The following is a 65,303-nucleotide window of genomic DNA, read 5'->3' as shown; positions in this document are numbered from 1 at the left end:
TGAGAATATAGTCAGTCTGGAAAACAGCTTGGCAATTTCTTCAAAACTAAACATGAACTTACCATATGATGTAGCCATTACACTCTAGGGCATTTATCCCAGAGAAATAAAAAACTTATGTTCACATAGAAACCTGTACACAAATGTTCTCAGCAGTTTTATTTGTAATAACAAAATACTGGAAACAGCCCAAATATCTTTAATTGGTGAACAGTTGAACAAATTCTGGTACATCCATATGATGGAAAATTACTCAGCAACAAAAAAGAATGAACTACTGATGCATACATCAACCTGGATGGTCCTCAAGAAAATTATATGTACTGAAAAAGGTCAACCTCAAAAAGTTACATCCAATATGATTCCATTTATATAACATCAAAATGACAAAAGTACAGAGATGGAGAACAGATTAGTGGTTGCCAGGTGATAAGGAGAGGGGCAGGGTGGGGTGGGAGATGGGTGTGAATGCAAAGAGGTAGTGTGAAGGAGTTCTTTTGTGTTTATTGACTAATTCTGTATCTTGATTTTGGTGGTGGTTATATGAATCTATAGAGGAGATAAAATTGCACAGAGCCACACACATGTGTACACATGCATGCACATGTGCACACACGCACACACACACAAATGCAGTTTCACTTTCTTCCTCCATTGACATTTAGAGTGCAGGATCAGTGCTGTTGCAGAAATGGGACTAAAGGTGACTTTAAGCTTTTCTTGTGTTTTGTATATATATACTTTCTCAAGTTCAAACCTCACTGCTTCCATGTAAGCATAAATTCAGTACTTTGCCCTTATTAATAGAGGAGAGGACTGGGTGGTAAAGTGTAAGATTAAACTTCCCTGTTGTTTACATATAGAAATGTACATAATAATTTTTCACTTCTTTGCTCATTTCTTCTACCACATACTAATTCCATAGTGGTGAGTGGATTTCCTATCCTATTTACACAATCTTTCTCATTTCTCAATGGATATGAGTTCATTATCTTAACTTTTAGGTACTTGCAAATAACCAGCCCTCTTTTAGTCAATAAGAAACCAAAATCAGCCCTCCATTTAACAAGTTCAGTTCTGTTTAGTCCTTTGCCCTTTTTACCCTTGTCTTTACATAGTTTTCACAGCCTCTTGTGAAAGCTGCTAGGCGTTTATTTCTGTATGGTCTATTCTTGATTGATAGCTTGGGAGGGAGTACTGGTGCACGAATTTTATCCTGTAGATGCCCACTTTATTTTCTTTGCTGTAATTTGGATATTGGTTTATATTTGTAAATTATATTCCTGGGTTTATATGTAAATAGCGAAAAATGAGTGTGGTTGTCTCTGTTTCCTATTTGTCCCAGATCAATAGCTGACTCTGGTTAGTACACAGAGCTAGCTAGGGTCAATGGGTTGGTATAGACCTAGGTCAGAGGAGATAGTGACAGGAAAATAGTCCTCACATAGAAATTGATGCAAAGTTATTCTCTCAAACTCTCTTTAGAGAAAGAGGATCTTTAGGATTTCAATCAAATGAATTCTCTTTGCTGTATTTATTGTGCTATTTAGGGTCTGATCCTGATTTAAAAAACCGATCTTATTTCTCTTTCAATCTTATTGCCTCTCAGTGGGAACTGAGTCTGTTCTATACAGTGTAGTTAGAACAATTGCCAAAGGATTAAAACTCAGATTTGGTCCAAAGAATTGAAACCACTTGGAGTGATCCAGGCAAACTTTTCTAGCTGGATACACAGAAAAGCTGAAAAATAATGTGTGAAAAGACTGAGATCATCAATTAATGAGTTTGTCTTAACGCTTATTTGATGTTTGAATGAAATTAAAGATTCTAAAAGCTTTGTGTTGGTTAGCTGGAGTGAATGTTGTTTCTGTCTATCCCTTGTATTTCAAATATGTGGCACACAGGGACAGAATAAACTCTAGTTTTACCATTTCTGGAAAAAGGAATTGTGATAGCCTGAGTTAGATAGCATTCGTTCTGAATGCTAGACATGCACCTATTAAAAGAGGTAGTAAAAACAAAGAAATATATTCTCAGGGATGACAAATTTATTCATTTTAAAATCAGTTATCTTAAGCCGTACAAAGTAATTAATATATAAATATTCTCCAGTAGGACTCTACTTCATTAAGTATCTGATAATTACGCTAACTCAGTTTAGCTTATTGAATTGATAACTGATATGAGTAAAAAACAGACAAACAAACAAAAACCTCAGTTAAAATTGGGAGAGATAAAGGGGAAAAAGGTAAGGACTGGAGAGTGAAGAGGGCCGTTACAGAGAGAAGAAAAATGTATAAAACACAGAGTTGCAAAAGAAGCTGATGTATTTAGGGAATGCTGAACAGTTCGGTATTGCTTGTTCCTAAAATAACTGTAAGGAAATAGCTAACAAGGCTAAAGAAAGAAAGTAGAGTTCCAAATGTGGAGAGCTTCATAGACTAAGATAAGAGATTTGAGCTTTCTAATGTGGCTTAGTGTTTCCCAAATTTTGATTTAAGGTAGTGCATGGAGGGATTTTGAAAAATAACTGTACACATAGTTTATGCATTTTAGAAAACTTTCATTATTTTATGGATATTCTTTGCAGTAATATATATTTTATTTTTGAAGAAAATATTTGAATTAAAAAGATAGTAAATTTAAAGAAAATCTTGGTTAAACAATTATACAGTTAGGATGCAGACATGGAAACATTCATTATTCTGGCATGCAAATGCAAATCACTGAATTTTGTAAATTTTGCTATAGATAATAATGAACCAGTAGTATTTTTCAGGAAGGAAAATAACATTGTTTGGCTTGTGTGTCCTCCTCCTCCCTGCTTTCTCTCTCTTTTGATACAACTTCAGTAAATATGTGAATATGGTTTGGGATGGGAAGAGTTCAAAGTAAATACAGCCACTTAAAAAGCTTTCACCATGGGGGAGGTTAGAGTTTTTGGGTGTCTACACAAATACAGCCAGAGAAGGGAACGGAAGAGAGATAGCTAATGGAAAAGGACAGAAAACAATAGGATTTATGAACAATATAATGTGCAATTTGATGGAGAAGGGGAGGATTTAGGATGTTGAGGAATAAGTATAAAAGAGAAAAGGCAGTTAGAGTAAAAGATATTGTTAGGTACAGTAGATTTTTGCTATCGATATTAAAAAATTTGAGCAAAATTAGAAGACCTGCAACCACTTTCCTTCTTCCTGACCAATCTCATTTACTTTGATTCTCACTTCTAGGTTTTAGTAGAGGATGGGTGGGATATATTGGAATATTCAGTTATGTGTTTCCAAGTTTATCTTCCTAAGAGTAAATATTTGGTTCAGGGCCAGGTTTCAGAGTTTCATGCTTAAAGAAAAGCATTAATTTCTCTCTATTGCCTAAAGGAAGGCATGAGTATAGTCCGTGGGAAGGTGATACTGATTTTTCAACTGAGATTTCACTTGGTGAAAGGGATATGTTTGAAGAATGAATTTTCCAAAGTCAGTGTGGGTGAATGTACTTTTAGATTCTTAGAGAACAGCACTCTTCTGTGAAGCTCAGAGTATTTATTATGAATAATTTCCTTTCATTATAGGTATGTGTAAAAGCTTTGCAGTAATGAAGAAGACAGGATTCTCATTTGTTTGGGAAACAATGTTACAGAGATTCTTCAGCGAGTTACTGGCACCAAAAATGGTGCTACATGGTGCTAAGCTCAACATCATCATACCCAGGGTCTTCTTGTCTCAGGACCAATGAAGGTCCTTTCTCTTCCATGCTAGACTTGATAGCTTGTCTAAGAGACAGCAGAGAGATGCCTGAAATAGTAAGGAAAATCCTGGTTTCAGTGCTGACAAAAAGACAGGAAGGAGACTAGCACAAAGTGGTTACAAAATGTCTGTGGGAACCCAGCACTTGTCTGAAAGGCTAGACAGAGCTACTTTGTACTGACTCAGCTACTCTGTGCAAATTCTTGTCTTGATCTTGGCAGTTGGAAAAAAGACAGATCAATAAAGGCAAGGAATGGAAAAGAGACATGAATGTTCTCTTCCACACTAGTCTGGTCTGATTTCTTAAGGAATGGATGCAGGAGATGACCTCTCTAGAGCACCTCACATGACCTTTCTTGGCACCTCAATAACAGATCAAGCCTGACCTAGCAGTATACGTGAGAACAATTTGGGTCCTCTGTCAGATCCCAAAGGGGAGCAGCCCAACCAGATCCCACAATCTCCTGCTCTCCAGGGACCACATGTTCACATATAAGCAGAAAACCTAGTCCTAAGGAATGAAGGTCTTCATTTGTCAAATGAAACAATGAGAGAAAATTGTCTCCTAGTTTCCTTCTAGTGCTGAGATTTTATGACGCTCTAATTAAGGCCATTGTACGTACTGCATAAATAATGGGCAATGTCAACTTTAAACATTTGGTTACGTGAATTGCTCAAGACAATTTTTGTGTGTGTGTGTGAGGAAGATCAGCCTTGAGCTAACATCCATTGCCAATCTTCCTCTTTTTGCTAAGGAAGATTGGCCCTGGGCTAATATCTGTGCCCATCTTCCTCTACTTTACATGGGATGCTGCCACAGCGTGGCTTGACAAGCAGTGCGTTGGTCCGCAACTGGGATCCGAACTCGCAAAACCGGGGCCACTGAAGTGGAGTGCACAAACTTAACTGCTACACCACTGGGCCAGCCCCAAGACAAATTTTTATAGCTCACAAATTTAATTTACATTGCTATTAAAAAATTTTCCAGATTAGTTCTCGCAATGTGAGAGAGCACCCAAATTTACTATTGGAAAATATATTTCAATTTGGGGTATGAAAAATGAGAAAAAAGTCTCTGCAACACATATAGACTTGTCTACATCCAATTGATAGTGGACATGGACACAGAGAACATTATATGTTTCTCCTCTCAGAAGAGATGAAATAGCTACAATATACCAGTGATAGGAAAGAACTGATCTTATCTAGGTATACGAGGCTGATAATAGATTTACTAAATGCTGATAGTAAAGAAAAACTGACTATTGATGGTCCAAAATCATCTTCTCCATGACAAGGAAATAAGGCTACTGGAGACAGAGCTGTCTACTCACCTTTTTGGGAATACCTGGCACTACTTCCCTCCTCTGGGAAAAAATAATTCTCATTCATCCCAGGGAAAGAAGGAATTTCAGGAACAGGCAACTCTTCAACATCATCATAACCATTTCCTGTGGCATTGACATGCTGTCCTGGAGGCTCTGAAAGCAGACAAGGACTTAGGTGGAACAGCAAAATATGGGCTGGACTAGGTGACGTCCTAAGTCCCTTATAATGCAAAGATTCTAATAGCTGATAAATATAGACACAATATTCCAGGTTTGTCTCAAAAGCATATATATGATCTCAATATTCTGGGATTTCATTCAGATCTTCTAAGTATTCTAATATACCAAGGTCAATAATATTTTTCTAACATGACCCCTCATACCATAAAGCATCAACAAAAGCTATTGTGCTATAAGTTTCAGGTACTACTTTCAAGCGTATGGTACAAAGTTGTAACATATAATATGCACATATCAGTGACTGACGAAAGCTGAATCTGGATCAAGAGAACCCAGGCTGTTCACGTGTCCTCTGAAGCTGTGAGAGACACAGAGCAGGTAGGGAGAGGGAAGCCTGGATATCTGTCACTCAGGGACAGGAGATCCCACCAGTCCCAATCACAGGAGGCCTGCATTTGAATCCCCTCTAGTGCTCGATTGACCTCAGAATCCAACCTCTAGGAACCCTTCTGGACATGCCTCATTCCAAGAGCTATCCATCTTTACTATCTGGAGAAGATCCAGGAGGGACATCTCTTCTCTTAGGTCCCTTGTAAATAAGAGTTTCTGGTAGTTGATAAGTACAGGCACCAAGCACTCCATATATTCCAGGGCTTATCATCAAAATCATTTTTTTTGGTCTCAATATAAACATAATCTTTTAAATGATCCAAATATCATACTATCTCAGGGTCCAACCATACTTCCTAGTGTTCTCTCTCACCGTGGAATTTTTGAGATTATGTTTCAGATGTTATTTAAAAAACATGGCCTTTGAACCTGTAATAATACATTAGATGCATGTCTGTAAGTGAGTAGAAGTAGTGGTGGATACAGAAAACTGAGTCTGATCTTTGCCTTTCTGAGGCCACAGAGTGGGCAAAGAAAGGAAAAAATTGTTGTCAACTGGAGAGAAGAGATCCTTCTCATCCTAATCACAGGAGGGGTTCTCCTCAGATGACATTCCTCCTCCTCATCCCCATCACCTAAGGGAAGACCTGTCTCTACTACCTGGAGCAGCTTCAGGGCCTCCATTCTCCTCGTTGTCCCCTGAGTAATACGGCAGCTTAGTCACTGAGTCATCAGACAGGTTACCTGGTAGAGAGAAAAACATCACAAACAGAAAATCTTTTCCCATAGTTGGAGGTCCAATGTCATGGTTTAGAAGAAATCTTGAGGATTCAGACTTGTAGAGAAAGGGCTTGGAGCTCTTGACTTAGGAGGGGGCTGACTCTTTGAGGTTGGGTTAGTTGTTGGGTCTGTGCTTCCTGAAGAAAACCCACAGCCAGCTCATGAATAGAAGTGAGGGCATGGAACATACCTGGGCTGTCCAGCAGGTCCTCCTTCTCTGGTTCTATGAGATAATCGATCTCCTGGTACAAGGGCTCATTGACAGCATCTTCAAAAGCAGACATGGCTGGGGAATGTGGCATGAATTTAGAGCCTGCCCCTGGAGATATTCCTTTTACCAAAGCTTTCAGTGCTTTCCAATGCTCATCCTTGGAGAAACCTCTCTGGGCTGCTAGGGCCCCTTTCTTAGCCTTGGGCCCTTTTGGGACAGAACTAAATTTGCTGACCCTGATCTTGATCCTACACTCAATTTCCACTGTTCACAAGGGAGTCATAATTTTTGAGAGATTTTACATTCAACCCAGGACCAAGGATTCAGTTCTTTCAAATCTTGAAGTCTATTGTAGAGAAGGTGGAGTTTTGCCAGATAATGAAGATGGAGACCAATACTTGTTTAATTTTCTTGATATTATGACTGAAAATAACCTTCCCACTACTTTCCAGATCATTTAGCATCCCTAAGGCCCACCTTGATGCTCTGCTCTCCATCTATGCAGCTGAATCCCCAGGACAGCAAGGACCAGGAAGAGAAGGGCCCCCAGTATGATACAGAGGATCACAGGTAGGGAGAAGAAGCCAGGTATAGGAGCTGAGCCTGAATTGATGTCTGAGGAGAGAAGAGGGCCATGAGGTTTTAGAGAGGGTCATAAGCCTAGGAGAACTCCCCCTTACCTTGGGGTGATCTCCTGAGTCCTCAAGACCGTGAAGTCACCATTCAGATACAGTGGATCTGCCTGTAGCCTAAGATATGATTCAACTGGCCCTGACCTGTGTCATCTGTCTTCCAAATCTGGTTCTAAGAGATTTTTATAAAATGAAAGTGGGTAAAGCTTTGGAGCATCACAGCGGTCACAACTCAATAGGACTATGAACACCTGATCATTAGGCCTTTCCTATACCAATATGGTTAATTTGGCAGAAATATGTAGAGTCCATAGTGCATGTGCCTGAAAATATGGATGTCTCCTCTATCACATGGCTCAGATCAGAAGAATCACTTACTTCCACGGGTTGGGAGAACTGCTGTCCTCTTACCTGCAGAGAAGAGAAGGAGAATAGGCTCACTATACTGACTTGGCCTGGCAAAGCCATAGGGTTACACCTACCAACCGCTGGCATATTGTTTTCTCCCAGATCCCAGGAGATTAGGAAATACCATCTCCTGGAGCCAGAGCAGAGAACAGCAGGTTAGTTCAGGAGGTGCTTCTGGATGCAACCTCATATATCCTTCGATTCCAGCCCAGGGCCCTGGTCCTCCACTCACCAGAGCACCTCACTCCAGCATCCTCCTCATGCTTGCAGTTGCTCTGCCCCCAGGGCTTCGCAGCACAGGCCCACAGGGAGGACTCCCTGCCCCTGCACTGCACCTCATCCAGCCAGATCCTCCCATTTCCTGGGCCAAACGCTGCCTTCGGCAGGGCGTCCAGGGCAGAGCCACAGCCCAGCTGCTGACACACCACTTCGGCCTCTGCCAGGCTCCAGGAGTCATCACACACGGTGCCCCAGGAGCCCTCATGCCAAACCTCCACTCTCCCTGAGCACTTGGTGTCTCCTCCTCTCAGTCGGAGCTTCTCTTTGTCTGAAAAAACAGCAGCACCTTCTGTTACTGCCCCTGGTGGGAAGGAAGGAGCCCTTGGGAGCCAACAGGGGAGGTAGGAGGGGCTGATGTACCTGTGCAGGGGGCAGCAGTTGGACAGCTCTTGGGTCTCATTCCTGCAGAAGCAAAAAGTGGGGAAACACTGGATCAGGGACAGCTGGGGGCGGTCTGGTCCACAAACAAGATTATCTAAGGTCCTTGGCTCAGTTCAATGAAAGGTGAAAATAACAGGTTTCATAATTAATCTAATGGGCTATGTTACTGTGACATTCACTGGATCATTGTCCTTATCGCCAGTTGAAATTATTTTATCTGTTTACTTGTTTATCACTCTCCACATTCCACAATAAACACAAATAGAGACATGCACACACACACACACACTCACACACGCACACCCCTGAATGAAAGTTCCGCGCGAGGAAGGACCTTGCATTCTTATTCACCTCTGTGTTTCTACTACCAAGACAGTGACTGGTATGTTGTATGCATTCATTCAACAAGCATGTAAGGAGAACCTTCTATAAATACGAGGTATAGGAGCTTGATAAATATTTGAATGAATGAATAGATGAATAAAATCCAGTGAAATATAATTCCTTTAAATTATTACTGATCAGTAAAATAATAAAAGAAATGTAAATTAATGGTACTGGTTTGTGGTAACAAATAGTGCATATTAAAAAATAATTAGTAATAAACAGAAGTAATTTACATTCAATATTATGTTTACATAATTTTTAATGGAAAATTATAAAACATATTCTAAACTACTCATCTATTTTTGAGTATGACATGTGGGCAAGCAAAGATTACTATAGTAAGAGGAAAGTCTTAAAACAGGTAATGTACAGACTAGAACAAGTAGAATTCAGAGAAAGATAGGTGGACAAATAGCTAGCTAGTAAGACATAAATGTCTATATGAGACTCAAATAAATATGCTGAAAAATATATTGAGTCAACATAGAGATAAACAAAAGACTAAAAAAATAAAACAATTGAAGCTGAAAGAAATATATATAAATTCAAAACAACACAAGAAAACAGAAGTGTACATGGTATGTTTCATAAAACATCAGAATTTGTATATTCTTTCTACACCATCGTATCAAATCTCCTATCCTATGCAGAGAACATCTCAGAAAATGATGGCAGGACCTCTGTGGGGTGGCTGCTCACTTTCAGGGTCAGAGACTTCACTACCTCTCAATTAATAGTGTTTTCTTGTAGAAAAGATATTACCATATAATGTCTAATGATTTAAACACTCATTGGCCTTCAACAGGGAAAAGACAACAAGATGAGGAAAGAGGCACAGAAAAGAGTGAGCCTCTGCCTTGGAAATATCTATCGCTACATTCTCCCCAGCTGTGGATTTCAAGCAACTCCCAGCATATTGTCCATGGTAAACCTGAATGGGGTGTGTGTGTGTGTGTGTGAGAGAGAGACAGAGAGAGAGAGATTGAGAGAGAGAGGACAGAAATGTTGAGGAAGGTGTCCCCCTACAAACATTTATTTATTTATTTCAATATGTGGAATATCCAGGTAAGACTGACAAAGAAGAGGCAACAAAGTTGAATATAGTTAAGGGAGAATGATTATGATGTTAGATCATGTTATATAATCTGGCTAAGAAAAAATATGCAGATATGAGGAAAGTGAAAAACTAACTAAAATTGACAGGGGAAAGGTGGGGTATCTCCATAATGATAAAAAATTATTTGTAAAGTAGCATTGCAGGATATAATCCATAAGGTTAAGAAGCAGTGGTCAGAGAATGGGGTAAAGAAATCAAGATTTCAAGATGTTCAGTTATTGATGGTCATTAGTGTATGCATAGGCAGAGGAGGGATGGAAGGAAAGGTGCTTGGAAATGAGGAACTCAATGAATTGAGAGGCCAGGATGTAGTCTCAGTTGTGTTTAAGGAGGCTGAAGTAGCTACTAATGGTTCCAGGATTCAGACAGAGATGAAGAACCTGGCGAGCCTGGTGCTGCAGTCTTCAGTGGACAAGCGGGAGTGACCAGAATGTTGGATATGACAACCACAAACATAAGTAGTGGGTGATATCACCTCAAGGCATGAATTTCAAAGTAGCTGGATGTTGAGAAGAAACACACAAAAGGAATTGTTGAACATGACAACTGAGACCAAGGAGTATACCTATTCCAAGTCTCAGCCCAGAGAAAAGTGTGTTGAAAGAGAAACACACAGCCTCTAATTCATAGGGAAATCAATGTTTTCAGAGAAAAGTCAGGTTTTGATCAGAACAGGAAAGTGAAGGAAATATATAGGGTATAGAGGAAATTTGAAGATGATGGGTTCCAAATTCCAGCAGGTTCTGCAGAAGATTTTGGGAAAGTGAGATGATGGGGACAGATTAGTACACAGTAGTGAATGAGAAACGCCCAGAAGATGAAGGATTAGCCAAGAAGACTGGGATTCTGAAAGCCTGTTAGAAGAGATAAATTCAAGTAGAAAGATATGGGGAGCCCAGGTGACTGACCACTCAACAGTTCTCCAAGATGTGGCAATTGAGAAGATAAACAAATTCCTCTTTAACAGGATTGTTTTCTTGGGTCCTGCCCAAGAGAGGTCTTGGCTCTGCTCACCATTCCAGGGTAAACTTGCATTGCTCTCCCTTACCCTCTTTCTGCTGTGACCATGATGGAAATTTCTCAGTACCTCAAAGACACCATGTTTCCTCCCACCTCAGTGTTTACACTGACCAAAGAGATCTCTCCACTTTCTTTCCTTTATTGACTTTATTGATGTTATTGACTCATCCTTCAGGTCTCAATCTAAATAGATTTATTCTTTTGCCCCAAGTACACAATTCCACAGCACTTTCTAATCCTTCACAACACTAGAAATTTCTGCCTAGTGAGTGTTTCTAGCATAGGATTGTAACTCCATGAAGATAGTGTGTGATATATAATAAGAAATATATATTTGGTCTTCATCCATGGTTCCCGGCACATAGTTCCTAAAACCCTAATTTCCTAAGTGATAAGAGCTTTAGGGGCATCTTTTGTTATAATATTATTTTTTTGTTCCTGGATCTGGAAATAGCTCTGAAGCAGAGAAATAAAGGTGCAAGAAGTGTTTTTTAGTTATTCATAAGAAGTCTCTTTCAATCATGCCTGAGTTTATGTAACAAAGTCGTTTCTGGAAAGCCCTTAGATAGATAACCTCAGGATGGGGGCTGGTTGCATGGGAACCAGCCATGTATTATAGGTTTGGAACTTTCAGCCACAACCCTTGACCTATAAGGAGGGGAAAGAGACTGGAGGTTGAATCAACCACTGATGGCCAATAATTTTATCAGTCATGCCTCCAAATGAAGATTCCACATAAATATTAAATGATGGAATTTGGAGAGCTTCTGAGTTAGTGAACACAGGAATGTGCTGGGAGAGTGGCACACCTTGAGAGGGCATTTAAGCTCCATGCACCTTTCCCCATACTTTGTCCTATGTATCTCTTCTGTGTGGTTGTTCATGAGTCGTATCTTTTTATAATAAACCAGGGATCTAGTAAGTAAAATATTTCCCTGAGTTTTGTGAGCCATCTTAGCAAATTATCAAACCCACAGAGGGGGTTGTGGGAATCTCTAGTTTATAGCTGGTCATCAGAAGCTCAGGTGACAACCTGGACTTGTGATTGGTGTCTAAAGTAGGAGCAGTCTTGTGGACTGAGCCCTTAACCTGTGGGATCTGATGCTATCTCCAGGTAGCTAGTGTCATAATTGAGTTAAATTGTACGATACTCAGCCAGTATCATATCAGAGAATTTCTGGTGGGAAAATCCCCCAAATTCGATGACCACAATAGAGGTATTGATAGTAGAGTAGAGTGGTGAATAGACAGAAAAAAGAGGAATTTTCCTTTACACAATAGCTATATTTCCTTCCCTTCTCTGTCCTCACACCTGGAAGTTAAGTTTGTACCTACAGGCACTCAATTACTATCTGCCAATAGACAGACTTGAGAAGTAGTCTAAGTGATGTAAATGCATGTCAGAGCAAAAAGACCATAAGCCTAAGAGATGGAGCAATCAGGATTGGATTCCCTGCACTGTTGAGTCTATCGTTTAAATACTCCTAACCTCAGTTTCCTCATCTGAATTAAATGATCACCGTAATACCTATTAATACTTTGTTGCACATATTGAATTTCATTAGATGTGAAAAAATTCAACATAATGGCTAGCACATAGTAAGTTACTTGTATAACTGAAGTCTTACTTCTCACCCTTTGGACTAAGGAAACATAAATTAATAAATATAGTCTAACATTGCATTAGCAATTCCTTAGAAAGTTTATCAAAAGTGATGGAAAAATATATTTCATGCAAATGGAAACCAAAAGAAAGCTTGGTAGCTATATTTATTTCAGACAAAATAGACTTTAAGACGAAGACTGTAGTAAGAGAAAAGAAGGTCATTATATAATGACAAAAGGGTCAATCCCACAGAAGGATATAATATTTACAAATATTTATGCAGCTAGCATAGGAGCACCTATATATAAATCAAATACCAATAGACCTATAAGATGAAAGAAATGGCAATATAATAATAGTAGGGGACTTTAATACTCCACTTATATCAATGGATAGATAATTCAGCCAGAAACTCAATAAGGAAACATTGGCCTTCAATCACACATTAGATCAGATGGCCTTAGCAGACACACACAAAACATTACATCCAAAAGCAAAAGAATACACATTCTTCTCAAGTGCACATGGAACATTCTCCAGGATAGATCATATGTTGGTCTCATAAATGAAATAGAGACTAAAAAGACAATAGAAAAGATTAATGAAACTAAGAGCTGTTTTTTTTAAAAGATAAAATTGGCAAAACTTTAGTTAGAATAACTGAGAAAAAAGAGAGAAAACTCAGATAAATAAAATCAGAAGAGAAAGAGGAGATATTACAACTGATACTACAGAAATGCAAAGGATCATAAGAGACTACTATGAACAATTATCTGCTAACAAATTGGACAACCTACAAGAAATGGATAAATTCCTAGAAATGTATGAACTATCAAGATTGAATCATGAAGAAATAGAAATTCTGAACAGGTTACTAGTGAGGAGATTGAAACAGTAATCAAAGATATTTTAACAAACAAAAGTCCAGACATGATGGCTTAACTAGTGAATTCTACCAAACATTCAAAGAAGAATTAATACCAATCCTTCTCCAACTCTTCCAAGAAATAGAAGAGGAAGGAACATTTGCAAACTCATTTTATGAGGCCAGCATTACCTAGACAAGGACACTTAAAGAAAAGAAAATTGCAGTCCAATATACATAATGAATATAGAATATGCAGAAATCCTAAACAAAATACTAGCAAAGCAAACTCAACAATACATTAAAAGGATCATACACTATGATGAAGAGAGATTTATTCCAGGGATGCAAGGATGTAACATCTGCAAATCAATCAACATGATACATTATATTAACAAAATGAATGATAAAAATCATATGATCATTTTGGGAGTGACATCACCATCATGATGGAGTGAATTGTTCCCTTTGTCTCTCCCTCATGAATTACAACGAAACAGACATCCATAGACCAACAGAGGATTCCCTACACAGCACAACAGGATGCCTAAGAGATCCAGGCAGTTATACATCTGAAGGTGGGTGGACCGGACCCCTGGAAATCAATGGACCTATGACAGCAGCCCTCTTCCCCCGGTGGCAGCAATACAGAGTCTAGATCCTCATGCAGCAGCCAGGAGAATGTGAGCAAAGGTAATGGTGGCCCAACCCCATGCATGTGAACACCTGAGGAGTGGTGGTGATGGTGGTCAGCAGCAGCATGCCTGGCAGTGGCCCAGCCTTGTAATGATTGATGGAAGTGGCAGCAGCTCAACTCACACAACTGTGAGCAGATGGGGCAGGATCACCCAGCTCCCAGTGGTGTCACCACTGACACCAACTTCACCAGCAACAGGGGCTTCATACAAGTCCCCAGGTCCTGGGCCCCATGAGTGACAGCGACAACTGTGAATCCAGCAACCCAGGCAGTGGTGGAACCAGCATCCCCATACAACTTGGGAACAGCAGTGCAGGTGGTGCACAGGACAACAGCATCTGAACCTATGAAGACCCAGTGGGGGAACACGAGATGCAGGTGACCAGAAGCAAAGTAACCATAGTCATACCCTAATAAGAAAGGGTGATTACTACCACAAATGCACTGGCAGAGGATCAATTCATCAAACAGCATGAAGAACTACAGTAACACAGCAGAACAGAAGGAAAATGACAAATCTCCAGAAACCAAAACTGAAGTCACAGAAGATTAAAATATAAATGACAGAGAATTGAAAATAGCTGTCATAAAGAAACTCAAGGAGTTACAAGAAAAGTCAGAAAGACAGTTCAGTAAGCTCAGGAATAAAATGAATGAACAGAAGGAACATGTCACCAAAGAGATTGAAGCTTTAAAAAAAACCAAACAGAAATTCTGGATATGAAGAATACAATTAATGAGATGAAAAATAATGTAGAAATCATTAAAAAGAGAGCGGAGCTTATGGAGAAGGGAATTAGTAAGGTTGAAGATAAAAACATAGAAATGATTCAGGTGGAAGAGGAGAGAGAACTAAGTTTAAAAAAAAAATGAAGAATTCTTCAAGAAATATTTGACTAATTAGGAGAACTAACGTAAGGATTATAGATACCCCAGAGGGAGAAGAAAGGGAGAAAGAGGCAGTGAGCTTATTCAAAGAAATAACAGCTGAGAACTTCCCCTAGAGAAGGAACCAGACTTGCAAGTACATGAAGCTAAAGGAATTCCTGATTACATCAATGCAAAAATACCTTCTCCAAGGTATAAAACTGTCAAAACTCAATGACAAAAAAAAAAAAAAAAAATACTAAGGGCAAGGAGAGAGAAGAAAATACCCTACAAAGGAGTCCCAATCAGACTTTCAGTGGATTTCTCGGCAGAAACCTTACAGTCTAGGACAGAATGGAATGACATATTGAAAATACTGAAAGACAAAAACTACCAGCCAAGAATACTCTGTTCAGCGAAATTATCCTTCAGATATGACAGAGAAAAAAGAGCTTTCCCAGACAAAGTATAGCTGAGGGAGTTCACTTCCACTAGACCTGCCTTACAAGAAATGATGAAAGGAGCCCTCCTACCTGAAACAAAAAGGCAAAGGTTTACAAAGCTTTGAGCAAGGAGATAAATAGACAGGAAAGTTCAGGAAATTGCAGTTCTATATCAGAGTAGGTTAGCAAACACCTAATTATTACATAAAGGATAAAGGGAAAGAAAGCATAAAAATAACTGAAAGACTTCAATTTGTTCACCAACTCACAAGACAAAAAAGAATAATTTGTGATAACAAAAGGAAAGAAGGGAGAGGAAAGGGATGGAACCTGCATAGGCTAATGGAGATAAGAGGCTATCAGAAAAAGGACTAGCTTATCTTTGAGACCTTTTAGATTTTATTTATTTATTCTTCCCCCCAAAGCCCCAGTAGATAGTTGTATGTCATAGCTGCACATCCCTCTAGTTGCTGTATGTGGGACTCGGCCTCAGGATGGACGGAGAAGTGGTGCCTCGGTGTGCGCCCAGGATCCGAACCCGGGCCACCAGCATCGGAGCGTGCACACTTAACCACCAAGGCACGGGGCCAGCCCTATGAGACCTTTTATACAAACCTCATGGTAACCACAAAACAAAAAAATTAGAGCAGAGTCACAAATCATAAAGAGAAAATGGAGAAAACTATCACAGAAAACCACCAAACTGAAATGGCAGACAGAAATACAAGGAAAAAAGAAACAATGGAAATATAGAACAACCAGAAAAAAAAGATAAAATTGCAGTATTAAGCCCTCATACATCAATAATCACTCTAAATGTAAATGAATTGAATTCACCACTCAAAAGACAGAGAGTGGCTGGATGGATTAAAAATGAAGACCCAACAATACCCTGCCTCCAGGAAACACAGCCCTGCTCTAAAGACAAACATAGGGTCAGAGTGAAGGGATGGAGATGATACTGCAAACAAATGACAAACAAAAGAGAGGAAGTAGCCAAACTTATATCAGATAAAACAGACTTCAAGATAAAAAAGATAATGAGAGACAAAGATGGGCTTTATATAGTGATACAAGGGACATTTCACCAAGAAGACATAACACTTATTAATATATATGCACCTAACACAGGAGCAGCAAAGTACATAAAGCAACTATTAACAGATCAACAGGGAGAAATTGACAGCAACACAACAATAGTAGGGGACCTTAACACCCCACTTACTGGATAGATCATCCAGACAGAAAGTCAGAAAGGAAACAGTGACTCTAAATGAAACACTAGACCCGATGGATTTAATAGATATATACAGAACATTCCATCCAAAACCAGCAGAATATACATTCTTCTCAAGTGCACATGGAACATTCTCAAAGATAGACCATATGTTGGAAAACAAGGCAAGCCTCAATAAATTCAGGAAGATTGAAATCTTATCGAGCATCTTATCTGACCACAATGCTATGAAACTAAGAATCAACTACAAGAAGAAAGCTGGAAAAGACACAAACATGTGGAGACTAAACAACATGCTACTGAACAACTATTGGATCAATGAAGAAGTCAAAGGAGAAATCAAAAAATACCTAGAAACAAATGAAAATGAAAACACAATATACTCAAACCTATGGGTTGCAGCAAAAGTGGTACTGAGAGGGAAATTTATAGCAATACAGGCTTACTTCAACAAATAATAAAAATATCAAACAATCTAATACTATACCTAAAAGAACTAGAAAAAGAAGAACAAAAAAGCCCAAGGTCAGTAGGAGGAAGAAAATAATAAAAATCATAGCAGATGTGAATGAAATAGACACTAAGAAAACAATAGAAAGGATCAATGAAACTAAGAGCTTGTTCTTTGAAAGGATAAACAAAATGGACAGACCTTTAGCCAGACTCACTAAGAAAAAAAGAAAGAAGACTCAAATAAATAAAATCAGAAATGAAAGAGGAGAAATTACGATGGACACTACAGAAATACAAAGGATTATAAGAGAATACTGTGAAAAGATATATACCAACAAACTTGATAACCTAGAAGAAATGGATAAATTCTTAGAATCATACAACTCCCTAAAAGTGAATCAAGAAGAAATAGAGAATCTGAACAAACCAATCATAAGCAAAGATATTGAAACTGTAATCAAAACCTCCCAAAAAGCAAAATCCAGTACCAGATGGCTTCTCTGGAGAATTCTACCCAACATTCAAAGAAGATTTTCTTGCTATCCTTTTCAAATTATTCCAAAATTGAAGAGGATGGGATGCTTCCTAACTCATTTTACAGGGCAAAAATTACCCTGATACCAAAACCAGACAAGGACAACACAAAAAATGAAAATTACAGGCCAATATCGTTGATGAACATAGACGCAAAAATCCTGAACAAAATATCAGCAAATCGAATACAACAATACATTAAAAGAATCATACACCATGATCAAGCAGGATTTATTCCAAGGATACAAGGATGGTCCAACATCCACAAATAAATCAATGTGATACCCCACATTAAGAAAATGAGGAATAAAAATCATTTGATCATCTCAATAGATGCAGAGAAAGCATATGACAAGATCCAACATTCATTGATGATAAAAACTCTCAATAAAATGGATAAAGAAGGAAAGTACCTCAACATAATAAAGGCCATATATGACAAACCCACAGCTAACACTGTACTTAATGGTGAAAAACTGAAAGCCATTCCTTTGAGAACAGGAACCAGACAAGGGTGTCCACTCTCACTACTCTTATTTAACATAGTATTGGAAGTCCTAGCAAGATCAATTAGGCAAGAAAAAGAAATAAAAGAGATCCAAACTGTAAAGAAAAAAGTAAAACTCTCAGTGTTTGCAGATGACATGATTCTATTTATAGAAAACCCTAAAGTATCCACCATAAAATTATCAGAAATAATGAATAGCTACAGAAAATTTGCAGGGTACAAAATCAACATGCAAAAATCAGTTGCATTTCTATACACTAATAACCAATTAGCAGAAAGAGAAGTCAAAAATACAATCCCATTTACAATCACAACAAGAGAATAAAATACCTGAGAATAAATTTAACTAAGGAAGTGAAATATCTACACACTGAAAATTATAAGACATTATTTTTGTTTGTTTTTGGTGCGGAAGATCAGCCCTGAGCTAACATCCATGCCAATCCTCCTCTTTTTGCTGAGGAAGACCTGCCCTGAGCTAACATCTATTGACAATCCTCCTTTTTTTTACCTTTTTCTCCCCAAAGCCCCAGTAGATAGTTGTATGTCATAGTTGCACATCCTTCTTAGTTGCTGTATGTGGGATGCCGCCTCAGCATGGCCAGACAAGCAGTGCGTCGGTGCGCGCCTGGGATCCGAACCCAGGCGGCCAGTAGCAGAGCATGCGCACTTAACCGCTAAGCCATGGGGCCGGACCCTATAAGACATTATTGAGAGAAATCAAAGAAGACACAAAGAAATGGAAAGATATACCATGCTCACAGATTGGAAGAATAAACAAGGTTAAAATGTCCATATTACTTAAAGTAATTTACATATTCAACGCAATCCCAATCAGAATCCCAATGACATTCTTCACGGAAATAGAACAAAGAATCCTAAAATTTATACCAAACAACAAAAGAGCCTAAATAGCTAAAGCAATCCTGAGAAAAAGAACAAAGCTAGAGGTATCACAATCTCTGATTTCAACAGTACTATAAAGCTATACTAATTAAAATAGCATAGTACTGGCAGAAAAACAGACACAGATCAGTGGAAAAGAATTGAAAGCCCAGAAAGAAAACCACACGTCTATGGACACCTAATCTTCAACAAGAGCCAAGGATATACAAAGGAGAAAGAAAAGTCTCTAATAAATGGTGTTGGGAAAACTGGACAGCCACATGCAAAAGAATGAAAGTAGATCATTATCTTACATCATACAGAAAAATTAACTCAAAATCGATTAAAGACTTGAATGTAAGACCTGAAACCATAACACTTCTAGATGAAAGTATAGGCAGTACACTCTTTGACATCTGTCTTGGCAGGACCTTTTCGAATACCATGTCTACTCAGGCAAGGGAAACAAAAGCAAAAATAAAGAAACAGAACTATGTCAGACTAAAGAGCTTCTGCAAGGCAAAGGAAACCATGAACAAAACAAAAAGACAACCCACCAACTGGGAGAAAATATTTGCAAATCGTATATCTGACAAGGGGGTAATTTCCAAAAATATATAAGGAACTCATACAACTCAACAACAAAACAGAAAATGACAAGATCAAAAAACGGGCAGAGGCTATGAACAGACATCTTCCCAAAGAAGACATTCAGATGGCCAACAGGCACATGAAAAGATGCTCAACATCACTAATTATTGCAAAAATGCAAATCAAAACTATAATGAGATATCACCTTACACCCGTAAGAATGGCTATAACTAACAAGACAAGAAATAAAAAATGTTGGAGAGGATGTGGGGAAAAGGGAACCCTCATACAGTGCAGGTGGGAATGCAAACTGGTGCAGCCACTATGGAAAATAGTGTGGCAATTTCTCAAACAATTAAAAATAGAAATGCCATATGATCCAGCTATTCCACTACTGAGTATTTATCCAAAGAACTTGAAATCAACAATTCAAAGAGATTTATGCATCCCTATGTTCATCACAATATTATCACAGCATTATTCACAGCAGCCAAGACATGGAAGCAACCCAAGCAACCCATCAACAGATGAATAGATAAAAAAGATGTGGTATACATATACAAGGAATACTACTCAGCCATAAAAAAAGACAAAATTGTGCCATTTGCTACAACATGGGTGGACCTTGAGGGTATTATGCTAAGTGAAATAAATCAGACAGGGTAAGACAAACACTATATGATTTCACTCATATATGGAAGATAAACATACAGATAAAGAGAACAGATTAGTGGTTACCAGAGAAGAAGGGGGTGAGGGGGAAGGCAAAAGAGTAAAGTGACACATACGTATGGTGATGGATAAAGAGTAGACTACTGGCAGTGAACACGATGCAGTCTATGCAGAAACTGAAAAACAATAATGGACATCTGGATTTTATACAATGTTATAAGGCAACATGACCTCAATAAAAATAAAATCATATGATCATCTCAATAGATGCAGAAAAAGCATTTGACAAAATTCAACGTCTATTTACGATAAAAATTCGCTACAAACTTAGTAAAAAGTGATCATACCTCAACCTAATAAAGGCCATATACGACAAGGCCGTAATTAACATCGTACTGAACTGTGAAAAGCTGAAAGCTTTTCCTCTAAGATCAGGAACAAGACAAGGATACCCACTCTTGTTACTCTTATTGAACATAGTTTTGGTAGTCTTAGCCAGAGCAATTAGGCAAGAGAAAGAAATAAAAGATATCCAAATCTGAAAGGAAGAAATAAAACTGTCACTATTTGCAGAATACATGATATTATATAAAGAAAACCGTAAAGATTCTACCAAAAAGCTGTTAGAACTAATAAATGAACTCAGTAAAGTTGCAGGATACAAAATCTATATGCAAAAATGTTACATTTCTATACACTGACAATGAGCTGCCAGAAAGAGATATTAAGAAAATAATCCCACTTATAATTGCATTGAAAGGAATAAAATACCTAGAAATAAATTTAACCAAGGAGAACAAATATCTGTACACTGAAAACTATAAGACATTGATAAAAGAAATTGAAGAAGACACAAATTATTGGAAAGATATTCTGTGATCACGGATTGGAAGAATTAATATTGTTAAAATGCCCACACTACGCAAAGCAATCTACAGGTTCACTGCAATGTTTATCAAAATTCCAATGGTGGGGCCGGCCCGGTGGCGCAAGCGGTTAGGTGCGCGCGCTCCGCTGCGGCGGCCCGGGGTTCGCTGGTTTGGATCCCGGGCGCGCACCGACGCACTGCTTGGCAAGCCATGCTGTGGCAGTGTCCCATATAAAGTGGAGGAAGATGGGCACAAATGTTAGCCCAGGGCCGTCTTCCTCAGCAAAAAAAAAAAAAAAGAGGAGGATTGGCAGATGTTAGCACAGGGCTGATCTCCTCACAAAAAAATAAAATAAAATAAATAAATAAAATTCCAATGACATTTTTCACAGATATAGAACAAACAATCCTAGAATTTGTATGGAACCACAAAGACTCCAAATAGCCAAAGCAATCTTGAGAAAGAAAAACAAACCTAGAGGCATCATGTTTTCTGATTTCAAATGATATTACAAAACTATAGTAATCACAACAGTATGGTATTGGCATACACATGGACACATAGATCAATGAAACAGAATAGAGAGCCTAGAAGTAAATCCATGCATATATGGTCAATTGAGTTACCACAAGGGAACCAAGAATATACAATGGGGAAAGGACAGTCTCTTCAATAAATGATGTTGGGAAAACTGGACAGCTACATACAAAAGAGTGAAACTGGACCACTATCTTACACCACACACAAAAATTAACTCAAAATGGATTAAAGACTTGGAATTATGACCTGAAACCATAAAACTCCTAGAAGAAAACATAGGAAAAAAGATTTTTTGGATTCGACACCAAAGCAAAGTCAACAAATGCAAAATATAGGCAAGTGGGACTATATCAAACTAAAAAGCTTCTGCGCAGCAAAAACAAAACAAAACAAAACAAAACAAAAAAACCCCCCAAAAACCCATCAACCAAATGAAAAGGCAACCTACATAATGGGAGAAAATATTTGCAAACCATATTTCTGATAAGGGGTTAATATTGTAAAATATATCAAGAGCTCACACAACTTAATAGCAAAAAAACAAACAATCTGATTAAAAAACGGGCAGAGGATCTGAATAGACATCATTCCAAAGAAGACATACGGTTGGCCAACAGGTACATAAAAAGGTGCTTAACATCACTAATCATCAGGGAAATGCAAATCAAAACCACAATGAGATATCACCTCACATCTGTTAGAATGGCTATTATCAAAAAAAAATGAAATAATAACAGTTGGCGAGGATGTGGAGAAAAGGGAACCCTTGTGCACTATTGGTGGGAAAGTAAAAAGCTGTAGTACGGAAAAATCTAGCATGGAAAACAGTATGGAAGTTCCTCAAATACTAAAAATAGAACTATCATATGATCCAGCAATTTAACTTCTGGGTATTTATCTGAAGGAAATGAAAACACTAATTTGAAAAGATATGCAGACTCCATTTTTATTGCAGCGTTAGTGACAATAGTCAAGACATGGAAGGAATCTCAGTGTTAATCAATGGGTGAATGGATAAAGAAAAAATGTGTTATATACATATTGCATATGTTTTATTTATATATATATATAATGGAATATTATTCAGCCATAAAAAAGAAGGAAATCTTGCCATTTTCAACAACTTGGATGGAACTTTAGGGCATTGTGCTAAGGAAAATAAGCCAGACAGAAAAAAAACAATTACCATGTTATCTTACATGCAGAATCCTTAAAGAAAAAAACAAAAAACTGAGCTCATGGATACACAGAACAGTTGCTGGGTACCAGAGGTGGGGGGTTGGGGTGGGCAAAATGGGTGAAGATGGTCAACAGGTGAAAACTTCCAGTTATAAAACAAATAGTTCCTGGGGATGTAATGTACAACATGATGGCTATAGTTAATATTGTATTGTATTTTTGAAAATTGCTAAGAAAGTAGATCTTAAAAGTTCTCATCATAAGAAAAGAAATTTGTAACTATGTATGATGATGGATGATAACCCCGAATTATTGCAGTGATCATTTCCCAATATATACAAATATATAATCATTATGTTTTACACATGGAGCTAATACAATGTTATGTGAAGCATATCTCGGACAAAAAAAACAAAGTTGGAACATGAGGATTAAACTTGCTCCATCCTAACTTCATTTTGTAGACTTATCTTACACCCATCACTTAGATTTGAAAATATAAAATCTCACGAACAACATCTCACAGAGTTGAGACAGACACATAGAAACAGACAGTAATTCACCTGTACATGTGATATAAGCTTCCTGTGATGGAGGACATGAACTGTATTTCCAAGGGTCAGAAGGACACTGCCAGAGAGAGGTATCAGTTTTCCGACACTGGATGCCATCTACCCACCGGGGTCTAGAACCTTCTCTAAAGGCAACAGAAGAGTTGAGGGTCCCACTGTCCCCACAGCCAAGCTGTCTGCAGATCACAGACAAGGTCATGGCTTCCAAGCGGTTGCGGCAGACACTGCCCCAGGTCCCGTTGTAGAAAATTTCCAGCCACCCAGCACACTCCTGGTCCTCGCTCAGCATCCTGAGGGTCAGAAACTCTAAAATTGAAAGGAGGTGAACAGGGCACAGTGAGCCTTCCACTCAACACTCTGGGTTTTTCTTTATCCCACAGACTGTGAACACTCATTGCTGACTCTGCTGAGGAAGTACCCACTAGGTGGCAAGACTGAAATCTGTCTCCCTTTTACCTGACTTTGCCCATTTGTATCTCTTTCTATTTCTACCACAATGATGAAGTGGAATGTGAACTGAGAGGACCACTGACCTGGGCACTTTGCACAGAGAGAAAGCTGAAACCTGCATCCTGACAGAACTTCTGACAGAGTATGTGAAAGGGAGTGTGGATAGTGGGGTGGTAGGTAGAATAATGGACCCCCAAAAGTGTCTACATCCTAATCCCTGGAACCTCTGAATAAGTTACCTTACATGGGAAAAGGGACTTTACTTATATTATTAAGATAAGGACCTTGGGATGGTGAGATTAACCTGGAATATCATGGATTAACCAGGTGAGCCATCTAATCCCATCCTTAGACCTACTATCCTTAAAAGTGCAATACCTTTCCCGGCTTTGGTTAGAGGGAGTTGTCATTATGGAAGAGTAGTTAGAGATATGCACATTGCTGGTCTGATGATGAAGGAAGGGGGATATGAGTCAAGGAATGCAGTCAGATTCTAGAAGCTTGAAAAGACAAGAAATGGATTCTTCCCAAGAGCCTCAGAAGAGATGCATTGCTGCTGACAACCTTGATTTTAGCCCAATGAGATCTGTGTTGGACACCTAACATACAAAACTGTAAAATAACCAATATATGTTGTTTTAAACCACTAATTATGTGATAATTTGTTACAACAGCAAATGCAAACTAGTACTGTGGGTCTCAAGATTTTACTATCATTGGTAACTAAAGAGTGAATCCTGCTTTCCAATGGAAACTCTGTAAGAAATGGCTCTGCGAGGAGATATTGCTGAGAAGGAAGGACCAGAACCTCAGCTGCTATAGGAGGAAATGAAAGCACCTAATCTTCATAACTGCTAGAAAGACAGGCACTATGGAAGGAAGCTTTCTTCTCCTATGGTCCTCGCAGCCACATCCACTTGAGGCTCAGACTCCCATTATCAAGAGCCCCACCTCCTCCCTCAGCCTACAGACAATGTGAAGCACAGACCTGAGCAGATGACGCCTGCGTCCTCCTTGTGCCTGCAGTCATGCTGCCCCCAGCCCCGGGAAGGGCAATTCCACACGTGGGACTCCTTTCCTGTACAGTTCAGGTCGTCCAGCCAGATGGGGTCTGATCCCACCCCGAAGTGAGCAGAGACTGTGGCATTGAGGGCTTCTCCACAGCCCAGCTGTCTGCACACCACATGGGCATCGTTCAGGTCCCAGCTGTCATCACAGATGGTGCCCCAGGTGTCCTGGTGAAGGATCTCCACTCTGCCGGCACAGGGACCACCCCCATCCACCAGGCGGAGCTGTCTGCTGTCTGAGGAGAGAGAGTCATGCCAATGGGGCATTTAACAGGGAATGAGAAGGGTTTTCTGGCCCTGGGGGACCTCTCACCTGAGCAGTTGGCAGCTCTCTTTTCTGAGGCTGCAGAGCCTGCTGGTTCAGACACAGAGTCATTGCACTGGGCCAGCAGCTGGGTCTGGTTTCCTGCAGAAACCACAGTGGTCAGAGGGTTAGTAGGGTTGAATAACAGGAAATTGAATTAAAGTAAATAATAGCCTAGTGATGGGGTCTGAGATGAAAGCTGTAACACAGAGTAGTTGGTGTCAAGATGGCAGCATAGGTGGACTCTAACTCACCTCCTCCCAGAGACACAATAAATTTGCAACTACTCTTGGATCAATTACCCCTGCGAGAGAAGTGAAAACTGGATAAAAAGAACCCCAGCAACAAGGGACAGTCCTGACTGAAATGGAAGAGGCAGAAATTTCTTTCTGGAGAGAAAAAAGCCACCTCCACAAGCTGTGGCACTTCATGGCTGGCTGGGAGAAATCCTAAGGTATGTAGCCTTCCCTGGAGGAGTGGGGGACATGAGTGGGGGAGCATTACCGCTGGAAAAGCATCTTTTGGATTCAGTACAACCGAGATGAGTGTCATAATATCTGGATTTGTTGGCTACTAAATACAGTGGAGAAGACCCCCAGAAAAGCTATCAGATATAAGGGGGAAAAGCCAGCTCTTAAAGGACCCAGGCACAAATTCACCCATTTCAGAAAGCAACCTAAAATCACCAGGAACAATGAGACACAGTCCTTCATTTAAAAAAAGTTCACCTGCTAGGCTCTGGGTGTATCTTGGTGAGAAGTGAGATCTCTCCAGGGACTGAGACATTCATGGCAGCCATTATTGTGACCTAGTATAGGCATGCTGACACAGATGCTGGCAGACACCATTGGAGTTCTTCCCCTGGCCTGTTAGCCCAGGGTCTGCCCCACCCAGTAGGCCACTGATTTAACCCGGCTCAGCCAGGGCAGGCAGCCCACCCAAGGGACTGGCCTCACCCAACGGCAAGCCCTCAGGCAACACGTGGGCCTGCATAGTTGGGGTGCCTGATCCTCTGCAGCCGGATGAGTGGATCCGCATCTGTGTGGCAGGGCATGCACAAGGAGTGGGTGGAGTGTGTGGGACCTTGGTGGAGTGGGTGGGGCCTCTGCAGTGGGGCGAAGGGGTCCACTCCATGGGTTCAGGGCACACGTACAGGGCAGGACTGTGTTGATGGTGTGTTTGGCCTTGCGGACAGTGGGGCTTGTCAGCTACAGAAGGCTTGTGTTTCTCAAACAGCCACATAGGGGATCTGCCCCACCTTCCAAAGCCTGAAACAATTGGGTGTTCCCATGCCTGGTGCCAGCCCCTCTCAGCTGCAATCCTCAGAGAGCTGACAAGAGCCTTGCAGGCCAGAGGCCTACAGCAATTGTAAGCCCTGGAGCTTAGCAACCAGCTATGCTGGGGGCCTACACACTTAACAGAAAAACTGCAACAGGAATGTGCTATTAGACCTTGCAGCCAACTGTGCTGGGGCTCTCCATGCCCAATAAAGTGACTGAAGGATCCACAGCATCCACACACAGCTGAGCATTACAACCAGCCAGCCAGGGGAACAGCCTAGCCTCCTTGGGCACCTGCAGCAAGAGCAACACTGCCACAACAGAAGGATACATGTAGTCCACACAAGGGTCACTCCTGGAACATTTGGAACTGGTGACAAGAGGGAAGCACACTGCTGGGCCTCATAAGACATATTTTACATAAGGCCACCTCTCCAAGGTCAAGAGACATAGCTGACCTACCTAATACATAGATATAAGCACAAAGAAAGAGGCAAAATGAGGAGGCAAAGGAAAACGTTCTAAGTAAGGGAACAGAACAAAACCCCAGAAAAAGAACTAAATGAAGCAGAAATAAACAACCTACCTGACAAAGAGTTCAAACAAAAAGTCATAGGGATGCTCACTGATCTTGAGAGAAGATGGGATGAATTCAGTGAAAGCATCAAAAAAGAATTGGAAAATACAAAACAGAACCAATCAGAAATGAAGATTGAAATAATACCAAGCATCTTTTCTGACAACAATGGTATGAAACTAGAAATCAACATAATACTAAAGAAAGCTATCAAATCACAAGGGAAGATAACAAGAGAAGAACTATGAAAATACCCAGAAAAAAGTAACAAAATGGCAACAAGTACATAATTATCAATAGCAACTTTAAATGTCAATGGACTAAATGCTCCAATCTAAAGGCATAGGGTGGCTGACTGGATGAAAAAACAAGACCTATATACATGCTGCATACAAGAGACACACTTCAGACCTAAAGACTCACACAAACTGAAAGTGAAGAGATGGAAAAAGATACTCCATGCAAATGGCAATGAAAAGAAAGATGGGGTAGCAATACTTATATGAGAGAAAAAATAGACTTTAAAACAAAAACTGTAACAAGAGACAAAGAAGGGCACTACATAATGATCAAAGGAACAATCCAACAAGAGGATATAACACTTGTAAATATCTATGCACCCAAAATAGGAGCACCTAAATATATAAAGCAATTATTAACAAACATAAAAGGAGAAATAGACAGTAGCACAATAATAGTAGGGGACTTTAACACTCCACCTACACCAATGGATAGATCATCCAAAAAGAAGATCAATAAGGAAGCATTAGCCTTACATGACACATTAGACCAGATGGACTTAGTAGTTATACACAGAACATTCCATCCAAAAACTGCAGAATACAAATTCTTTTCAAATGCACATGGAACATTCTCCAGGATAGGTCACATATCAGGCCACAAAACAAGTCTCAATAAATTTAAGAAGATTGAAATAATACCAAGCATCTTTTCTGACTACAATGGTATGAAACTAGAAATCAACTACAGGAAGAAAATCAGAAAAGTCACACATATGTGGAGATTAAACAAAATGCTACTGAACAATGACTGGGTCAATGAAGAAATAAAAAAAATACCTGGAGACAAAAAAAAATGATAATATGACATGCCAAAATTTATGGTATACAGCAAAAGCTGTAGTAAGAGGGAAGTTTATAACAATACAGGCCTACCTAAACAAACAAGAAAAATCTCAAATAAAAAATCTAACAGTACACTTAAAGAAAATGCAAAAAGAAGAACAACCAAAGTCTAAAATCAGTAGAAGAAAGGAAATAATAAAAATCAGAGCAGAAATAAATGAAAAAGAGACTAAAAAAAAAAAACAATGAAACTAAGGGCTGGTTCTTTGAAAAGATAAACAAAATTGACAAATCTTTAGTTAGACTCACCAAGAAAAAAAGAGAGAAGGCTCAAATAAATAAAATCAGAAATGAAAGAGGAGAAATTACAATGGACACCTCAGAAATACAAAAGATTATAAGAGAATACTATGAAAAGCTATATGCCAACAAATTGGATAATCTAGAAGGAATGGGCAAATTCTTAGACCCATACAACCTTCCAAAACTGAATCAAGAAGAAATAGAGAATTTGAGTAGACGAAACACCAGTAAGGAGATTGAAACAGTAATCAAAAACCTCCTCAAAAATAAAAGTCCAGGACCAGACGGCTTCCCTGGTGAATTCTACCAAACATTCAAAGAACACTTAATACCTACCCCTCTCAAAACTTTTCAAAAAATTGAAGAGGAGAGGAAGCTTCCTAACTCATTCTAGGAAGCCAACATTACCCTGATACCAAAACCAGAAAAGGACAACAGAAAAAAGGAAAATTACAGGCCAATATCACTGCTGAACATCAATGCAAAATCCTCAACAAAGTCCTAGCAAATTGAAAACAACAGTACATTAAAAAGATCATACACCATGATCAGATGGGATTTATTTCATGGATGCAGGGATGGGTCAACATCCACAAATCAATCAATGTGATATGCCACATTAACAATGAAGAATAAAAATCACACAGTCATCTCAATAGATGCAGAAAAAGCATTTCAGCATCCATTTATGATAAAAACTCTGAAAAAATGGGAATAGAAGGAAAGTACCTCAACATAATAAAGGCCATTTATGAAAAACCCACAGCTCATATCATTCTCAATGGAGAAAAACTGAGAGTCATCCCTCTAAGAACAAGAACCAGACAAGGATGCCCACTTGCACCACTCTTATTTAACATAGTATTGGAAGTCCTAGCCAGAGCAATCAGGCAAGAAAAATAAATCAAAGGGATCCAAATTGGAAAGGAAGAAGTGAAACTGTCACTATTTGCTGAAGACATGGGTCTTACATATAGAAAACCCTAAAGGATCCACCAAAAAACTTCTAGAAATAAATAAATACCGTAAAGTTGCAGGATACAAAATCAACATACAAAAATCAGTTGCGTTTCTATACACTAACAATGAAGAAGCAGAAAGAGAAATTAAGAGTACAATTCCATTTACAATTGCAACCAAAAGAATAAAATACCTAGGATTAAACTTAACCAAAGAGGTGAAAGACCTGTACATTGAAAAGTATAACACTGTTGAAAGAAATAGAAGACACAAAGAAATGGAAAGATATTCCATGCTCTTGTATTGGAAGAAATAACATAGTTAAAATGTTCACGCTTCCTAAAGCAATCTACAGATTCAGTGCAATCCCTATTAAAATTCCAACAACATTTTTCACAGAAATAGAACAAACAATCCTAAAATTTGTATGGAACAACAAAAGACCCCGAATAGCCAAAGGAATCCTGAGAAAAAAGAACAAAGCTGGAGGTATCACACTCCCTGATTTCAAAATATACTACAAACCTATGGTAACTAAAACAGCATGGTACTGGCACAAAAACAGACACACAGATCAATGGAACTGAGTTGAGATCCCAGAAATAAACCCACACATCTATGGACAGCTAATTTTTGAGGAGGGAGCCAAGAACATACAAAGGAGAAAGAAAGTCTCTTCAATAAATGGTGTTGGGAAAGCTGGATAACCACACGCAAAAGAATGAAAGTAGACCATTATCTTGCACCGTACACAAAAATTAACTCAAAGTGGATTAAAGACTTGAATGTAAGACCTGAACCATAAAACGCCTAGATGAAAACTTGGGCAGTATGCACTTCAACATTGGTCTTAGCAGCATATTTTCAATTACCATGCCTGACTGGGAATAGAAACAATAGAAAAATAAACAAGTGGGACTACATCAAACTAAAAACCTTCTACACAGCAAAGGAAACCATCAACAAAGCAAAAAGACAACCTAAGAATTGGGAGAAGATATTGTAAACCATATATCCGGTAAGGGGTTAATCTCCAAAATGTATAAAGAACTCATACATCTCAACAACAACAAAAATAACAACCCAGTTAAAAAATGAGCAAAGATCTGAACAGACATTTCTCCAAAGAAGATATACAGACAGCAAACAGGGACATGAAAGGATGTTCAACGTCATTAACTACCAAGGAAATGCAAATCAAAACTACAATGAGATATCACCTCACTCCCATCAGAATGGCTATAATTAATAAGACAGGAAACAACGTGTTGGAGAGGATGTGGAGAGAAGGGAATTCTCATACACTGCTGGTGGGAGTGCAAACAGGTGCAGCCACTATGGAAAACAGTATGGAGATTCCTCAAAAAATTAAGACTAGAACTACCAAATAATCTACCTATCCACTGCTGAGTATTTATCCAAGGAACATGAAAACACTAATGTGTAAAGATATATAGATCCCTAAGTTCACTGCAGCATTATTCACAATAGCCAAGACTTGGAAGCAACCTAGATGCCCATCAACGGATGAATAGATAAAGAAGATGTGGTACGTATACACAATGGAATACTACTCAGACATAAGAAACGATGAAATCCGGCTATTTGTGACAACATGGATGGACATTGAGGGTATTATGCTAAGTGAAATAAGTCAGAGGAGGAAGTCAAATACCATATAATCTCACTCATAAGTAGAAGATAAAAACAACCACAAAAATCACATAGAGACAGAGATTGGATTGGTGGTTACCAGAGGGGAAGGGGGAAGGGAGGGGGGTGAAAAGGGTGATTAGGCACATGTGTGTGGTGATGGATTGTAATTAATCTTTGGGTGGTGAATATGATGTAATCTTCACAGGAATCAAAATATAATGATGTACACCTGAAATTTATATAATATTATAAACCAATGTTACCGCAATAAAAAAACAAAAGAAAGCTGTAACATAGTAGTCATGTTATAATTTTAGAGTTCACCTTCTTTATGGAGAGTTCTGCTTCTGACAATGCCAAATTTTCTGTTTTAAGCCAAGTGTTGCACTAAGAATGAGTTTAGCAAAGCAGCAATATATTCATAGTGTTTGAAAGTGTTGTAGACCTACCAAGGCAGTGAGAATTTTTGGAGCTAAGATCTCAGAGAGAAGTAAAGGGCAGAGGGGAGCCACTTTCCCCTTGAGACCTTTGTCAATTCAAAGGTCATGGCTGAGACTCTGAAAAGCTCAGCAAATATTTGCCACTCACAGGGGTCTGGGAACACAAAGTGTAGCTCAAGGTCAGCCAAGGAGGAGGAGCTTGTTACCCAGAACACTTGTACCACAGAAGAAAGAATGTACTGAAAGTAGACTATTGCTCACAGCTTCTAATCACTTCACTTCCTTTTAAACAAGGTGATTTACCTATAAATCAAGTGACTGGAAGAAGCAAAATATCCCTTCTGAAGGATGTCTACAATTTTTCATCTAATGTCTGTCATTAAAAATACTCATATAAAAGAGATCTCATGGAAAATCAAGATGAAAAAGGGAGACATTAGAAAGATTTTCACAGGGCACGCAGCTATTGAAGTTACCTGACGGGGAGTTTAAATAACCATGATTAAATTGTTTGTAGAGTTAAATGACAAGATGCTCTTAGATACTATGTTTTAGTTTGCTTATTGGCTATTTGTATATCATTTTTTTTTTTTTTGGAAAATTTTGGAAATTTTTTTGGAAAATTCCAAAAAAATTGATTTTTTGGAAGATCAGCCCTGAGCTAACACCCGTGTTAATCCTCCTCTTTTTGCTGGGGAAGACCGGCTCTGAGCTAACATCTATTGCCAATCCTCCTCCTTTTTTTTCCCCCAAAGCCCCAGTAGATAATTGTATGTCATAGATGCACATCCTTCTAGTTGCTGTATGTGGGACGCGGCTTCAGCATGGCCGGAGAAGCGGTGCATCAGTGCGCGCCCAGGATCTGAACCTGGGCCTCCAGTAGCCGAGTGCGTGCACTTAACCGCTAAGCTACGGGGCCGGGCCCTGTATTTCACCTTTTAGGATGGGTGTCTCCAAATCTTTTGCCCATTTTTAAACTGGGTATTGTCTTATTTTTGAGTTATAAGAGGTCTTTAAGCATTCTATATATAAGTACTTTGTTAGACATACATATTGCAAATTTTTCCCTATCACTGGAATAGTTTTTTATTTTCTTAATGTTGCTTTTCAAAGAGCAAAAGTTTTAAATTTTGATGAAGTCCAATGCTCAATTTTTTAAATGCTTAATGCCTTTTGTGCCTTAGGAAATGTTTGTCTATCCAAGATCACAAAAATTTTCTCTTATGTTTTCATTTAGTAGTTTAATAATTTAAAATTTTACATTTAGGTTGGTAATCATTCTGAGTTCATTTTTTTGGTATGGTGTGAAGAAAGGGTTTCAGTTCACTTTTTACTCGTACAGATATCTATTGATTCCAAGATCACTTTTTGAAAAGACTATACTTTCCCTGTTGAAATATTTTGGCATCTGTATTAGTTTGCTAGGAACGCCATAACAAAGTGCCAAAACTGGGTGTGGCTTAAACAACAGAAATTTGTTTTTTCGTAATTCTGGAAGCCAGAAGTCCAAGATCAAGGTGTTGGCGGGATTGATTTCTTATGAGGGCCATGAGGGAGGGATCTGTTCCAAGCCTCTCTCCTTGGCTTATAGATGGCTGTCTTTTCCCTGTGTCCTCACACGATCTTCCCTTCATGTGTATCTGCATCTGAATCTCCTCTTCTTATAAAGCTAGCAGTCATATTGGATTAGGGCCCATCCATATGACCCCATTTACCTTAATTACCTCTTTAAAAGCCCTATTTCCAAATACAGTCATAGTCTTAGGTACTGGGGATTAGGACTTCAACATATGAATTTTGTGTGTGGGGGGGTGGGGTGCACAATATAGTCCATAACAGCATCTTTGTATACAATCAACTTACTATACATATATTTGGGTCTATTTCTTTCTTTCTTTTTTTATTTTTTTGTTTATTGCGGTAACCCAAAGAATATGAAAACACCAATGCGTAAAGATACGTGCACCACTGTGTTCTTTGCAGTGTTATTCACAACAGCCAAGACTTGGAAGCAACCTAAGTGCCCATCAAGGGACGAATGGATAAAGAAGATGTGGTATATAGACACAATGGAATACTACTCAGCCATAAGAAACGATGAAATCCAGCCATTTGTGACAACATGGATGGACCTTGAGGGTATTATGCAAAGTGAAATAAGTCAGAGGGAGAGGGTCAAATACCATATTTGGGTCTATTTCTGAACTATCTATTCTGTTCCATTGATCTAGTATCTATCCTTACTCCAAGACCCATACTGTTTTGGTTACTACAACTTAACAGTATGTCTTAAAATCAGGTAGCTTCCAAATTTGTTCTTCTTCTTCAAAATTGTTTTGCCAATTCCATTCTACATAGATTTTAGAATTGGCTTGTACATTTCTACAAAAAATACTTACCTCATTGAAATGAGTGAGTATGGTCCCTTGGCTGCTTTTGTCTGTTTTAGTGAAAATAAAAAAAAGAGAAACAGTCTGAGGTTGACAGAACCTCAGAGTTATGGCTAGTGATTTATTCTGTAAAACAGAAGGCCATAACACCATAAAAGAATTGAGTGGATATCTTCTGAGATAAGAATACGGTCCCAGACCAACAGACGATCACTAAAATGACCTTACATATTGCAAGGGAAAAGAATCAAGAACTCCTAAAACATGATAATGTTAAGTCGGAGGGTTAAGACACTTTGGGGGTCAGTATAAACATTTTTCCCAAATCCCTGTTGATAAATTTTGTGCATAGGAGGTCAAAAAGCTATTTTCTTTGTACTAAATTCGGCTGAACGGAAGGGCGCATCCAGTCTTCCTCAGGACCATTAATTTGCTTCAGCTTTTGCAAAAATGCAGATAGAGAGACAAATTCTCCATCTGGTGAGTTATATACAGGCAGGTGTGCACAACTCTTACCCTGTGTAAGAGGATTGTCCAACTCTACCCTTAAGTGGAATCCTCTCTCGAGGGTGCTGAAATATTAAGAATGCAAGTATCTTTGGATTGGTTATATGATGATACTAAAATTTTCCTAAAATTTTTCTATGCCTTTGACCCAGGTGATGGCTGATGCTGTGATAAACGGGGCTTTTGCTGCCTGGGCTCTCCATCTGACTGTTACTGGGGAGACAAAATGATGTCAGGGTATCTGTTGTGGATCTTCCTACCCAGCTACTGTAAATGGTGCTAAACAATGGGAAAATGATTAGAATTTTTCAGAAGAAAGGAAACAATAAGGTTACAAAAACATATTGGAGCAATTAAACTGGATGGAAGTGTTCAGATGGTTGATTAAAAATGGAACAAAATAGGGGGCCCGCCCCTGGCGTAGCAGTTAAGTGCACACGCTCCGCTGCTGGCGGCCTGGGTTCAGATCCTGAGCATGCACAGATGCACCGCTTGTCAGGCCATGCTGTGGCGGCGTCCTATATAAAGTGGAGGAAGATGGGCACAGATGTTAGCCCAGGGCAAGTCTTCCGGAGCAAAAAGAGGAGGGTTGGCATGAATGTTAGCTCAGGGCCGATCTTCCTCACCAAAAAAAAAAAAAAGGAACAAAATAGAAGGAGACAGATGGAGTAGCTGCTAAAACTTTGGTGAATCACCATAAGACATTAGCTGGCTGGCTGTCCCAACAACTCTTCAACTGTAAAAAGATCGTGATAAATTCATTTGATTACAACCAGGTTTGATGAATTTAAAATATTCTCTGATCATACAAAAGAGGAATCTATAGACCTGTTAGAGCCAGTGCAGATTAAAATGGTACAAGATAAAGGAGATGTTTATGACTTTGAGTGACAGGTGGGCCAGGGCACAGCCACCATCAGGGGACAGAAAGTTATTTAAATTGGTAGGAGGAAAATGGCTTGACCTGGCGATGGTAAATGCAAGAGCAATATAATTAAGTTAGAAGGGATGGTGATATAATTAAAGAAGGCTTGCAGGTAAAGTATGGCTGAAAGGAAAAATTTATAAATAAAAGTAATGTATGTTTTTGCCGCATCCCTACTAGAAAGTGTTACAGTAATGGATGTGATGTCTGAATGGAGGAGTCTTTCCTTACCCAAACCATTGAGAAAAGGGAGGTTGTGCGAATCTGCTCTTCATTCTGTTTTAATTGGCCTGCTAAGTAGGAACTTTAGAATTACCTAAACCCACTCAAATGACTAATTCAAACTGGCATAAGATACCTGGAGAACACCAAGAATTTAGGCCCTATTTAAGGATATCTCCGATACCACCTGTGAGAAAAACAGATGGCTCCTGCAGACTAACCATGGATTACAGAAATCTTAAAGCAGTACTCCCTATAGCATTAGCTGTATCCAATATAATACTAACAGCTCAAATTGTGCTACAAGTTAAGGAAGCTTGATGTTTTGTAATTGATTTGGCTGAAGCTTTCTTTCCAATTTCTACTTTGGAAAAAAGTCAAAGTCAATTTGCTTTTTTGTGGGATGGACTCCGCTATCAGTTTACTGTGCTCCCAAGTATTTAATTCTCCTGTGTATTGTCACAGTTCAAATTGAGGAACCTTGTTCATGATGATTGGCATGTATTCTTTAAAAATGTCAGTGTCATGAAATATAAAGCAAGCTTCAGAAAGTGTTCCATATTAAAGGAGACTAAATGGGGATGACAACTGAATGCAGCACATTACCTTAAATGTTCTTTTTGCTGTGACTAACATACTTGGATCACTTAATAAAATCTGAATTAATCTATGGACTAGAAAATAGTGTTATAAAAATGTTAATTTCTGAAATTTGGTAATTGTACTGTGGTTATTTAAGGAAATTCCTTGAAGTATTTTAGGGGTAAAGGGACATCATGTTTGCAACCTATAAACGTTAACTATGAATTCAGAAAGATTTCACCTGTTCAGGGAGGAATGGGGCAGGAGGAGAGAGAGAGAGATTACAACAAAATACTAACATTGGGGAATCTGGGTAAAGGTTATCTGGGAATTTTTATACTATTCTTGCAACTTTTCTGTAAATCTCATGTTATATCCAAATAAAAAAAATTAAAAATAAAAGGTGAAAACAAGTCAGAGAGAATGCATTCCTAGGACGACTTCACTAAAAACATAAAACACTCAGGAGAAAACCTAGTAAAAGATGTGCAAAACCTCTGAGAGAAACTGAAGACCTAAAATGAATGGAAGGATATACCGTGTAAATGAATTGGGAGACTCAATATTGTCCAAGTCAATTATCTCCAAATTCATGTGTGGATTAAATCTAATCTCAACCAAAATACCATTATGCTATTTTTGTTCTGCTGAAAAATTGCAAGCCGATTCTAAAAGTTATATGAAAATGCCAAAGCCCAAGAATGACCAACATAACTGGCAAGAAAAGCAACAAGGTTAGAGTTACTATAAAGTAACTCCTTTAAAGTAAAGTTATCCAGACTTACTATAAAGTTACAATAATTAAGAAAATGTGGTATTGTGCAAGGATAGACAAAAGATACAATGGAACAGAATAGAGAGTCTAGACAGACTCAGACTTTCACGCATTCTGCTTATGACAAAGGTGGCACTGCAGTAAGAAAGATAGTCTTTTCAGGAAAAGATTCTGAATCAGTTGGATATCCATATAAAAATAAGAAACTTGACCCTTATCTCACACACACACACAGATATCAATCCCAGAAGGATTGTACAATTTTATACGCAAAAGAAAAATAATTAAACTTCTATAAGATACTCTCATAGTTTTATGATCTTGGGGTAGGCAAAGTTCTCTTAAAAAGGATATAAGATGCACTCAATGTACAGGACAGTTTGATAAGTTATACTTTGTTAAGATCAAGAATTTGGCTCATCAAAGAACATTATGTTATTAAGAGAGTAAAAATAAAAGACCAAGTGTTAAACACACAAAATAAATAATATATATTTGCACCAAAAATCATTGTCATGGTAATCTGTGGCATCATATTTGTAATATTCAAGACTTGGAAACAACTCAAATTTCTTCCATCAGTTGAATGGATCAGTACGTGGTCATGTGATCATTCAATGGAATACTCTACAGCAATAAAAATGAGTAAAAATGCTGCCATAAACAACAACATGAATGATTCCCTTGAGTTAAGGAAGTTAGAAAAGAAAACATACTACATAGTTTTAAATAAAGTTAGAAAAGTGACAAAAATATTCTATGGCAGTAGAAGTTAAGAAAGTGGTTTTCTTTAGAGAGGAGGGAGGGTACAGTGATTGGTGGGATGTAACAGTGACTTCTGGGGTGCTGTTAATGTTCCCTGTATTGATCTGGGTGAGGGTACATGACTGAGGTATACACTTATTGCTTATACATTGTTCTCTATGATTATATTTACATAACAATGTTTATTAAAAAATATTATTCCTCTTAACACTTCTTGCCCTGACCTGAAAAATGAATGAACAATGAGAAGAACCATATCTCACCATGAAATATCTTACTTTTGAGCCACTTTTTCCACACCCTCTGCTCTTGTGGACATTTCACTCAAGGAGCATCCGGAGTACCAGTTAACCCCTCCCTCTCTCTTACCTGAGCAGATCACAGAGGCTGTGTTTCCAGGGGTGCAGTCAGGAATGCCCAGGGCAGTCATAGGGCAATTCCACAAGAAGGACTCAGCCCCTGAGCAGTGAAATTGGGCTTTCCAGATCTGATCATCTCCTTCCACAAAGTATACTCCTTTTGGGGTAGAGGTGGCAACTCCACAGCCAAGCTGATGACAGACAACATTGGCATTGGCCATATTCCAGTGGGAAGCACAGAGCATTCTCCATTTTCCAGAAATATTCATCTCCACTTGTCCCTCACACTGAGAGGTGCCATTTTTCACGAGCCGGACTTCTGTGTACTCTGATAGGAGAAGACAGGGTTTCAGCCAAATCTCATGTTTCCCTTACCCCAGCAGAGTATGCAGGGAGGTTAAAGTTCTGCTCTATATCTCACCTGAACAGACAACTTGAACAGCCCCACTATGGTGGCAAGTACCTCCTGGACAGGGCACTCTGGGGCAGAACCAGAGCTGAGGCTCCTGCCCCTCACACCAGAACTCTTCAGCCAAGACTTGTCCATCTGACTCTTTGAAGGGCACATCTACTAGGATGGACACAGCCTTGCCACACCCCAGCTCTGCACAGATGACCTGGGCAGTGGGAAGTGTGAAATTCCCAATAGACATCGGAATCCATTCTCTTCCAGAACGCACTTCCACTTGCCCTGAGCAGAGTCCATCCCCACCAACCAGACGCACAAATCCTAAGAGAAAACAAACAAACAAACCCAGGGAGTGTTTATGATTTTGGATCAGCAATTGGAAACAATGTGTCACAGGCGATGTGTGAAAACTTTTCTTTTCCAGGGGTGGGGCATAGAGAGAGAATTTGACAGTTAGTATCAGAGTTGCATTTTCATGAGTGAATTTCTGAAGAAAAATCCAGAAGGATTTGCAGGGTCAGTTTGGAATGGCTAAATCCCAGGAACGTATACCTTCAGCTTGGTTAGAAATGTGAATTCCTTATCTAGGGGCCCAAGGAGATTGCATGGTAGTGGGAAGTCAAACTTGGGTGTAAAGGTATGAAGAGACTAACTAACCCAGAGTGAAAAAGGACCATGAGATTCAAGAGGTTAGAGGCATATCAGCGAGACAAGGTTAGACGGCCATCCTCAGATGTCTGGGGCTAGAATTCTGGCCAGCTTTCTCTCAGGAGCCAATCCTCAAGTGATTGAGGATAGGGAATATCATGAGGGCTGGATCTGCGAGTGCATGCCAAACTGTAGACAGACCGATGGCTGAAGGGAGGAAATATAAATATGATAACCAGCTCACCTTTAAGATGTCACATTTTATTTTTCTGATGATTTTTGATGGTGAAAAATTATAAAAATTTTTTAGGTGAGCTGATTGTGAAAGAAGTTGTCTACAGATAAGTCTTGGTGTGAAGAAAGCTCAGAGAGGCATAGGAGAGAGAGAGGCTGGTTTTAGCCATCTGTCTTGCAACTCTAGTTTTTGTCAGTGGACCTGGGAGCGAGTGAGTTCTCAGTGGGAGTATGCAGGACAGCTGAGTTTGCTGATCACTTTGAACACGGGACTTCTCTTTGAAGACATGGGCATCTTAGCAGATGCTATAGAGTGATAGTAATTGATGTATATTAATCCTGTCTATACCCTAACTGTGTACTCTTCTGCTATTTGGGTTCTTGAGGTAAGAAGACAGCATGCTATAAAAAAGGTGAATGAGAGGAAGGAAGCAGAGAGCAAACAAGCCATAATTTGGAGACTTCTAAATTGCAAAAGCCTCAATATGGATGGAAGATATAAATATTTGGGGAAAATATTTGTTGAACAAATTCTTAACACACTTTGTTACCCTGTGCTCCTCCCTTCCACCACCTGACTCTGCTACTCTTTCCATTTCTCCCACCGCAAACAAGAAAAAACAATCTTAAGAGCTAGGAATGTGTGAAAAGGAGAATCAAAAATGGAAGCAACTTCTGTAGAAGTGGAGTCCGAGAGGAGTGTGTGGTAGGTTATGTTGGGAGTGCCTGAAATATGGAACTGAAAGAGGGAGACCAAAGAAAAGTTTCATGATCACAGTTTGGTCATCCAGGGACCACATTTTGGATAGAGGAAAGGTAATTCAATGAAAAAAAACCCCAAATCATAAAGAACAATTTTTTTTATGCACTTGCCTGATGTCTGAGCGTGCTCATGATTATTTATGTACATGGTAGAATTCTTTCTGGTAAAGGACTCTGATTGCATTAGGATGCAAATTTTGAGGCTTGTATTATAAGATTTGCAGAAAGACTGTTGTGAAAAAACAAAAATGTGCTCCAGAGAGCAGGAACAGAAATGACACCACAGGAATTAAAGAATTGAAAGATCAGCTTGACCTCCTATACAAAAATGAGTAGTGAGAGAGAAGATGATCTGCTGGTCCTTTATTTCTCCATTTCCATCTCCCCAGAGAGGCTTAGGTTAGGACTACTAGTCTGGTCTGGTTGGGAGGTTGATCAGAGGCTACTCGTTCTAAATATACCACTTTTTACATAACAGGTTTCTAGTTTCTACATTAATCCCACGAGATTACAAACTTAGAACAAGAAAGAAATATTTCTTGTATGCTATTTTACTTAGCTTGACACTATTAGATACACAAAGACATGCAGAATAATCAATAAGGTCTTATACACATCAGGATAGAGCCTTCTGAAGCAAATTATTATTAATTCTTTTTCATTTTTGACTTGATTTTAAAATTCATGTGGAAGAATGTGTAAAAATTCAAGGGAATTTATTAAATGGAAGGCTGACTCTAGGAGATGAGATATTAAAACCAATTATGTTCTTGTGTAACAATAGACTAGAGTGGAATGGAGCAGAATATAAATATCTAATAGTCTAAAAGACACACATACACACACACATAGAAATTTAGTATTTGAAAAAGGTAATATTTTAAATCATTAGAGAAGATAAATTGTTCAATAAATAGTGTTGAAAAATTTAGGGATAGATTTAAAAATAGTAAAATAAAATCCCTACTTGCTATCAATCTCCAAAATAAATTTTATAGTAATTAAATATATACATATCAGAAGTGAAGCATAAGACACCGACAGAAAAAAATAGATTATGTACATCCTTAGAAAAATAAAATTGATTGTAAAGAAGACTCATTCTAGGTCTTTCCCATTAACATAAAGTTTTTCAGCGTGTCATCTAACATGACCCCACATTTCCATATTGACTAAAGTCTTTCACCTCTGTGATATGACAGAAATCCTTTCGTTGGTCTATGATTTGGTAAGGACATACTAATTTCTGTGCAAGACTGGTATTGTTAGTGAAAAGCGAAGTTTTAATAATCCAATAATTTCACAGATGTTGTTGTCTGAGGTAAAATAGAATTTGGGCTTACTACAGATAACATTCACTTGTTTGGTGCCATTTCTCTGTTTATTGGAAGGTAAATGAAATTTCTGTACAAATGAGGACCAAGGAAGAGCCTGACTGACATGGAGCTCCTCACTGAACTCCTGACTGGCTCGTCTGAAGAGAGTGAAATTTTTAGAGTGAAGACTGGGTTTACGTTGAGAGCTCCTGTCCAGCTCCTTGACCTTTAAATGAAGTCGATTTTCCTGACTTGATCTGAAAAAAAGTCAGGACATATTCCTAAAAATCTGCCTAAGTAAAAGAAATGGCAGAGAAAAATCAGTTTTACCAAGGACTACCGAATTCAGAATTAATACATTTAACCTAATACCACAGAAGCCCAAAGGACCAACATAACAAAAATGGAAAGTAACAAAAAACCCTAAAATTTGGAATCTGTGTCTTGCACTGTGGAGAACTAGGTTCACATGTTGGCTCATAAATATGAAGAGATATGCACACTGTTACTTTGATCAAAAAGAAGGAAAGCACTCAGACCCACATCAAGCAAAATATGACCTCTTTCAGAGCTAAGATTAAAGATCAACGAGCTTTAAAAGCTGTAAAGGATATTGTGGATGCTCAAGCACTATGTTCTTATCTTGGTCCAAAGAAGACAGAACCTGGGGAGGTTCTGTCACGAGAGTGACTTGTTCAAGGTTACAGAGTCAGAGAATACCCTTGGCCTCCAGACTTGGCCTCTTCTGTGCTTATTGTATGCTCTCAATGACAGCTCCACGTCCCAGGTTACTGTACAACATCTCATCTTCCTTCATGCCCAGAGTTAAGTATATATCATGACCCACTCTCCTTGGTGTTTCACCTCTGCTCTGCTCTTACATAGGTGGCCTCCATTTTCCAAATTTAGCCCATTTGCAAAACAGACATCAACCTGAGTCATAGGAGGGATCTCAGGGGGCCAGGTCTTCAGGAAACTACTCTTTTTGCACCTGTGCCTGAGCCTGGGAGATCCTCAATTTTCTACACCTCAGCTTCTGCTTAGGAGTCTTTTGGCCAGAAGAAATGTCCCCTCTCACTGTTATAGCTTTAGGGCTCAATTTTATTAAGGGAAGCAAGAGAGCAAGGATGACCAGGTTGGTTTTAATCATCTTTCATCTGAATCCCATTTTTATTCTTCCCCTCTATCCTGCCTGTAGCTGTGACTTATCTGCATCCAAACCAACTCGCAGGGCCTCTGACCATCAGCCTCACCTGCCTCTGTAACCTTCTGTCTCCTTATCCACCACTCCAGGCTCCTACTATTCTGATTGGAACAGAACACTGAGTTGCCTGAGATATGGGAAACGTCTCCATTGGGTGTGGTATTTGGCCACTCAGAGATCCACAAAGATCAAAGTATCTTCCTTGCAGACCAAACTTTCCCTCTACCTTTGGACTGCCATTCACCTTTGAAAGGTAGAGGTGGTCAGCATGACCTTTCCATTAAGGTGCACGGAGAGTGGGTCACTGGAGACACAGAAATAGGCAAAAACTGAGCCTCTCCGTGGGAAACGAAGAAAATGGAGAGAGGGGAGAGGCTTCAAAGGAGGCATATCTATACTCTCTGCACAGGTCTGATATTTAGGTAGGAGAAAAGTATTTGAAGGCAATATTGAGGGTCCATTTTCATGTTGTTTTATTCAAAATACAAACATCTTTTTAGAGTTTGCCATGTTCTAGGAAATTTGGTAGGTGCTGGAAATGTAAATTACAATAAAACAATGTTCTTATCTTTGTAGGGCTTGACTTCTAGTGGAGGAGAAAACAGGTAGACAGTTTTATGCCTTCTGAAAAGTTTATGAGGCCTGCATAGGACAAAGAAAGGGAAACTGTCCTTTCAGAGGGCTATTAATTTATATGAATCAACCCCACCTATGGCAAAATGAAAATTATGGTCACATATATCCTCCTCTGGGCTCTTGCTATATAGATCTCCTGCATCCTTGGGCACACACAGCATTCTCACACCACGCCTGGACCCTCAGTGCTGTGCAGAGAACCCCGTATGTGCCGTTTGTCAGCTCACATTGCCATTCCTCTCCAGCCCAGCTACTACAAGCCTCTTCTACCTTCTTCAAAAATTGTGTTCGTCCGCTTACTCCCATTCTTGTCAAATAAACCCCCAAATGCAATTCTCTTATATCCTCTAAGCCATCAGGTATAAACTATATAATTTCTTACCATAAAACAAACAGATTAATATTTTATTGCCTCCATCATTGATTTGTCGGTGCATGGCTAAGTGTCCCTCCAAAGTTTGAGTTTATACAGACGTTTTGAAAAAAAAAGTGGAGAGAGAATCTTTTCTAGTGACAATGGAAGGAGAACCTATGACAGAGCATTTCATCCACAGTTCTCTGGTCCTACTGGCCAAAGAGGTACGAATATTTACATTTAAATTTACAAAGGAGACTTGCAATTTTGCACAAATCAATAAATTCCTCTCTGAGTTGTTTAATAATCTGTTAACCTAGTGCAAAATGATATCTCACACTATACATACAGAAACAATTCAACAATGGAAAGTACATCCTCATTCTTGTCCCTCCCTCTGATAGGCTCACTCTACAAAGAGAGTATGTGTGGTGATTTGCAAATGTTTAACTCTTACAAAAAGTAAATTATAAAAAAAAATTATGAAGATTGATTTTAATTGGGATAATAGAGTAAACTATTTTGTCAGGTAAGACCACTGGAGAAGAGAAGAATAGCAGATGCAAATTAAGCCCATCTTTCACAGATGCTTTGTGTACTTAGGGACGGTGGGTTGATGTCCCAGATCTCTCTAGCACATCCATTTCCTATTGCCCCAGTGATCAGACACCAGCTTCCTTGGAACTTTCTATTCTCTCAGCCCATGGACAATGCACTGACCATACCTGAGCAGATGATCCCTGCATCCTCCTGGTGATCGCAGTTGTGCTGCCCCCAGTCCCGGGAAGAGCACTTCCACAGGTGGGACTCCTTTCCTGTGCAGTTCACGTCATCTAGCCAGATGGGGTCTGATCCTTGCCCGAAGGGAGCCAAGAACAGGGCTTCGAGGGCCTCTCCACAGCCCAGCTGTCTGCATACCACGTGGGCATCGTGCAGGTCCCAGTAGTCATCACAGATGGTGCCCCAAGAGCCCTGGTGAAAGATCTCCACTCTCCCAGCACAGGGACCTCCCCCGTCCACCAGGCGGAGCTGTCTGCTGTCTGAGGAGAGAGTCACGCCATAGGGACATTAAACAGGGAATGAGAAGGGTTTTCTGGTCCTGTGGGACCCCTCACCTGAGCAGTTGGGGGCACTCTTTTCTGAGGCTGCAGAGCCTGCTGGGCCAGATCTGGAGTTGTGGCGCCAAGGCAGCACCTGGATCCGCTGTCTTATAGTAGTAACCAGACAGTCATAGGGTTGAAAAATAGGAAAGAACAGGAAAAATTAAATTGAAAACAATCTAGTGAGTAGTCTGAGATAGAAAGTGTTACATAGGTCCTATCAGAGTTAAACTTCTGACTTGTAGAGTTCTGCATAGCATCTGAGAGGATATACAGGAAATGTTAGAATCTCTACCTTGAGCAGCTAAATGAGCTCAGAGTTACTGTAAATGGGCTAGCAGCTGGATGGGTTTCTCATGAACCACACACACTTCAGTGCCATTGACTTGAGATTTAGAAGGATTAGATCAAAGGGAATGCAGTGAGGAACAGGGCTAAGCTCATCAGAAGGCTTAAGTAGTAGCCGTGATTCCTGTACCAATCGCAATTGTTCTGGTTATAGTCATTCAGAGCTGAAAGATGAATGCACCATGAGATTGGCCAAGGTTTACCCCAGAATATTTCACTTATGATTCTAAGCCTCAGACTCCAGATCTGGATACTTAGTTTCAAAAAAAGTACTCCTCTTTGAGTAGATTGGGCAACCTCACATGAGAGATGATGTCAGATGATATAGATTGACGTTGGCCAGATTCCATGGGGAATCATAGAATATTGCTCCTTCCCCCAAACAAATCTAATTGCTACTCAGACTTTATGTCAGGAATTGCAATTATTAAATTTGGAGTTATTTGTTCTCTAGGGGGAAAATATCATGTATTTCTAACCCCATCACAGAGCAGAAATAGGTTATATTCCTGCTGTGAAATCACTTGAACAGACAATTTTGATGGACTCGCTGTATTATTCTTCTCTCCGTTTCACACATGAAAAAAGTGATGTAAAGAGAGGTTAACTAATGTCTATCAAGGTTGCACCTTAAGTAAATGATGAAGTATAAAATAAAACCTAGAACTTCTGCTTCCATGAAGACTGGAGGAGTTCACAGAAGGCCAATGGTCCTACTGGGTACAACTGAAAAAGCTGGAAAACGTTAAAAAAAAAAGTCAACTTGTTAGACATTTGTGGATACAACATGGACTAAATACAGTAGTCTATCCTTATCCGGGGTTTTGCTTTGAGCAGTTTCAGTTACCTGGGGTCAACTGCGGTCTGAAAATATTAAATGGGAGATACCAGAAATAAACAATTCATAAGTCTTAAACTGCACACCGTTCTGAGTACCATGAAAAAATGTCACACTGTCTAGCTCCATGCCACCCGTGACATGAATCACCCCTTTGTCCAGCATATCCACGCTGTATACACTACCCACCCGTTAGTCACTTAGTAGCCCTCTTGGTTATCAGATCAACTATTGCAGTATCTCAGTGCTTGTGTTCAAGTAACCTTTATTTTACTTAATAATGGCCCCAAAGTGCAAGAGTAGTGATGCTGGCAGTTTGGGGGAAGCCGTAAAGTGCTTCTTTTAGGTGAAAAGGTGAAAGTTCTTAACTTAATAAGGAAAGGAAAAAAATCGTATGCTGAGGTTGCTAAGGTCTACGGTAACTTTTATTACAGTACATTGTTATAATTGTTCTGTATTATTATTAGTTATTGGTGTTAATCTCTTATTATGCCTAATTTATAAGTTAAAATTTATTACAGGTTTGTATGTATAGGAAAATGCATACTATGTATAGGGTTCGGTACTGTCTGTGGTTTCAGGCATCCACTGGGGGTCTTGGAACGTATCCCCTGCAGATAAGGGGCATCACTATACGCTAACATTCCAAAGAGTGGAGATCATTTCAGTGTTAACCAAGGGTCTACAGCTTCTTTTACTCTATGGGAATTTCCCAAATCAGTGCATGAGTTAATGGCTCAGGATAAGGGCTTAGGTGAGGCAGAGGACTACTGTTGGGACAGAGCAGCCAGCATAACTTTGGGGGTTACTTGGTGTCAGAGTGACAAAATTGGAGATGGAGGGCCACTCCCGCATAGCAGATTTTCTCCTCAAATATTTGCCCAGTATAAAAATCTGTGAAGGGCAGGAGGCCAAAGAACTATGTCAAAAATCTTGGAAAGCAGAGTGGATATTCCCTCATTCTCTTGGGTGCTGAGCTACCAAAACATCGTGGCATTATTCATTGCAGGCTCTCAATTGAAATCCCTGAAAGCCCATGCCATAAGAACAGGGAAAATCAGAGGTAGACTGAGTGCTTCCAAAACTACAACCTAGACTTGTTCTGGCTCAGTTCTAGGTTGTATTTAGACATTTGGGTGATCAGCATCCCCTCCTCCACCTGCGAAGCAGAATAAAAGAAGAATCCTTTCTGGTGTTAGAAAATATATCTGGAGTATCTTATTTTTTCACATGCAATTTTCAGCATTCAATAAAAAATTACATGGCATGTAAAAAGATGGGATCACATGACAAATTAACAAAGTGAAGAAAAAGAAGATAAGAAGGCATAAACACACTTGGTAAAGATGTTGGAGTTAGCAGATAAGAATGTTAACCATGATCGATACATTTAGGAGAAAAGAGGAAAAGAGAGAACAACAGGTGAAAAGATAAAAAACAGTTAACAAAGAATTGTAAATATACAAAAAATATCAAAGTAACAGTTTCCAGCTCACAATAGAATGTCTAGAATTGAGAACTGAATGAATCGATTTAAAAGAATTTTAGATAGACTTCAAGACAGAATTAGTGACTTAGAGGAGTCCTAGGGAGGAGAGAAGAGAAGGAGGAGGAGTGAAGAGACAGAGAGAGAGAGAGACAGACAGACAGACAGAGAGCAGCAGAAGCAATATTTGAAGAGACAATAGTTGAGAATTTAAAAAAATGGATGAAAGGTATAACCTACATATTCAGGCAGCACAGAGAATCTCAAGAAAGACAGGAAAACCCACATACCTAATAAAGCTGCTGAAAATCAAAGGAAAAGAGGAAAATACGGAATAATAAGAAGTTTGTTTAATACAAAAGAAGGCAAAATAGGATACAAAAAGGACCATAAAGCAAGTGGGTCAATTAAAAGCAACTGGTAGATACGAACCTAATGATATCAGCAATTGCATTAAAAAAAGAAATGGATTAAATACTTCAAGTAAAAGCCAAGCTAGATAAAACAACATTCAAGTAAATGCTACTTGCAAGGTATTCACCTTATACACGAGGGCAAAGAAAGATTGAAAGTAAAATGATGGAAAAAATGTATATACTATGTACACACTAACCATAAGAAAACTGGAGTAGCTATATCAATATCACAAAAAGTAGACTTTAAGGCAAGATACACTAATTGAGTTAAAGAGGGAATTTTCATCATTATAATGGGATAAGCCCTTAATAAAGACATTATAGATATCAAAATCCAAGAAAGACGTTAAAACATAGCTTTGATGGGCCGGCCCCATGGCTTAGCAGTTAAGTGCGCGCGCTCTGCTGCTGGCAGTCCGGGTTTGGATCCCAGGCACGCACTGAGGCACCGCTTCTCCGGCCATGCTGAGGCCGCGTCCCCCATACAGCAACTAGAAGGATGTGCAACTATGACATACAACTATCTACTGGGGCTTTGGGGGAAAAAATAGATAAATAAATAAAATTAAAAAAAAACATAGCTTTGAAGTATAGAATAATATTTTACAGAATGAAAAGAAGAAATAAACAAATTCACAATCAAAATGGGGGAACTTTAACATAACTTTTTCATAGCAGGTAGACCAAGCAGACAAAAAAGAAGGAAGAATATAGTAGATGTAAAACACCACAATAAACACATTTAACTAAATAACGTATTTAGAGCACTACACCCAAGAGGGAAAGAATTCATATTATTGTAAATGCACGTGGAGCATTTATAAAAAATGACCAAATAATAGGGCAAAAACTTTCAGATAATTGAATTCATACAGAATGTTTCCTCTGACTACAGTGAAATTACATTAATAATTAATAAGAAAATATAGTTAGTGATCTCTAAATTTTGGGAAATTAAGCAACACTCTTCCAAAAAATACCTGGGTCTAGGAATAAATTTTAAAAATTAGAAAACGTTGTGAAATAATGGTTATAAAGATACGATGTAACTAAATTCCTCTAATGCAACTAAAATAGTGTCTAAGGGAAATTTATACCTAGATTTAGAAAAGAGGAAAGAATGAAAATGAAAAAAATGTTAGCTTCCATTTAAGAATCTAGGAGATGAACAAATAAAGCCTAAAGGAAATAGAAGATTGGAATTAATAAAGACAAAAATAAAAATTAGTGAAAAAGAAAGCAAATATAAGATAGATAAAATAAAGAAAAAACTCTTCACACGTAGTTCATTGAAAATTGGTAAACATCGAGCAGTACTAATCAAGAAGAAAGAAAAAATGAATCTAACAAACAATACTAGGAATGAAAATAGAAACATCACTGTAAATCATATAGATTTTTTGGTAATAGTTTTATTGAGATACAATTTACTCTTTTAATGTGGATAAATACTCAGAAGAGTTCCAGTTATCTCCACAACATTGCCAACATTTGCCTTTTTTTTTTTTTGATGATAGCCATCCTAACAGGTGTGAGGTGATGCCTCATTATGGTTTGGATTTATATTTCCCTGATAATTAGTGATGTTGAGCATCTTGTCATAGACCTGTAGGCCGTTTGATGTCTTCTTTGGTGAAAAGTCTATTCAAGTCTTTAGCCAATTTTTTAATTGGGTTATTAGTTTCTTTGTTCTTGAGTTGTAGAAGTTCCTTCTATAATTTGGAAATTAACCTTTTATCAGTTATATGGTTTGCAAATATTTTCTCCCATTTCATAGGTTGCCTTTTCACTCTGCTGATGTTTGCTTTGCTGTATAGAAGTTTTTTAGTTTGATATAGTCGCACTTGTCTATTTTTGCTTTTGTTGCCTGTTCTTTTAAAATCTTTGCCCTATCCATGAATAATTTATATATTTATTTACATATTTATTTGTTAGCATTTGACCAATATAGAAAAAAATAAAGAAGTATATAGAGGGCTTGATTTACATCAACAAGTGAGTGTGCGTGCACATACAAGAATATGGGGATCTCTGTTATACGGATATTATAGGCATAGATATTTAGCTTTGTATCTAAAACAATTTCAATTCTACAGTACATTGTATCCCCTTATATTTTAGTTCTTTCAGGAAGCCTTCCTGGACCACTTCTGAGTAGATTATTAGACTTTATATTGTATTCCTAAAGCGGCCTTAACTTTCCTTTCCAGTTTTATTGGGATATAATTGACATAAAACATTTTGTAAGTTTAAGGCATACAACAAGTTGATTTCATACACTTACATGTTTCAAAAGGATTATGACCTTAGTGTTAGTTGACACATTCATCACCTCACACAATTATCATTTCTTTTTTGCAGTGAGAACATTTAAGATCTACTCTCTTAGCAACTTTTAACTGTATAAAATAGTTTTGTGAACTATAATCAGAATGCTATGCATTAGATCCCCAGAACTTATTTATCTTCTAACTGGACGTTTGTACCCTTTGACTAACATCTCCCCATTTCTGCCACTCCCTAGCCCCTGGTAACCATCATTCTGCTCTGTTTCTATGAGTTCAGCTTTTAAAAATTCCACATATAAGTGACATCATATAGTATTTGCCTTTCTCTGTCTGACATTTCACCTAATGTAATGTTCTCCAGATCCCTCATTAGCCTATGAGCTTTACTGTGAACTGTGTTCACTGCTGTAACATTGGTGCCTATTTGAGTGCAACGGAGGAATATTATATCTAGCAACATAGTGTAGCAGGTACTCTGGGGGAACCCTCCAGTATGTGGAGGAAATGCTCCAAAGAACAACCAAGGAACAAACCATGAGACCAGACTGGACTTCTGATATATAAGATTATAACCAAGCAGGAGAAATAGCTTAGCTCTGGGAAAATTCTGATGGGAGCCCTTTTAAGGGTATTATGCCTTGGACCTGTATTGAGGGGCAATGTGGGAACTATAATGAGACTCTCCCTAAATCAGGACCATATAAGGGGTCAAATGTGATGTGAGGAGCTATGGTGGTCACCTGGGCTACTGGCAGTAGCAGACTCAAGTCTCTTCTTAAGGAACTCATCCTTAATTTAGACCTTCATGAGTACAAAATATTTAGCACAGGAGGAGGCAAGCCACCATCTCAAAGAGGCTTTCTCCAAACAATATATATAGAATTGCAAACTTGTCTACCCCATCATCTTTTACCCCATCACCCCGCTTCCCCTCCTTCTTTATTTCTTTCCACATAACATATCATCTTATATTAAATTTACTTATATATTTGTATTGTTGTCTATCAATCCTCCTCCAGAATCTGCTCCATGAAGGTAGAGGTTTTTCTTTAAAGTTTGGTCGCTTCTATATCACAAGGACTTACAAACTTTCCTGACACATAACACTCAATAAATACTTGATGAATAGCAAATGAATGAGTCAGTAGAAACAAACAAGAGTTTTAGATTTCCAGCAAATTCAGATGATGGATTTATCATATAAAAAATATATAGTCATATATAGAATATTTTAAAAATAAAGAATAAAATTTAGATGTGCAACTACAAGAGACTATTGGAAATGAACAGACACATTTGAAAAACAAATAGTGCTTTGAATTATGAAGAGTATAATTGTTAAAATAAAACACTCATTGGATGAATTATATGTCAGACCAGATACAGATGAAAAAGAGTAAGTGAACTGGAAGACAAATACAAAATATTGCCATGAATATGGAACAAAGAGTCAAAGAATTAAAAAAACTGAAAAGAAAGTTAAGAAATAGGGGTCTGCCCGGTGGCATAGTGGTTAGGTTCGCATGCTCCGCTTCAGCGGCGGCCCAGGGTTCGCCGGTTCAGATCCTGGGCAGGGACTCATGGACTGCTCATCAAGCCATGCTGAGGCAGTGTTGCACATAGAGCAACTAGAAGGATGTACAACTATGAGGTACAACTGTCCACTGGGGCTTTGGGGAGAAAAAAAGGAAAAAAGGAGGAAGATTGGAAACAGATGTTAGCTCAGGGCCAAACTCCCTCAAAAAAAAAAAGAAAGTTATGAAATATGGAAAATAAAATGAAAAGATATATGCGTAATGGGGTTCCAGAAGAGAGGGATTTCAGAGCAAAGAGAGAGAGAAGTTGGAATAGGCTATATTTGAAAATACAATGGGTGAGAATTTCCAAGTGATGCAAAGAACTCAAAATATATCAAGAATCACAATAAATAAATCTATTATAATGATCAGTTAAAAAACAAAAGATATCATATTAAATATTTTTAAAAATGTAGTCAATCTTCGTAAGGGAAACATCTAAAATATCAGAACACAGAAAATTTGCAAATAATGGGGTAAAGATACATGGGGCAAAAATAAACAAATAAAAACCAGGATATTTATATTAATAGAAGACAAAAGAGACTTTAAGATTCAAAGAATTATTAACAACCAGGAAATAAATCAATAATGAAAAATATTTTAATTGACTAAGAAGATATAATAATTTAAAAGCTATCTGTACTCAATAAAAAGCCTCAAAATATATAATTCACTGATGATAGAACTAAGGAGATCACGTCTATCTCCATAAATGATAGGTCAAACAGACAATAACAAAAATTATAAGATTTGAACTCATCTATTAGCATTCTATTAGGTCCTATACACACAATAAAGAGTATACACATTTTTATCAAGTATAAACGGAACATTTACAAAAATTGAGTAGTACCCATCCACAGCACAAGTTTAAGCAAATGCAAATGAATCAGTATAATAGTGATCACATTTTCTGATTGCAATGAAATTGCTAAAAATAAATCCAAAATATAAAAAAAAATTCCCTGTATGTTTGGAAACTAGAAGAAGAAAATCCATGTGCAAATTGAGAGTCAAAGAAGAAATCATAAAGTAAAAATGGTTCTAAATGAAAATGAAATTTCTACTTTTTTTTTTCTTTGGTGAGGAAGATTAGCCCTGAGCTAACATCTGTTGCCAATCCTCCTCTTTTTCCTGAGGAAGATTGGCCCTGAGCTAACAGCTGTGCCCATCTCCCTGTACTGTATATGTGGGATGCCTGCCACAGCATGGCTTGATAAACAGTGTGTAGGACCACACCCGGGATCTGAACCTGTGAACCCCAGGCTGCCGAAGTGGAGCATGAGAACTTAACCACTATGCCACCCGGCCGGCCCCTGTAATTTCTACTTTTTTAAACACTAAAATGTAGCTAAAACAGTACATAGAGAGAAATTTATGGCTAAAATGCTTATACTATAAGAGATAAAAAAGCTGCAATTTAATTCAGAAAAGTTTTCTTTAAATTGAGGAAAAAAAGGAATACTTTCAAAGCAAGTAGAGGGAAGAATAATAAAGAGAAGGAAACATATGTTAAAGAAAAAATGATAAAATAGAGCATATCACAAGATCCAAAGGTGGTTTTTTGAAAAGATTAATAAAATAAAAAAATTCATGAAAAATATGTCAGATCCTGGATATATTTTGCAGAAAAAGATGACGGACTTTCCTGATAGACTGGATATGAGATGTGAGAGAAAAAAAGAAGGAGGGATGACTCCAAGGTTTTGGCCTCAGCTGTGGATGAAACACACATTTATTTTGGGGGTTGAGGTACCAGGAGTTCAGTTTTAGATGTGTTAATTTGAGGTGTGTATTAGATATCCAAGTGGAGAAGTGAAGCACATGAAGGATATACAAGTTTGGTTTTGTGGGGAGAGATCTGCTAGAGATATAAATTTGTGAGTTGATGGCACATAAATGATATTTATAACCATGAGATTAAATGTGATCACCAAACATGTGTTGGAGATATTAAAAAGGAGAGGCTCTGGGAGTGAGTCCCTGGGCCACCCCACAATTAAGAGTTCTGGGAGAAGAGATTGGCTTAGCAAACAACACTAGGAAGGAGTGACCAGTGAAGTAGAATAAAAGCCAAGAGAGTATGGTGTCTTAGAAGTCAGATAAAGAAATGTACTAATAGGAGGGAGTAATCAACTATGCTAAATACTATTGATATATCAAGCAAAACCAACCAACCAACCAAACAACAACAACTGAGAATTGATCGTTGAACTAGCAATGTGGGGATCATTGAAGGGTTTTCTAGGGGGTAGTTTCACCACAGTGAGGGGCAGAAAAACCCGATCTAATTGAGAGGGAAATTGCAGAGAGTGATTGTAAACAGCTCTTGCCAGGGGGTTGCTGTACACGGAGGTAAAGATAAGGAGCAGTAGCTGTTGAGAAAGTTGGACCAAGAGTTTATTTATTCATTTGTTTCGAGATGGGAGAGATAACGACATGTTTGTATGTTAGTAAATATTCAGTATAAAGTGAAAAATGGATGGGATGTGAGAGATGGAGGAGAATTGCTCGATAGATGCCCATGAGTGGACATGGTAAAATGGGATCTAATACACAAGTGGAGGAATTGGCCTCAGGCAGGAGGCGACTAACATATTGAGGAGGATTGCTGGTAGGTGAATAGATATGGTGGTGCGTTTCTGGGAAGTCGCTTTCTAATTGCTTTAATTGTACTTGGAATGCAGGCTGGCATCTTCTAACCACGTTGTTAAGTGATTGAATGTATCTCTCCTTCTAGTATAGTAAAAGAGTAAAGCCCATATTACACCTCTGTATTTTTATTATGTGATAGAACTATCACATATCTGAAGTGTGTCACATATATAAAATGTAATTCCTATCTGGTGCAAAAGATATAACACCATCACACACAGTAAAATAAATTCTGACACAATAAGATTTTAAATGTTCTTTAGTGAAACTATAAAATTATTAAATAATTAAATTAAGTAAGTTAAAATTATTAAATAAAACCATTAAAAGTAATTTGGGGATGAAGAATAGCATTGGAAGCATCGCATTAAAGGCAGAATCCATAAAGGTAAAGGATTGCAGATTTGATCACGTAACCCCCCCCACATATCTACAACCCTAAAAACATTAATGTGCAAAAAAATTGGGGAAAATATTTACAAAATAGACAGTAATAGTAAGACAAACAGTAAATGATGTTAGTTTATAAAGAGTTCCTATAAATAAATAAGAAAATGAAAAACAGTCTAGAGAAAAAAATAAAAATGGTTATGACAGATATCTTAGGACTGCAGTATAAGAAAGAAGATAATATTTCTATTTATAGGGTCAATATGGATAAAAAACATGATATAATACACTTACGGCAAGGTTATGAAAAAAATAATACTCTCAGTTAATGTTATTCAGAATTAAAGCTACTGACAACTATTCTGATGGGCAATTAGGCAATATATATCAGAGGACTTCAGAATCGTTATCTTGAGAAAATAACGGCTTTAAAATTAAGTCAATGTATTAGGTCAATGTATATGTTCATAAAAACTTTATCATAGCATTGTAATGGAAAACATAAATATACAACAAATGGGATTAGATAAGTAAGTTATGATTCAATAATACAGTGAAACACTTGCAACCATACAAGTGACAAAGAAGATATTTTAACAGGTTGGAAAGAAATTTAAAACATCTTGTTAATTTTGAAAGGGGATGTAAAATGGTATACAAGAACTTTATGATCCAATTGCGAGTGTGTGTGTGTGTGTGTCTGCGTCTGTGTGTGTGTAGGGACTGAGACATGCCCTCAATTAAAGCAGAGATTTTGTGTACAGAAAAACTCTAAAGGGAGTTGTCAGATCTTGACTTGTACTATAGAATCTCTGTAATATGCGCCAGGCTCAGGAACCATTTAATGTCTTTTGGCACCATGATACCAAGGTTGAAATTTCACAAGTAGATGGGGCAAATTCATGTCAACTGAGTGCTTTAATATTGAACATGTGCTTTAATAATATGATCCTACAAAAAGTTCTCTTTGAGGAAAAATTATGCTTGTTTGAGTGAGGTGAGATTTCTTCTTGGCCTAATGAGAAATTTATTCATTGTCCTCATAGCTTGAATGAAGAGGCTAAAGTGGAACCAGAGTCCCAATTTTATACAGCCACACTGCAGCATAATGGTGTTACGGTCAACAATCGACTGCATATATGCTGTGGTCCCATAAGATTAGTACCATATAGTCTAGGTGTGTCGTAGGCTGTATCATCTAGGTTTGTGTAAGTATACTGTACGATGTCTACACAATGAAATCGCCTAACGACACATTTCTTAGAACGCATCCCCATCGTTAAGCGATGCATGACTGTATTTTGTTTTGAGAGTTCACTTCTACCCCTAAGAGCCTGCAAAGCCTGAAAAAGGGCAACCATAATTAGCATATGGCCAAAACCCAAGGAATGGAAGTTCCAAGAAATACAACAAGGGAGTGAGGAGCAGAACTTCTTGCTTCTGTTGGGAGGAGTAGAATTTCCCAAAGAAGAGAGACAGAGACTTCTGACTGAAGGGACTTGAAATAAGGAGGAAACATGGGTTAGGGAAGGGATAGACAGATGAGGAGCATTGATAAAGCTTCCAGGACCAAGGCCCATATCTAAAAGACTCTCTACGCATGTGACTAGATCATTCCCATTTCAGGAGCTCAAACACTGGTATCTTGGACTCTTCTGAGTCAGGGGCCCAGTGGAGACCAGATTTCATCTAGGATCTGAGAGAACTACAAGGGAGAAAATTTACCATAAGGACATTCATAGACATAGGTTCTTCCTGAATAGCAGATCCTTTAGGATGTCATAGAACAAACTCAAGTATCCCAGTGGGGCAGGGAAAAATTGACCAAGAGAGGCATATCCTGAAGTCTCTAAGGCTAGATCCCCTCTTCTGCTTTCAATGCTCTAATATCAATCCATCCATGAGCACCAACATTTGGCATCAGTTTTTTCTGTGCTGCATAGTGGCGTTGGAGGACCATCAATCAATCCAAGAGGTAGGAAGAGAAAACACCACGGGCAGGAAGACAAGTTTCTGCCAAGAACCCAATGCTGGGGAAATACTACAGGAAAGCAGAAAAATGTCTGAGCTGTGGGTTTGTGGGGGAAGAAAAAGAAAGTCAAAGTCAGGCTTAGACTGCAGGTGCAGGGTTATCTGGGGGTGTAATTATAGTTTATGTTGGGAGGGCTTTCTTTATAGGCAGGAAGGTTTCCATATCTGCCTTCATCATATACACATGCACAAATATCATTGCTACCACCACCAACCCAACTGTCTGGCTTAGAGAGTGTGAGATCTAAAAAATTGACATCCACTGGGCAGACATATGCCTGTCCACATATTATCTTTTACATACTCTTCGAACTCGTCTTCACCCATTTACTCTGTCTCTCACTCTGTCGCTTTCTCTCTCTCTTACACACACACAGACATATATATGCACACACACACACACAAGTCCATAGGCTAAAAGAGCAGAAATACTAAAATACTGGTGGAGACATAATATAGAGTACAGGAAGGACAGATAAAGACTCAGCCTGAGAAGTCCCTCAGCCACAATCCATTATGGGAAAACTGGGAAGTGATCACATATTTTCTGAGCTTTTAGGTATTGTGAGGGAGGGCTGAAACACACACTCAGGTCAATCTGAAACCAAACTTTCTATCTCTGTAACCTCTCACTGCTGAACTTGAAAAACAGAGCCCCATAGGAGAAAAATCAACTTTCAGTGTTGCTAAAGATCACATTTGTTCAAAACCAAAGGGTCAATAGAGAGGCATTGTCTTTACAATCCCAAGGATCATTCACCCCGAGTCATAGAGCTGATCCAATATCTCTGCTGTTCTTAAGAAGTGAGATGATGCTTACCTTGAGCACTCGCTAGGAGACTGAAGAGGAAAAAAACAACTCCTTGGAGAAGGCAGTGTCCATTCATGGTCGTTCTGATCCTCCTGACTTCAGGTAACAGCCTCAGCTTTCCCAAACCATACAAGGAATCCTCCTGGTCCATAATGGGGGCTCCTACAGCAGGGAAGGGATTATATAGTCCCATCCCCTGAGATCGCCATCTTCCAGGAGCCAATAGAAACTCTCTTTAACATCTTCCCTGCCATCAGAGACTATATAAAAGGAAACTTTCTGAAGTTCAAACACCAATTAGATGCCGAATTTTGAATATCTCCTTATATGAGATATAAGGTTTTCTGACGTCAGATGTCATTCTGTCCCCAAAGCTGATACAGAAAAGCTATATTAAAAAAATATATGTGGCTTTCTTTTCTCCACCCCAGGGGTCCAGCTCAACGGTGGTTCAGCTTAGCTGGTGGGATCAATTCTGCTACCCCATAGGCCCAAGAAAAGATGATTTTTGTTTAATTAAGCCTAGGTCTCCAATGTCAAATGACCAACGTGTTGTGGCTACAAAGAAACAAGAAGTATATAACAGTAAGAACAAAAAGTCAGATGAGTAGAAAATTAGAATTAGAAAGATGAAAGATTCTCAGGTAAATGAAAAAAAAGGTAAGATGGACATCAAGGGGACATGATTATTGGCTTCATAGAGTGAGCTTTTCTCTCCTTTCATTTCTTCTTGGTAAGTGAAAGCCTCATAAAGATCCAAGCCTCCTAACAGCAACAAGTATAAAGTCTGTCTTCCCTTTCCTTTCCTCATATCACAGAGAACTTTTTGCCCCCAAGACTACTATGACCAGTGCAGACACTTCACCTAGAAATAAATTATAGTCCCTTGGGACATGGTGGGACTACAGATTGCAAATTAATTATTTATAAGATTAATCCCCATTTTACAATGTGGCAGTCTGCACTTGAGAATCCAGTCTTCAGTGGTTAGAAAGTGTGTACCCATCTGCTCCTGGGTCCTCTTTTTCAACACTTCTGTCCCTAAGCCTCCCTTTCTTCCATTCCTTTTCACATAAACCAGTTAGTCTACTTGCACATTCTTTTCAGGCCTCTTTGAGTAAATAAATCAGATGGCTGTCATTACAGTGCTTGCAAATGAAATCAGTTTTACACTAATTGCTTATCTCACCTTTGCTATCAACAAAACAAGCATTCACTGTTTTATCACTTTTTTAAAACATGTATTTTTATTGACATGTAATATAGTATATGAATTTAAGGTGTACAATGTGTTGATTTGATACTTTTATATATTGCAATATGATTACCACTGTAGAATTAGCTAACACCTCTATCATGTCACATAATTGCTTCTTTTCTGTTGTAAGAACAATTAAGATCTAGTGCCTTAGCAACTTTGAAGTTTACAATACGGTATTGTCATCTATAATCACTATTTTGTGCATTAGATCTCCAGGATTTATTTACCTACTGGTTGCAAGTTTGTGCCTTTAAACAACATCTCCCCAGTTCCTCCAATAGCCCCGGGTAACTACCACTCTATCTCTGTTTTTATGAATTCAGTTTTTTGATTCCACATATAAGTGATATCAAACAGTATTTGTCTTTCTTTCTGACTTATCTCACTTAGCATAATGCCAACTTAGCATTATGTGATCACGCTTGTTGATTTTTGCTTTTGTTGCTTGTGATTTTGGTGTCATACACAAAAAATCATTCACGGCCAAGACCAATGTCAAAGAGCTTCTTCCCTACGTTTTCTTCTAGGAGTTTTATGGTATTAGGTCTATGTTACAGTTTTTAATCCATTTTGAGTTAAGTTTTGTGAATGATGTAAGATAGGGATCCAAATTTACTTTCCTGCATAACGTTACCCAACATTCTCAACATCATTTGTGGAAGAGACTATCTTTTCCCCATTGAGTGTTCTTAGCTCCATTGACAAATATTAGTTGACCGTATGTGCAGGGGTTTATTTCTGGGATCTATTCTGTTCTATTGGTCTATGTGTCTATTTTCATGCCAGTACCACAGCGTTTTGATTATTATAGCATTGTAGTGTGGTGAATCATAATTGGCCACCCCAAAATGTGTCTTTCCGGTCATGTTTAACAAAATGTTTAACAAACATTTGCATTTCCATCTCCATTTAAATTGCTTTCCTCTCCTTTGAAGACCCAAACCACTACCCCCAACATCCTCCTTTGTCTTTAGCTGAAGATGGTATCTAAGGTGACAGTTTTGGCCATTCTGGCGAGTTGCTCAGTTTTCCTGGATTTCTCCCATGTGTACATGATATTAAACTTTGTTTTATTTTCTCCTATTATTTTATCTCATGTCAATTTAATTCTTAGACCAGCCAGAAGGACCTAGAGGGTAGAAGAATTGTCTTTCTCCCCTACAGTAGTATAGTTTGAAATCAGGAAGTTTGATGCATCCGGCTTTGTTCTTTCTCATAACTGCTTTGTCTATTCAGTGTCTTTTGTGGTTCTATATGAACTTTAGGATTGTTTTTTCTATTTCTGTGAAAAACACCATTGGGATTTTGATACGGATTGCATTGAATCTGTAGATTGCTTTGGGTAGTATGGACATTTTAACAGTATTAAATCCAATGATTTCTTTGATATAACTCTAAAAGCACAGGCAACAAAAGCAAAAATAGGCAAGTGGGACTATATCAAACTAAAAAGCTTCTGCACAGTAAAGGAAACAATCAACAGAGTGAAAAGGTAACCTACAGAATGGGAGAAAATATTTGCAAACTCTGTATCTGATAAGGCATTAATATCCAAAATATATAAGGAACTCATACAACCCAATAGCAAAACACTAAATAACCCAATTAAAAAGTGGGTAAAATGCTTGAATAGACATTTCTCCAAAGAAGACATACAAATGGCCAACAGGTATATAAAAATATGCTCAGCATCACTAATCATCAGAGAAATACAAATCAAAAGCACCAGATACCACCTCACACTTGTTAGGATGGCTATTATAAAAAAAGATAAAAAATGTTGGTGAGGATGTGGAGAAATTGGAACGCTTATACACTTCTGGCAAGAATGTAAAATGGTGTAACTACTATTTGGAAAACAGTATGACAGTTCCTCAAAACATTAAAAATAGAATTATCATATCACCCTGCAATCTCACTTCTGAGTGTATATTCAAAAGAATTGAAATCAGGATCTCGAAGAGATTATCTGCACTGTCTTGTTCATTGCAGCATTATTAACAATAATCAAGTTATGGAAACAATCTAAATTCAATCAAAGAGTGAATGGACAAAGAAAATGTGGTATACTCAGCCATAAGAAACGATGAAATCCAGCCATTTGTGACAACATGGATGGACATTGAGGGTATTATGCAAAGTGAAATAAGTCAGAGGGAGAAGGTCAAATACCGTATGATTTCCTTCGTTAAGTAGTAGATAATAACAACAATAAACAAACACATAGAGACAGAGATTGGATTGGTGGTTACCAGAGGGGAAGGGGGGAGGGAGGAGGACGAAACGGATAATTCGGCACATGTGTGTCGTGATGGGTTGTAATTGGTATTTGGGTGGTGAACATGATGTAATCTATGCAGAAATAGAAGTATAATGATGTACACCTGAAATTTATACAATGTTATAAACCAATGTTACTGCAATAAACAAATTTAAAAAAAAAGAAAACGTGGTATAAACATGCAATAGAATATTATTGAGCCTTAAAAAAAAGATGGAAATCCTGCCATAGGCAACAACGTGGATGAACCTGGAAGGCATTATGCTAAGTGAAATAAGCCAGTTATAGAAGGACAAATATTGCATGAGTCCACTTAAATGAAGTATCTAAAATTGTCAAACTCATAGAAGCAGAGAGCAGAATTGGTGGTTGCCAAGGGTTTGAGGGAGGGAGAGACGGATAGTTGCTGTTCAACAGGTATAAAGTTTTAGTTATGCGTGGTAAACAAATTTTAGACATCTGTTATACAACATTGTGCCTGCAGTTAACAATACTAGATTGTGCACTTAATTTGTTAGCAGGATAGATCTCATGTTAAATGTTTTTACTACAATTAAAAAAAAGTCAGCTGAACTGAAGTGTGCTTGACAACACAGTTAAAACAGAGAATCAGGTGAAGAATAATTATTTAAATTTGAAATTCTCTCTTTACTATGTGTTAACTTGGAAGCTGGTCACAAACAACCATTATTGCATGCTGACTTACACTAGTTATTGAAGGGAAAAGTTCCCCAGAGAATGTTTGAATTATGGAATAAACTCTTAGTATTTCTGCAATAGAAGAAACCAATTTGATCCTGTTTTTGTGTGTGTGTGAGGAAGATTAGCCCTGAGCTAACATCTGATGCCAATCCTCTTCTTTTTGCGGAGGAAGATTGGTCCTGGGCTAACATCCGTGCCCATCTTCCTCTATTTTATATGGGACTCCGCCACAGCATGGCTTGACAGGCAGTGCATCGGTGCGCGCCTGGGATCCAAACCTGCGAACCCCGGGCCACTGAAGCAGAGCGCATGCACTTAACCGCTGCGCCACTGGGCTGCCCTGACCCTGACTTTTTAAAGATGTGAACTGGATAGCCAGGCTTGGTTAGTTGTCTAATATCTTTGGTATTTTTAATTATCTTAAAATTCCCATCTAAGGGAGTAAAGAATGAACGCATGTTACTTCTCCATTGCAGATAAGATAGATAGGCAAAAACAAAAGCTGGAAGTTTGAAAGGAAAATGTTTCTAAAGATTGTGGTCATGATGTGCTCCACAATTAAACAACATTTATTAGCCAAGTCATTGATAATCTTGATATTGCTCATTTGTGAAAAGTTGTCAGTTTACAAATTTGATATAATGTTTTGAATTTTATTTTCTGTCAAAAGAAAATCCATGAATTGGAATTCATGAACCTGGAATCCATTTCTTTTGTCAAATGGTGATTTAGATTTGACTAGTATTTTATTTAATTTATTTATTTTTTGGTGAGTAAGATTGGCCCTGAGCTAACATCTGTTGCCAATCTTCCTCTTTTTGCTTAAGGAAGATTGTCCCTGAGCTAACATCTGTGCCAATCTTCCTTTACTTTGTATATGGGATGCTATCACAGCATGGCCTGATGAGCAGTGTCTATGTCCACACCTGGGATCTGAACCCACGAACCCTGGGCTGCCAAAGTGGAGCACACAAACTTAACCACTATGCCACCAGGCTGGCCCCTGGACTAGTATTTTAGAGGACAAAATCTTGGAACTTACTACTGATGGAAGCATAAAGGTTAATTTTGAAGACACAGTGCCACTTAATTTCAGATAAAAGTTTAAAAAAATGAATACATATTATAAATTTGCTGAAGTTGCTTTAACATTTCTTCTCAAAATGTTGTCAACATGCATCTAACAGACTGATGTCCCTACAATGAGTACTATTAAAACTAAACATAGAAACTTCCCTGGGAATAGCATTATCACCAATCCAACTTAGATAAGTTACCAAGCAAGAACCAAATACGTTTGACACGTTAGTAATTTTAAATATATAGTAATGGTCTTTCAAACTTTGAATATAGTCACTTAATATGTGGAATTGCTATTCTCAGACAACTTTTTGTGAAGTTATCACAAATAACCAGTCAAATGACAAAATTTATGAAAATAATAATGATTTTCTTTATCAATAATATGCAGACTCTTTATGAAATGTGGCTGTCGATTTGGTAATTCTTTTTCTCACCTCTGTTATGTTTGTTCCAATTATATATTAAAAAGTAATTTTATGTTTGTTGAATCTAATAAAAATCTGAGTTTGTTAATAAAAACCAGAATTTTATTTCAATTGCAGTAGTGGTGATTTTATATTTTAAGAGATTATTCTATTTGATTATTATGTTCTCTATGTTCAATATAGGAAGCAGGTACACTCAGAGGATATATTCGTGATATTGTAAATATATGCTGTTTAAGGACAATGTAAAATAAATGTTAAACTTTTCGGTATTCTACCCATTTATCTGGTTCTGATCCAGTCCATGTGGCTGAGAGGACATCTGTCAGTCAAGCTGAGAAGGAGATGGGATGGGGATGTGGTGAATGCTGTTCCTTAGTTTATGATCATCCCCATAATGATCATTGCTTCTTCCGCAATGTGTTCCTCTGACAGTGCACTTGTCTTCTTCGATCCTGCTAGCAATGCTGCCCTGAATTCACATGGTCTTTTAGAGGGGTCATATTTTAAGTATTTATTAATTGCTATGTTATTATTTAATAGATAATTCAATACCTAATCAAAAATTGTAAAATGTCTCTTTGTAATTTCTGAATAAACTCTACTCTAAATACTATAAAATTGCTCACCAAGTCAGTTAAGTCATAGCATCAATTTTTCATCAGATCATTTAAAATACTCCAAATAATTTTTTGATTTTTAGAAATTATTGGTATGAGTTTTCATTTTATGAAGCTATCACTAGCTATATAGTGCCGTAAGACATGAGATCTGATTTGATATAGGGAACAGCACCAAATTCTTCCAAATTCTACTGTATATTAATAGTCCTTGGATAACTTGATGTTTCAATAATTTGAGAATTTCTTAACCTTAGTGATACTTTTCACGGTTTCAATTCTTAGTTTCCTTAGTTTCTTAATCTTCTGTTCAATAACAATTATATTTTAAAAATTTTTTCTTAAAATATTGCCTAAGAATTTTATTTATTCAGTATATTCATTTTCAGCAAGGATGTGGTGACCATTTTTTTTTTTGTTTTAGCTGAGGAAGATTTACCCTGAGCTAACATCTGTTGCCAATCTTCTTCTTTTTTCGCTTGAGGAAGATTATCCCTGAGCTAACATCTGTGCCAATCTTCCTCTAGTTTGTATGTGCGTTGCTACCACAGTATGGCTGATGAGTGGTGTAGGTCCGTGCCTGGGATATAAACCCACTAACCTGGACTGCCAAAGAGGAGCGCACTGAACTTAACCACTGTGCCATAGGGCCGGTGGTGACCATTTTTTTGAATGTTATGTTTAATTTGACTGACTTTAATATTTTGGCAGGATATCATGATGGTTAAAAGTGTAAGATCAGGGGCTGGCCTGGTGGCGTAGTGGTTAAGTTCACGCACTCTGCTTTGGCGGCCCAGGGTTCGCAGGTTCGAATCCCAGGCACGGACAGACACACCGCTCATCAAGCCATGCTGTGGTGGCATCCCATATATGAAAAATAGAGAAAGATGGGCAAAGATATTAGCTCAGAGCCAATCTTACTCAGCAAAAAAAAAAAGTGTGAGATCGGTTGCTGGGCTGCCTGGGTTTGAATCCTGGTTCTGTCACATAAGTAATCTCTATGCCTCAGCATCCTTATCTATATGATTGAGATTATGATAGCAATTACAGTATACAAATGAGTGAAAACACTTAGAATGGTGCCTGACATAGAATTAAGAAATATAAAAGTGCTAGTTCACATTTTTATTATTAAAATTAATGTTGTTAATTTCTATGATAGATGAAAGTTCATAAGATTTTAAGGAAATTGTACCATTAATGGAGATGCAATTCAATAGGCCTCCCTGGAACTCCCTGCCCCCTCCAAACCACCCTTAGAGTCTGTCTAACCCTTTGACCTCCCTCCTTTCAGGGGAGAGGGAAGGGCTACCATGTTGGTGAGTCTCACAGTGTCTAGTCAGTCCCTGTGGTCCGTGTTATGCCCTAACTCACCTGTTCTTCACATGATACAAGGCTTT

General features: G+C 38.3%; 2 protein-coding genes across 2 annotated transcripts; both read right to left on the bottom strand.

Annotated features, from left to right (window-relative positions):
• Nucleotides 1-3,537: 3,537 nt before the first annotated feature.
• On the bottom strand, nucleotides 3,538-6,431 carry LOC131415599 (antigen WC1.1-like). The gene is made up of 3 exons (XM_058557426.1): nucleotides 6,305-6,431; nucleotides 5,081-5,227; nucleotides 3,538-3,794 (listed from the first exon to the last, which is right to left on the bottom strand). The coding sequence occupies exons 1-3, from the start codon at nucleotides 6,429-6,431 to the stop codon at nucleotides 3,676-3,678; spliced, it is 393 nt and encodes a 130-aa protein (XP_058413409.1). The 3' UTR covers nucleotides 3,538-3,675.
• A 1,232-nt stretch (nucleotides 6,432-7,663) lies between these two features.
• On the bottom strand, nucleotides 7,664-57,666 carry LOC131416387 (antigen WC1.1-like). The gene is made up of 9 exons (XM_058558885.1): nucleotides 57,541-57,666; nucleotides 44,314-44,628; nucleotides 38,446-38,754; nucleotides 38,035-38,352; nucleotides 25,208-25,300; nucleotides 24,816-25,130; nucleotides 23,369-23,683; nucleotides 8,315-8,356; nucleotides 7,664-8,222 (listed from the first exon to the last, which is right to left on the bottom strand). The coding sequence occupies exons 1-9, from the start codon at nucleotides 57,605-57,607 to the stop codon at nucleotides 7,837-7,839; spliced, it is 2,160 nt and encodes a 719-aa protein (XP_058414868.1). The 5' UTR covers nucleotides 57,608-57,666; the 3' UTR covers nucleotides 7,664-7,836.
• Between the last annotated feature and the right edge of the window lie 7,637 nt (nucleotides 57,667-65,303).

This window comes from Diceros bicornis, chromosome 17 (assembly GCF_020826845.1).
Source record: "Diceros bicornis minor isolate mBicDic1 chromosome 17, mDicBic1.mat.cur, whole genome shotgun sequence".
NCBI classification, from domain to species: Eukaryota; Metazoa; Chordata; class Mammalia; order Perissodactyla; family Rhinocerotidae; genus Diceros; species Diceros bicornis.
Note: the sequence above shows the minus strand (reverse complement) of the source record. Positions and strands in the feature narration are given on the sequence as shown.

Excerpts from the sequence above, each read along its gene's own strand:
- LOC131415599 (XM_058557426.1), bottom strand. The coding sequence starts at position 6,431 with ATGGGAAAAGATTTTCTGTTTGTGATGTTTTTCTCTCTACCAGGTAAC. Across the intron at positions 5,228-6,304 it reads AGGCCCTGAAGCTGCTCCAG|AGCCTCCAGGACAGCATGTC; the intron begins GTAGTAGAGACA and ends GTCTGCTTTCAG. Across the intron at positions 3,795-5,080 it reads TGCCAGGTATTCCCAAAAAG|GCATCTCTCTGCTGTCTCTT; the intron begins GTGAGTAGACAG and ends TTACTATTTCAG.
- LOC131416387 (XM_058558885.1), bottom strand. The coding sequence starts at position 57,607 with ATGAATGGACACTGCCTTCTCCAAGGAGTTGTTTTTTTCCTCTTCAGT. Across the intron at positions 23,684-24,815 it reads CGCAGGCGTCATCTGCTCAG|AGTTTCTGACCCTCAGGATG; the intron begins GTCTGTGCTTCA and ends TTTCAATTTTAG. Across the intron at positions 8,223-8,314 it reads AACTGCTGCCCCCTGCACAG|ACAAAGAGAAGCTCCGACTG; the intron begins GTACATCAGCCC and ends CTGTTTTTTCAG.